We start from the raw sequence: 72,089 nt of genomic DNA on the forward strand, positions 1-72,089 counted from the left end.
TGGTGCCATGATGTGGTGGATCCTAGGGTCTAATGTCATCAGTAAGGGCAAGAACCAGGAAGTCCTCTGCCAGGCTCTGCAGGCCTAAACCGCTGCCTTTCAGTTCTCCCAGGTCCCCATCAAGCCATGGATTAGCAGCACCTTCTGCCGTAAGCATTCAGACTGGTGTTACATTCAGGGATGTAAATGTATTTTACATTGCTCTGCAGTGTTGTATGAAATGCCTTTCTTGCAAGCTCCAAACCCAACAATGCAGTAATTAATGTAGCACAGAAAAGAACTTTAGGTCAGTGGTGGAAAAAGTACCCTATTGTCATACTTCAGTAATAGTAAAGATAATTTTCTATTCATTTACAGTATCAGAGTAAAAGTGAGTCATCCAGTAAAGGTCTAAAAGTATTTGGTTTCAAATATACCTAAGTATCAAAATTATAAATCATGTCACATTCCTTATTAAGCAAACCAGACTGCACAATTTACTATTTTATTTTATGTTTATGGCTAGCCAGGGGCACACTCCAACACTTACGCAATCCTTTACAAACAAAACATTTGTGTTTAGTGAGTCTGCCAGATCAGAGGCAATAGGGATGACCATGGCTGTTCTCTTGATAGGTGCATGAATCTGTCCATTTTCCTGTCTTGCTAAGCATTCAAAATGTATAGAGTACTTTTGGGTGTCAGGGAAAATGTATGGAGTATTATGTACATCATTTTATTAAGGAATGTAGTGAAGTAAAAGTTGTCATATAAATAGTAAAGTACAGATACCCCAAAATAGTACTTAAGTAAAAAATATTTTACAGTACTACTTAAGTACCTTACACCACTGCGTAATGTAGAACAAAAACACACAATAAATAAGATCCAATACCATATTTACAATGTGCAGGGATACTGGAGTGATAGAGGTTGATAATGTATGTATAGGGGTAAGGTGACTAGGCCTCAGGATGTATGATAAAGAGAGTAGCAGCAGCATAAATTAGTGTGTGTAGGTAGAGTCAGTATAAATGTGTGCCTGTTATGTTTTTGAGTGTGCATAGAGACAGTGCAGAAATAAAATACCAAGGTCAACTTATAGCCATTCTACAACGTAGCCATTGTAGCCATTCTGTTAACTATTTAGCAGTCTACTGGCTTGGGGATAGAAGCTGTTCAGGAGCCTGATGGTGTCAGACTTACCGCTTGCATTAGTACCGCTTGCCGTGACGAAGCAGAGAGAACAGTCTATGGCTTGGGTGGCTGGAGTCTTTTAAGATTTTTGTACCTTCCTTTCACACCGCCTGATATAGAGGTCCTGAATGGAAGGGAAGTCGGCCTCAGTGATGTACTGGGCTGTCCGCACCACCCTCTGTAGCGCCAAGCGATCGAAGGCAGTGCTGTTGCCATATCAAGCAGTGACGCAGCCAGTCATGATGCTCTAAATGGTGCAGCTGTAGAACTTTGAGGATTTGAGGGACCATGCCAAAACTGGTGCCTCTGGCAGTTTAAAAAAAGATATTTGTAAATATGTATACAGTGCATTAGGAAAGTATTCCTACCCCTTCCTTTTCCCACATGTTCTTACCTTACATGCTTGTTCTAAAATTAAAATAAATAAAAATGTCATCAGTATACACACAATACCCCATAATGACAAAGTGAAGAACGTTTTTTTAGAAATGTTTGCACATTTGTAAAAAACAGAAATACTGTCACGCCCTGACCTTAGAGATCCTTTTTATGTCTCTATTTGGTTTGGTCAGGGTGTGATTTGGGGTGGGTATTCTATGTTCTTTCGTTCTATTATTTTGTATTTCTATGTTTTGGCCGGGTAGGGTTCTCAATCAGGGACAGCTGTCTATCGTTGTCTCTGATTGAGTACCATACTTAGGTAGCCCTTTTTCCCACCTGTCTTTGTGGGAAGTTGTCTTTGTTTGTTGGCACTATAGCCTTTAGCTTCACGTTTTTTTGGATTGTTTATTGTTTTTGTCGGCGTCATATAAATAAAGTAATATGTACGCTCACCACGCTGCACCTTGGTCCTCTTCATTCAACGGCCGTGACAGAATTTCCCACCACCAAGGGACCAAGCAGCGTGGTAAGGGGGAGCAGCGCTATCTGGAGAAATGGATATGGGAGGAGATACTGGACGGTAAGGGACCCTGGAGGCAGGCTGGGGAGTATCGCCTTCCACGGGAGGAACTGGAGGCAGCGAAAGCAGAGCGGCAGCGTTACGAGGGAATACGGCTAGCAAGGGAGCCCGAGAGGCAGCCCCAAAAAAATGTTTGGGGGGGGCACACGGGGAGTTTGGCTAAGTCAGGTTGGAGACCTGAGCCAACTCCCCGTGCTTACCGTGGCGAGTGTCGTACTGGTCAGGCACCGTGTTATGCGGTGGAGCGCACGGTGTCTCCAGTACGCGTTCTTAGCCCGGTCCGCTACATTCCAGCTCCCCGCATCTGCCGGGCTAGGTTGAGCATCCAACCAGGACGGGTTGTGCCAGCCCTGTTCTCCAGACCTCTAGTGCGCCTCCTCGGCCCAGTATATCCTGCGCCGGCTCTGCGCACTGTGTCTCCGGTACATCTGCACAGCCCAGTGTGTCCTGTGCCAGCGCCCCGCATTTGCAGGGTGAAGATAACCACCCAGCCAGGATGGGTTGTGCAGGCTCTAAGCTCGAGACCTCCAGTGCGCCTCCACGGCCCAGTGTATCCGGTGCCTCTGCCAAGGACAAGGCCTCCTGTATGTCTCTCCAGCCTGGTGAGTCCTGTGCCTGCGCCCAGAACTAATCCTCCTGTATGTCTCCCCAGCCTGGTGAGCCCTGTGGCAGCTCCACGTACCAGACTGCCCATACGTCTCCTCACTCCAGTGATGATCCATGGCACGAAGCCTCCAGTGATGATCCATGGCAAGAAGCCTCCAGTGATGATCCATGGCACGAAGCCTCCAGTGATGATCCATGGCAAGAAGCCTCCAGTGATGATCCATGGCACGAAGCACGAAGCACGAAGATCCTTGGTGTCCAGATCAACAACAAACTAGAATGGTCCAAACACACCAAGACAGTCGTGAAGAGGGCACGACAAAGCCTACTCCCCCCCAAGAAACTAAAAAGATTTGGCATGGGTCCTGAGATCCTCAAAAATGTTCTACAGCTCCAACATCGAGAGCATCCTGACCGGTTGCATCACTGCCTGGTACGGCAATTGCTCGGCCTCCGATCGCAAGGCACTACAGAGGGTAGTGCGTACGGCCCAGTACATCACTGGGGCAAAGCTGCATGCCATCCAGGACCTCTACACCAGGCGGTGTCAGAGGAAGGCCCTAAAAAATTGTCAAAGACCCCAGCCACCCCAGTCATAGACTGTTCTCTCTACTACCGCATGGCAAGCGGTACCGGAGTGCCAAGTCTAGGACAAAATGCTTCTCAACAGTTTTTACCCCCAAGCCATAAGACTCCTGAACAGGTAACCAAATGTTTACCTGGACTATTTGCATTGTGTGCCCCCCCCCCCAACCCCTCTTTTACTCTGCTGCTACTCTCTGTTTATCTTATATGCATAGTCACTTTAACTATTCATTCATGTACATACTACCTCAATTGACCCGACCAACCAGTGCTCCCGCACATTGGCTAAACGGGCTATCTGCATTGTGTCCCTCCACCTGCGAACCCCGCTTTTTACGCTACTGCTACTCTCTGTTCATCATATATGCATAGTCACTTTAACCATACCTACATGTACATACTACCTCAATAAGCCTGACTGACCGGTGTCTGTATATAGCCTTGCTACTCTTATTTTCAAATGTCTTTTTACTGTTGTTTTATTTCTTTACTTACCTACACACACACACACACTTTTTTTCCCGCACTATTGGTTAGAGCCTGTAAGTAAGCATTTCACTGTAAGGTGTAATACCTGTTGTATTCCGCGCACGTGACAAATAAACTTTGATTTGAGGTGCATCCTGTTTCCATTGATCATCCTTGAGATGATTGGAGACCAATTATGGAAAATTCAATTGATTGGACATGATTTAGAAAGGCACAGACCTGTCTGTTAAAGGTCCCACAGCTGACAGTGCATGCCAGAGCAAATACCAAGCCATGAGGTTGAAGGAATTGACAGGATTGTGTCGAGGCATAGATCTGGGGAAGGGTACCAAAAAATATCTCCAGCATTGAAGGTCCCCAAGAACACAGTGGCCTCCATTCTTAAATGGAAGAAGTTTGGAACTACCAATACTCTTCCTAGAGCTGGCTGCCCAGCCAAACTGAGGAATTGGGGGAGAAGGGCCTTGGTCAGGGAGGTGACCAAGACCCCGATGGTTACTCTGACAGAGTTCCACTGTGGAGATGGGAGAACCTTCCAGAAGGACAACCATCTCTGCAGCTCTCCACCAATCAGGCATGACAGCACCCTTGGAGTTTGCCTAAAGGCACAAAAGGGACTCTCAGACCATGAGAAACAAGATTCTCTGGTCTGATGAAACCAATATTGAACTATTTGGCCTGAATGCCTAGCGTCACATCTGGAGGAAACCTGGCACCATCCCTACGGTGAAGCATGGTGGTGGCAGTATCATGCTGTGGGGATGTTTTTCAGTGGCAGGGACAGGGAGAATAGTCAGGATCGAGGGTAAGATGAACGGAGCAAAGTACAGAGATCCTTGATGAAAACCTGCTCTAGAGCGCTCAGGACCTCAGACTGGGGAAAAAATTAACCTTCCAACAAGACAAAGACCATAAGCATATAGCCACTCCTGCGTTGTCTTGGCTTCGGGACAAGTGTCTGAATGTCCTTGAGTTGCCCAGCCAGAGCCCGGACTTGAACCTGAACGAACATCTCTGGAGAGACCTGAAAATAGCTGTGCAGCGACGCTCCCCATCCAACCTGACAGAGCATGAGAGGATCTGCAGAGAAGAATGGGAGAAACTCCCCAAATACAGGTGTGCCAAGCTTGTAGTGTCAAACCCAAGAAGACTTGAGGCTGTAATAGTTGCCAAAGGTGCTTCAACAAAGTACTGAGTAAAGGTTCGGAACACTTATGTAAACCTGATGTTTCCTTCTAAACAGTTTTTGCTCCGTCATTATTGGGTATTGTGTGTAGATTAATGAAAAAATAACAATTGAATCAATTCTAGAATAAGGCTGTAGCGTAACAAAACTTGGAAAAAGTGAAGGGGTCTGAATACTTTGCGAATGCATTGTATATATACACAGTACCAGTCAAAAGTTGACACCTACTCATTCCAAGGTTTTTCTTTGTTTTTACTATTTTCTACTGTCACGCCGAGAGCCCTCGGGGTTCTCTATGGTGTTGTAGGTCAGGGCGTGATTAGGGGGGGTGTTCTAGTTTTCCTATTTCTATGTTTGTTTTGTTGTGTGGTTCCCAATTAGAGGCAGCTGATTGTCGTTGTCTCTAATTGGGGATCATACTTAAGTTCTCCATTGTTCCCACCTGGGTTGTGGGATATTGTTTGTGTGTGCTTGTTGCACCACGTAAGTCACGTTTCGTTGTTTGTTTTATTGTTTTGTTGGAAGTTTCACCGTGAAATAAAATGTGGAACTCAAATCACGCTGCGCCTTGGTCCGTCCATTCTAACAACCGTGACATCTACATTGTAGAATAGTAGTGTAGACATCAAAACTATGAAATAGCACATATGTAATCATTTAGCAACCAAAAAAAGTGTTAATCAAAAATATATTTTATATTTGAGATTCTTCAAAAATAGCCACCCTTTGCCTTGATGACAGCTTTGCACACTCTTGGCATGGAGAGCTGCATCAGATGATCTGGCCTCCGCAATTATCCGACCTCAACCCAATTGAGATGGTTTGGGATGAGTTGGACCGCAGAGTGAAGGAAAAGCAGCCAACAAGTGCTCAGCATATGTGGGAACTCTGTTTGAGAGAATGCCAAGAGTGTGCAGTGCCGTCATTAAGGCAAAGAGTGGCTACTTTGAATAATCTAAAATATATTTTGATTTGTTTAGCACTTCTTCTTTGTTATTTCATAGTTTTGTTGTCTTCACAATTATTCTACAATGTAGAAAATAGTCAAAATAAAGAAAAACCCTTGGATGAATAGGTGTGGTTGAAGCATATATATATATATATACACTGCTCAAAAAAATAAAGGGAACACTTAAACAACACAATGTAACTCCAAGTCAATCACACTTCTGTGAAATCAAACTGTCCACTTAGGAAGCAACACTGATTGACAATAAATTTCACATGCTGTTGTGCAAATGGAATAGACAACAGGTGGAAATTATAGGCAATTAGCAAGACACCCCCAATAAAGGTGTGGTTCTGCAGGTGGTGACCACAGACCACTTCTCAGTTCCTATGCTTCCTGGCTGATGTTTTGGTCACTTTTGAATGCTGGCGGTGCTTTCACTCTAGTGGTAGCATGAGACGGAGTCTACAACCCACACAAGTGGCTCAGGTAGTGCAGCTCATCCAGGATGGCACATCAATGCGAGCTGTGGCAAGAAGGTTTGCTGTGTCTGTCAGCGTAGTGTCCAGAGCATGGAGGCGCTACCAGGAGACAGGCCAGTACATCAGGAGACGTGGAGGAGGCCGTAGGAGGGCAACAACCCAGCAGCAGGACCACTACCTCCGCCTTTGTGCAAGGAGGAGCAGGAGGAGCACTGCCAGAGCCCTGCAAAATGACCTCCAGCAGGCCACAAATGTGCATGTGTCTGCTCAAACGGTCAGAAACAGACTCCATGAGGGTGGTATGAGGGCCCGACATCCACAGGTGGGGGTTGTGCTTACAGCCCAACACCGTGCAGGACGTTTGGCATTTGCCAGAGAACACCAAGATTGGCAAATTCACCACTGGCGCCCTGTGCTCTTCACAGATGAAAGCACGTTCACACTGAGCACATGTGACAGATGTGACAGAGTCTGGAGACGCCGTGGAGAACGTTCTGCTGCCTGCAACATCCTCCAGCATGACCGGTTTGGCGGTGGGTCAGTCATGGTGTGGGGTAGCATTTCTTTGGGGGGCCGCACAGCCCTCCATGTGCTCGCCAGAGGTAGCCTGACTGCCATTAAGTACCGAGATGAGATCCTCAGACCCCTTGTGAGACCATATGCTGGTGTGGTTGGCCCTGGGTTCCTCCTAATGCAAGACAATGCTAGACCTCATGTGGCTGGAGTGTGTCAGCAGTTCCTGCAAGAGGAAGGCATTGATGCTATGGACTGGCCCGCCCGTTCCCCAGACCTGAATCCAATTGAGCACATCTGGGACATCATGTCTCGCTCCATCCACCAACGCCACGTTGCACCACAGACTGTCCAGGAGTTGGCAGATGCTTTAGTCCAGGTCTGGGAGGAGATCCCTCAGGAGACCATCCGCCACCTCATCAGGAGCATGCCCATGCGTTGTAGGGAGGTCATACAGGCACGTGGAGGCCACACACACTACTGAGCCTCATTTTGACTTGTTTTAAGGACATTACATCAAAGTTGGATCAGCCTGTAGTGTGGTTTTCCACTTTAATTTTGAGTGTGACTCCAAATCCAGACCTCCATGGGTTGATAAATTTGATTTCCATTGATCATTTTTGTGTGATTTTGTTGTCAGCACATTCAACTATGTAAAGAAAAAAGTATTTAATAAGAATATTTCATTCATTCAGATCTAGGATGTGTTATGTTAGTGTTCCCTTTATTTTTTTGAGCAGTGTATATATATACTGTATATATATATATACACACACAGTGCAATTTCAAAATTGGGTAGTGCATCAGTTCCTCTTGTCATGTTAGTCACTGCGTACCTTCATTTATATTAATTTATAACTTGTCAGAAATGTCCAGATCAACTAGCCATGTCTGCTAACATTTTTTTTAGATATGGTTGTAAATTGTCACTCAAATATTACATGAATACACATTAGACATGGCAAGATGTAAAGAATTGCAAGAAATGTTTCTTTAAAACACAACATTTTAAATTTTACCCCATTACAAAATGTTATAGAACTGCAGGAAACGAGCTTTAAATCTACTAAATTACAAAAGGCGAGTTCCCCAATGTTGGAAGGGGGGCCCCGAGTGAAAAACTTTGAGAACCTCTGGTCTAGATGGTGTCATGGCGGCAGTTTGTGCTCATGTAGTTCTCTCTCTCCCCTCCATCAGAATTGTCCAGTACACAGCCACTATGAGCTGTGTGGCTCAGCCTGCACTGCCACCTGTGAGGACCCCCTAAGCTCCAGCCCATGTTCCCTGGCTTGTGTGTGTAGACCTGCCAGTGTGACCAGGTCTTTGTTCTAGAGGGGGACGCCTATGTTCCTGTGTCCCAGTGGGCTGCACACACAATGGCTTCCTTTACCATGCCAATGACCCCATCTGGTCCCATGACAACTGTGCTGAGCACTGTGTCTGTATGCCATACACCCACCGGGTCCTGTGCTATCCGGCCTCCTGTGGCAATGAGAACTGTGGTATAAGTGAGGATGGGGTCAGGGGCTGCATGATTTACCTCTGGCAGATGTGCTGGCAGAGCAGCAACCACCTGTCCAACTTTGACCAGGTTGTGTATGACTTCCAGGGGATCTGTAGGTACCAGCTGATGGGAATGTGTGGGGACGGGGATAGCCTGACTCCAATTGAAGTGCATGTCCAGACTGACGGGCATCAAGACTCTCCTATGAATTTACTGGTCAAGGTGAACAGCACCATCGTGGAGATTACCATAAGAAAATTATGAAACTGTACAGGCAGATTTTCACATTGCTAATAGTTAAATTAAACATTGCCTGTATAGCCTACATCTATTCAAAGCACGCTGACAACAGGCTGATCTATTTGTGGCGTCTTTGACCAAACAGTTTTTCAGTCATCGTGTGTTTATATATAAAAGGGGTATATTCGATTTGACACTTCAGGCAGAAATTCTGTGAATGGGCCTGTTACAGTCATCCTTCTGAAACATTTGAGTGCAGGGTTTCCTCCCCCTACAGGTGAATGGAGTTCAGAAGAACATGCCCTTCCTCTTCAGTCCCTCCACAGTGGTTCATGCTGTTGGTCTGATCATCTACATCCACACAGACTGGGCATCCACACAGATCATCTACATCCACACAGACTTTACTCTCCATCAGCTTGAGAGTAAAGGCAAATATCGCCATCATTCTCTCTGGAAAATACTCCAACCCCACCTGTGGCAACTAGAACACTGACCCTGCTGATGAGCTAACAGGGCGGGTTTCAACAGAGTTCTTGAAGTTGTGGAAGAGTGGAGACTTCCCATGGTGTGGACCCCGGCTTTGGAAACTGTCCGAAATGTTCCCCAGAGCAGCCGGCCCTCTACTCCAGCTCAGGGGTGTGTGGGAAGATTTTGTAGGTCAGCGTAACTTTCCGAGACTGTCACGTCAAAGTGGACCCAACTGGATTCTTCAACTGCTGCATTGGACACTGCTCTGTGTCATCACAAAGACCACCAGCTTGCTCTATGTAGGTGGCTGGCTGAATATGCTGAAGCCTGTAAGATGGACGGTGCTGAGGTTCAAGCCCGGAGGAGCCCCAATTTCTGCTGTTATTATGCACCTCTATCAGCTTGTTCCACGAGCAAAAACAAATAAAAATTATCTGGAATTGCAATACTGCGCTGTTTGGCGTTGAGCATTGCTGTGTACCAAATGAAATATGGATGGCTTGTAGATTCTTCTGAAAGTGCGGTATTAACATTGCATTGTGTTTGGTTAGTTGATATTGATCACACATCATTGGGACACACATCGTAGGGAAATAACTGAGCAGTGGTATTATTTGCATTCACATTGATACTTACCTTGTAGTTTTGCACCATGGATTTTTTATATGCAGTTTATTCTCCAGCTAAGATGTTGATGGGTTTTATAAGGCTGAAAATGAATAGCAGGTGCTCGTTTAGTAAATGGTTACTATTATTCAGGCCGGTGCCTCTGCTGCCTCTTTACCACTAGATGGGAGTAACACAATTTGATTTTCCCAGTGGAGCCAAAATCACTCATGCCTATTCACTGTATAACAACTAAACAACGTCATTCTCCCTTCACAGACAGGTGTAGCTTGTGCCTTTTGGATAGGCTCTAACACTCCTCTGGTCCTACTCTCATCTGCGACGGTTTGCTCAACAAAACTGTGGTGCTGCCTGCAGACCACTTGGAGAACTGCTTCTGTGAACCAGGCCTGATGCTCAGTGGCTCCCTCGGTGTCCAACCCAAGGACTGCGGCCACTTCCACCATGGAGAGTACCTGATGTTGTCCTGTGAGAAGAGATGTGTGACGTGCAGGTGGACACATGTCCTGCCATATAAGGCTGCTACCCAAGGCCCAGAGAGGCACACTGCCCATGTTTGATGGGCAGGCATTTGAGTTCCATGGGACATGTGACAACAAGCTGCTCAGTACCTGCCAGCTGCACTCTAAAACTGTGGAGGAGTTTGTGGTGGATGTAAGTCATGGCAGTGAGAATACATCCTGGGAAATACACATGGTCATCAATAAGAGGAAGATGGTTCTCTGACCATCTTAGAGATATTCAGGTAAAGGATGGGTTTCACCATCAGTATTAATGTTTTATGTAGTTTGGTGCAGATACTGCCTTTTTTTATTGTATTATTTTACAATGAGCTTTACATAGTTAGGACTTACTGTACAATATGTAATCAATAGTGATCAACTTTCTCTTTTCCCCCAGGTCAATGGAGTCCTTGAGAACCTGCCCTTCTCCCACAGTGATGTGAGTCTGCATCAGAATGGTAATCTGGTAACCATCCAGGCCCTGGGGTCAGTCCAGATCATCTCCAATCTACACAACCTGCTCCTGGTAAAGATCTCTGACTCATCCTACAAGAGCATGACCTGTGGCCCGTGTGGGAACTACAACAATGTCCCCATGACCTACAGCTGCCCAACGGAACCCTGATCTTTGACCCCGATGGGTTTTGTGTCGTCGTTGAGATTGGTCATGCGCAGGCCTGCATCCCACTGCAGTGATGGGTTTGGGGCTAACTGCCCCCTCTGTCAGTGCCCCTGCATGACTGTGAGCTCTACTGTGGCCTACTCACACTGCCTGGCGGCCCCTTCTCCTCCTGTCACTCTGTAGTCCAGCCACAGGCCCACTACTCCCACTGCATGGCTGACCTGTGTGTGGCAGGGAACCAGACCCAGCAGCCGCTGTGTGAGCAGCTGCAGGCTTATCATGTGGAGTGTCAGGAGGCAGAGGTCAAGGTGGGCCCATGGAGGAACCATGCTGGCTGTGGTAAGTTTCCCCTCTGACAGAAAATGGTATCATATTGCCCAAATGTGGCCCTCACAATGCATTCAATCTATAAAACTCTGTTGATTGCCCTTTAATAATTAGAATACGGAAACTTAAGCTAAATGCTAAATGTATATTCTCACTAATGAAGGCGAACAAGATGCCATAAATGTCTAATTAGTCATCTAGGTCCTCACTGGAGATCTGTTTAACATTAATCTCGTCCTATTTACAAATGCATGTATTAATCATGAATATTCTATTCCTCAGCTCATTGCCCCCAGTTCAGCCACTACAGCCTGTGTGCCAACGCCTGTTCCTCGCTGTGCCCTGGAGCGGCGGCGTCTGTGCCGTGCCCAGATGGCTGTGAGGAGGGGTGCCAATGTGACCAATGGTCAGGCCTGCATGCCAGCAGGGCAGTGTGGCTGCTGTCAGTACAGGAGGAAGTTTAGGTATGTTTATAGAAAAGCCAATTGATAGAATAAGCAGAGCTGATTTTTCAAATATTGAAATGTCAATCTCAATATACTTCCCTGTTTAAGTATAAAATAAAAACTCACTCAAACAGCACATCATACATATCAAAGTCATAAGTATATGCTGTGGTTGAACTGGTAATGTTTAATTACTGGGTATAGTTTGTTTATTTAAACCTGTGTCTTTATTCTTGACCTCAGTGCAATTCTGGAGAAGATCTCTATGATCTGCACCTGTGGGGCTTCCCTGGTCTGTGAACCATTTGCTTGCCCTGACCAGCATGTCTGCACAGTCTCAAATGAAGTCCTCAGCTGCCACAGCCACAGGTACAGTAGGTAACATTACTGCTCTGGTCCCTGCACCAGCTTAGTCATCTACTGTAGTCAGCAATATGGACTGTTAGGCTAAGTTAATATGGAGACGATTGGAAATAGGGACAACCCTGTACTACATTCACTTCCTTTGCTGGAGTACATATACTAGGATGTCTTTCTTATTTACAGAATAAAACATCTCAAATTGATTTCTCTCCCCAGATGTGATCTGTCCAGTGATCAGCTACTATGATGACTGTGGCTCAGCCTATCCACACACCTTTGAGTCCAACTCCAAAATGTACATCCAGATCTGTGTGCAGGGCTGCTTTTGTAATGCCGGCTTCGTCCAGAGGGGTGTGTGCGTCCAAAGCATTGTGGCTGTACTGATCCAAGATGCAGTGCAGACGTGGATTGTCATCCTCTTGTCTTTTTTGTATATATTCCAATTTATTTTTCTATCTCTTTTTCCATTTTTAAATTAAATATACCTTCCGGTAACCCGCCTCACTTAATGTGACACGGATCTGCTATTTTTTTTAGACCTTATAGCCAAAACTTGCATCAGAGGCTAGCCAGCTACTTAGCTACTAGCTATTTAGTCATTGTTAGCCACTGCAAGCGACCTTTACCCTTTGCTCAGGCACCAGCCGTTTTTTAGCCTGGATAATACCTGCCAGCCTCGGACTGTTTTTCTCCACTACAACGCCGGACTCCTGCCGTAAACCCTGGACCATTGATCATCACAGCTAGCTAGCTGCCACTGAGTGACCCAGACCCGAAGCTAGCCCTGAGCCAGGTGCATCTCCTGGCTAGCAAACGTAATTACCACAACTACAATACCTCTTTCGCCATCTGGCCCGGTCCCTTCGTCAACACGGCGCACCGCCGTACCACCACGACTGGTCCGCAGACGTAATTCCATAGGCTGTGCCTTCAACCGGCCTTTGCCGGACGTCGGAGCAGACGCTTCTACTTACCCCGGACAGCTAACTTTAAACGCCATGTCTCCCGCGTGCTAGCATAGCACCAACTACCCCGCGGCATCCCTGTTCCATCTATTGCTGTACACTGGACCCTATGATCACTTGGCTACATAGCTGATGCCTGCTGGACTGTTCATTTATCACGGTACTCCACTTTGTTTACCTTTGTTTATCTGTCGGCCCTAGCCCCAGACTCAGGCCCTGTGTGTAGTTAATAAACCCTCTCTGCCCATTCATCGCCATTTTACCTGATGTTGTCTTAGCTGATTAGCTGTTGTTGTCTTACCCGTTGTTGTCTTAGCTAGCTCTCCCAATCAACACCTGTGATTGCTTTATGCCTCGCTTTATGTCTCTCTCAAATGTCAATGTGCCTTGTACACTGTTGTTTAGGATAATTATCTTTGTTTTAGTTTACTGCGGAGTCCCTAGTCCCACAGTACATGCCTTAGATACCTCCTTTGTCCCACCTCCCACACATGCGGTGACCTCACCCAGTATAACCAGCGTGTCCAGAGATGCAACCTCTTTTATCATCAGTGCCTGGGCTTACCTCCACTGTACCCCCACCCCACCATACCCGTCTGCACATTATGCCCTGAATCTATTCTACCGCGCACAGAAATCTGCTCCTTTTATTCTCTGTCCCCAGCGCACTAGACGACCAGTTTTGCTAGCCTTTAGCCGTACCCTCATCCTACTCTTCCTCTGTTCCTCGGGTGATGCAGAGGTTAACCCAGGCCCTGCGTGTCCCCAGGCACTCTCATTTATTGACTTCTGTAGTCGGAAAAGCCTTGGTTTCATGCATGTTAACAGCAGAAGCCTCCTCCCTAAGTTTGTTTTACTCACTGCTTTAGCACACTCCACCAACCCTGATGTCCTTGCCGTGTCTGAATCCTGGCTTAGGAAGGCCACCAAAAATTCTGAGATTTCCATACCCAACTACAACATTTTCCGTCAAGATAGAACTGCCAAAGGAGGAGAAGTTGCAATCTACTGCAGAGATAGCTTGCAAAGTTCTGTCATACTTTCCAGGTCTATGCCCAAACATTTCGAGCTTCTAATTTAAAAAAGAATCTCTCCAGAAATAAGTCTCTCACTGTTGCCGCTTGTTATACACCCCCCTCAGCTCCCAGCTGTGCCCTGGACACCATATGTGAATTGATTGCCCCCCATCTATCTTCAGAGTTCGTTCTGTTAGGTGACGTAAACTGGGATATGCTTACACCCCAGCAGTACTACAATCTAAGATAGATGCCCTCAATCTCACACAAATTATCAAGGCAACCACCAGGTACAACCCTAAATCCGTAAACATGGGCACCCTCATAGATATTATCCTGACCAACTTGCCCTCCAAATACACCTCTGCTGTTTTCAATCAGGATCTCAGCGATCTCTGCCTCATTGCCTGCATCCGTCATGGGTCCGCGGTCAAACGACCATCCCTCATCACTGTCAAACGCTCCCTAAAACACTTCTGCGAGCAGGCCTTTCTAATCGACCTGGCCCGGTTATCCTGGAAAGATATTGACCTCATCCCGTCAGTCGAGGATGCCTAATCGTTCTTTAAAAGTAATTTCCTCACCATCATAAATAAGCATGCCCCTTTCAAAAAATGTAGAACTAAGAACAGATAAAGCCCTTGGTTCACTCCAGACTTGACTGCCCTTGACCAGCACAAAAACATCCTGTGGCGGACTGCAATAGCATCGAATAGTCCCCGCGATATGCAACTGTTCAGGGAAGTAGAGAACCAATACACAGAGTCAGTCAGGAAAGCAAAGGCTAGCTTTTTCAAACAGAAATTTGCATCCTGTAGCTCTAACTCCAAAATGTTTTGGGACACTGTAAAGTCTATGGAGAACAAGAGCACCTCTTCCCAGCTGCCCACTGCACTGAGGCTAGGCAACGCGGTCACCACCGATAAATCCATGATAATCGAAAATTTCAATAAGCATTTCTCTGACGCTGGCCATGCTTTCCTCCTGGCTACCCCAACCCTGGCCAACAGCTCCGCACCCCCCGCAGCTACTTGCCCAAGACTCCCCAGCTTCTCCTTCACCCAAATCCAGATCGCAGATGTTCTGAAAGAGCTGCAAAACCTGGACCCATACAAATCAGCTGGGCCAGACAATCTGGACCCTCTCTTTCGAAAATGATCCGCCGCCATTGTTGCAATCCCATTATCAGTCTGTTCAACCTCTCTTTCGTATCGTCCGAGTTCCCTAAAGATTGGAAAGCTGCCGCGTCATCCCCCTCTTCAAAGGGGGTGACAATCTAGACCCAAAATGTTATAGACCGATATCCATCCTGCCCTGCTTTTTCTAAAGTCTTTGAAAGCCAAGTTAATAAACAGATCACTGACCATTTCGAATCCCACCGTACCTTCTCCGCTGTGCAATCCGGTTTCTGAGCTGGTCACGGGTGCACCTCAGCCACGCTCAAGGTACTAAACGATATCATAACCGCCATCGATAAAAGACAGTGCTGTGCAGCTGTCTTCATCGACCTGGCCAAGGCTTTCGACTCTGTCAATCACCGTTTTCTTATCGGCAGACTCAATAGCCTTGGTTTCTCAAGTGACTGCCTCGTCTAGTTCACCAACTGCTTCGCAGACAGAGTTCAGTGTGTCAAATCGGAGGGCCTGTTGTCTGGACCTCTGACAGTCTCTATGGCGGTACCACAGGGTTCAATTCTCGGGCCGACTCTTTTCTCTGTATATATCAACGATGTCGCTCTTGCTGCGGGTGATTCCCTGATCCACCTCTACGCAGACGACACCATTCTGTACACATCTGGCCCTTCTTTGGACACTGTGTTAACTCACCTCCAAATGAGCTTCAATGCCATACAACAATCCTTCCGTGGCCTCCAAAGCTGTGAAGCTGTCGCCGGTCTGCCAGGGTGCTGTGCTGTCTCTGTGGAAACCACAACACACTGCTCTCTGAGTAAGACCAGGCCACTGTCCACAGACTTCCCTGGCTGGTAGGGTTGCTAGCTGCAATCCGAGTGGCTACTCCTGGCTAACGTCTCTGTCCCGACGCATGCACCAGTTAGCCTTGAGCTAGCCTCGAGAGAGGCCCATCTCCCGGCTAGCCAAAGAGGTCCACCAGCTAATTCTTGGGCTACAATACATCTTTTGCCAATTGGCCTGGACCCTTTATTGCTGACACGGAGCCATGACGATCCATCACGACTGGTCTGACGACGTAATCGTCCAAGGTGGTTTCAACAGGCTTTTCCATTGCGACATTGCCGAAGATCCATCTGCTGGCCATGGCCCGCTAGCTTTCTGAGTTGCCGTGTCTCCAGCTCGCCTAGCATAGTAGTGACTACCGAACGGCCCCGTGACTCACCTATTGCTGCTCATTGGACCCTATGATCACTCGGCTACTCATGCCTCTCCCTAATGTCAATATGCCTTGTTTACTGCTGTTTAGGTTAGTTATTATTGTTTCATTTCACTATAGAGCCCCCAGCCCCACCCTAAATGCCTTGGATAGCTCTTTTGTCGCACCCTCCACACATGCGGAGACCTCACCTGGCTTAACTGGTGCCTCCAGAGACGCAACAGCTCTCATCGTCACTCAATGCCTAGGTTTACCTCCACTGTACTCACATCCTACCATACCCTTGTCAAATCGGAGGGCCTGTTGTCCGGACCTTTGGCAATCTCTATGGGGGTGCCACAGGGTTCAATTCTCGGGCTGACTCTTCTCTATATATATCAATTATGTCGCTCTCTCTGCTGGTGACTCTCTGATCCACCTCTATGCAGACGACGCCATTCTGTATACATCTGGCCCTTCTTTGGACACTGTGTTAACAAACCTCCAAACGAGCTTCAATGCCGTACAACACTCCTTCCGTGGCCTCCAACTGCTTATAAAATGCTAGTAAAACTAAAAGCATGCTCATCAACCGATTGTTGCCTGCACCCGCCCGCCCGACAAGCATCACTACTCTGGACGGTTCTGACTTAGAATATTTGGAGAACTTCAAATACCTAGGTGTCTGGTTAGACTGTAAACTCTCCTTCCAGATTCACACTAAGCATCTCCAATCCAAAATGTAATCTAGAATCGGCTTCCTATTTCGCAACAAAGCCTCCTTCACTCATGTTGCCAAACATACCCTCATAAAACTGACTATCCTACTGATCCTTGACTTCGGCGATGTCATTTACAAAAATAACCTCAAACTCTACTCAGCAAATTGGATCGCAGTGCCATCCTTTGTGCCATCCTTTGTCACCAAAGCCCTATATACTACCCAACACTGCAACCTGTATGCTCTCGTTGGCTGGCCCTCGCTACATATTCGTTGCCAAACCCACTGGCTCCAGGTCATCCAAGTCTTTGCTAGGTAAAGCCTTGCATTATATCAGCTCACTGGTCACCATAGCAACACCCACCCATAGCATGCGCTCCAGCAGGTATATTTCACTGGTCATCCCCAAAGCCAACTCCTGCTTTGGCCGCCTTTCCTTCCAGTTCTCTGCTGCCAATGACTGGAACGATTTTCAAAAATCACTGAAGCTAGAGTCTTAGATCTCCCTCCCTAACATTAAGCATCAGCTGTCAGAGCAGCGTACCGATCACTTTACCTGTACACAGTCCGTCTGCTCTTTTGCACCCCAGTATCTCTACTTGTACATTCAGGTACAAACTGAATTGGTCCACCCACACAGACAGCGTTGTGAAGAAGGCGCAGCAGCGCCTCTTCAACCTCAGGAGGCTGAAGAAATTCGGCTTGTCACCAAAAGCACTCACAAACTTCTACAGATGCACAATCGAGAGCATCCTGTCGGGCTGTATCACCGCCTGGTACGGCAACTGCTCCGCCCACAACCGTAAGGCTCTCCAGAGGGTAGTGAGGTCTGCACAACGCATCACCGGAGGCAAACTACCTGCCCTCCAGGACACCTACACCACCCGATGTCACAGGAAGGCCATAAAGATCATCAAGGACAATAACCACCCGAGCCACTGCCTGTTCACCCCGCTATCATCCAGAAGGCGAGGTCAGTACAGGTGTATCCAAGCAGGGACCGAGAGACTGAAAAACAGCTTCTATCTCAAGGCCATCAGACTGTTAATTAAACAGCCACCACTAACATTTAGTGGCCGCTGCCAACATACTGACTCAACTCCAGCCACTTTAATAATGGGAATTGATGGAAATTATGTAAAAATGTATCACTAGGCACTTTAAACAATGCCACTTAATATAATGTTTACATACCCTACATTACTCATATGTATATGTATATACTGTACTCTATATCATCTACTGCATCTTGCTATCTTTATGTAATACATGTATCACTAGCCACTTTAAACTATGCCACTTTATATTTACATACCCTACATTACTCATCTCATATGTATAGACTGTACACTATACCATCTACTGCATCTTGCCTATGCCGTTCTTTACCATCACTCATTCATATCTTTATGTACATATTCTTTATCCCTTTACACTTGTGTGTATAAGGTAGTAGTTGTGAAATTGTTAGGTTAGATTACTTGTTGGTTATTACTGCATTGTCGGAACTAGAAGCACAAGCATTTCGCTACACTCGCATTAACATCTGCTAACCATGTGTATGTGACAAATAAAATTTGATTTGATTTGATTTGCACATTATCATCATCATCTGCACATCTATCACTCCAGTGTTAATGCTAAATTGTAATTATTTCACCTCTATGGCCTATTTATTGCCTTACCTCCCTAATCATACTACATTTGCACACACTGTACATAGACTATCTATTGTGTTATTGACTGTAAGTTTGTTTATCCCATGTGTAACTCTGTTGTTTTGTCGCACTGCTTTGTTTTATCTTGGCCAGGTCGCAGTTGTAAATGAGAACTTGTTCTCAACTGGCCTACCTGGTTAAATAAAGGTAAAATAAAAAATAACTAAATACAGTTCTTTATCTATTGAAGCCACTGTGAGGAGAGAGCGGATGACGACTGACTAACGTCTGCAAATCTGTTGTAAAAACTCTGAAAACGTATTTGTGTGTGGTTGTTCACTCATGAATACATACATAGAGTTGTAGACAGAAGTTTACATACACTTGGGTTGGAGTCATTAAAACTAGTTTTTCAGCCACTCAACAAATGTCTTGTTAATAACAAACTGTTGATAATTGGATATGGAGAAGGGCGAGCCGGTCAAGGATCGATTCGGACAAGGTGGTAAATTGTATGACAAGCGACAGCTTTATTTAAGAGTAAAGATATCTGGTACAAGCGTATACGGTCTCGTTCCTTCGGCTCATAGAGAACCTCCAGAAAAAGCCCAGATAACAGAATGCATAGACATTTTATACAACACAGAAAGTAGGTTGAGTCTGGAAGTTCTGGTCCTCTGGTTGGTTCTGGACAGGTTGTTGTCTTCTCAGATTGGTCCTGATGAGCTGGGCGTCATCCTTCTGAGTCTTATAGCAAAAGTTCTTTGTTATCAAATGTTCAGCTAAACAGGAGAGTTTGTGTGTGCGTAGTCAGCCCTCCGTCCTTGGGTATGTGTGTGTGTCTGCACCCTTTTCTTATCAGTGTTTATGAATGTTCTGTGTCAGCCATCTGTCTCTGGGTGTGTGAGAAACCCTGCTTAGAAAGAAGTTAGTTATAACAATGTAATAGCAATATGCTTGTGTTATTTTAAATGGTATTTATTACAAATCCCTCTCTTCACGTCTCCAAAGAGACGTGACATAAACTAGGTAAAAGTAAGAAAAGCAAAAGTAAACAACCAGGGAAACTTTCTCAGAGAGAAAGTTTTGATTCCCTCTCTTCACGTCTCCAAAGAGACGTGACATAAACTAGGTAAAAGTAAGAAAAGCAAAAGTAAACAACCAGGGAAACTTTCTCAGAGAGAAAGTTTTGATTCCCTCTCTTCACGTCTCCTAAGAGACGTGACATAAACATAGTAAAAGTAAGAAAAGCAAAAGTAAACAACCAGGGAAACTTTCTCAGAGAGAAAGTTTTGATTCCCTCTCTTCACGTCTCCAAAGAGACGTGACATAAACTTGGGATCAAGCAGGAGTATTATATGCAGAAACTTTCTTGAAGAGAAAGTTTCATATGCCCTCTCTTCACGTCTCCTAAGAGACGTGACATAAACTAGAAGAAGGTAAAAGCAGCAGGCATGTTGTTGTCCTCAAAAGATGGAGGGCCTTCATCCCCTAAAAGAGGAAACATCTGGGAAGGGCTTGTTGGGTCAATGGCTTTAGATATGACCCTAGTGGTGAGTGAACGAATGCATGGTATGCAACAGCAACCACACAAAACCAAAATGGCTGCAAACACTGAGATAGAAACCAAAATTGAGGACACCAGGGTTTTATATTTCCCAAAAGCATCCATCCAGGAATCCCACATGGAGGTGTCTACACCAGAATGGGATTTCATCTTACCATTAAGAGTCCTCAAGCCTTCTAAGGCAATGGTCAGACTACCATCAGTGGCAGTGTTGTTAGGTATAAAGGTGCAACACTGTTCACCAAACATAGAGCATACACCTCCCTTCTCAGAGAGTAGCATGTCTACTGCAATGCGGTTTTGGAAGGCCATCAAGCTGGTAGCCTCCAATTGGCCATGTACCGCCTCAAAGCCTTGTTGAGTCCAATTGCCTAGTTTCTGAACATTAAAATGAATGTAATTGATTCGGTCCACATTTTTATTAACTGTGCACCACCAACAAACAGAAGATTCAAGCCCAGCTGCCACTTGGTCCACCAGTTTATATTCATCTGGCACCCCCTAGGGACACCAATAGCATCAATGTAAGTTGAGTCGTAAATGAGCAAGGACCAAAAAGGAGACCACTCCAATAACTACACCTGGAGTGGCCAACCACACATTAGTAACCAAAAAACGAGAAAATGTTAAACCCTCAGGTCCATCCCTCTATACAACCTGTACCAGGTGGGCTCGTCGCCACCCGGGAACTTCAAACCTTCACAACAGGGAGGACAAACATCACTTTTTATTCATTCGACAACATCAACTACAGCAAACCAAGGGTCCTCCTCTGTCAGGCACACTCTCCTGCGAAAGCTTGATTCCGTATCAGCCTCTCCAACTGGAGCATCAAGCAACGGCATCATACCCGAGGTCCTTGCCAGATCTGTAACAGACTTCTTCAACCAAGGTATGATACAGGCAGCACCGCACATGAGCATAAGAAAAACAACAACTAGAGTCAGAAATCCAGCAACCATCATTGTAGTGCCAGTAACCATCATTGTAGTGTACTTACCAAACCAACCACCCAGCCAGGGGAACAGTCCACTCTCCTCCACACCTGCAAGACCCTCCATCTCCACCGATAACCTTGCCAACCCACTCAGAGCTTTTTGAAATGCTCCCATCCGGACTAGTATTGTTAGGGACAAACGTGCAACACTGTTCTCCAATCATTTTACATACACCTCCCTGGTTGGCCAGTATCATGTCTAGTGCTAGTCTATTCTGTCTAGCAGTTCGAGAGGTGGCATCTAATTGTTCAGCCATCCCCCTAAGTGCAGTGTGGGTGTAGTTGACAAATCATTGTTGATTATATTAAAGATAATTGATCCAGGCATTTTGTTTAGTATCACCAATAGCTGGGCCAATGGTGGGCATCAGATGCCACAGACCATCATTTCTGTTTAATGCCTGGAATTCGTGGGGGGACCCCTATTGGGACCCCAACAGGTTGGTGTGCATGTTATCTGTACCCTCGGACCAAGGAGCGTCACGGTTCTGCCGTCTCCTGGGTTGGTACCGAGTCTCTGTGTCATGTGCAACTCCCAGAAGTTGGTTAGCTATAACCTCAATAATAGGCAATGGTGGTATCAGACTGGCCAAAGCACCTGTGCAACGACAATTTCCTTTCAAAATGGGGTCAATCGCCTGGCAGGTCCACACATCCACCATACATCAGCAACACCTCCAGTTAATAGTGGCATTAGTGATGCAGGTAGCAGTAGGGAGCCTCCCATAGTCTATACCCCTACCTGTACCAGTGTTACAGCTGTAATATCCCCCATATGCCTTAACCCCCCATGGTGTCTTCTGGGGAGGGACTTCTGGGAACACAAGACTCAGAGTTTTACACAGGGTTGAATTTGGCTTAAACTTTCCAATATGCACATCCAACCTTCCCCATTACTTAGGGCAAATGGGTGAGCAGCCAGAATAGGTCTGGCATGTCCACATACGACACAGTCCTTTCTATTTATTGTTTTGTAGGCCAACCACATATTCTCCCTTTCCTCATAACCAGTTTCAGTCCCCAATTGTTCACTATCTGAGATGTCTTTTATATTTATTACCTGTACCAGATTGGAGAGCTTAGGTGGTGGTGTGGGACTTGGTCTTGAAGTGGTGGAGGAGGCCGGCTGAACCCTGGTCCGTCGAAACTGGTGGTGGTTCTGGCAGTACTGTGATGGTAACATCCCCATCGTATCCTAAACAGACAGCTCAGGACCACAAACAGTCCTGTAAAGCCCCATCCTCTCCCAGAGAACACATCATCAGCTAGAGATCAAGCAACACTTTCACTTCTATGAACGTACACAGTGAGGAAAGGTCGGGGTCAGGGAATTCTTCATTAAGGAGTTGACCCCTGAGCTTTATTAGCAACAGTTCTTCTCCTTAACTCTGTGATCATTCGGCAGTGTCAGTGTGTCTCACCCTCCAAGTGCGATATGCCCCCAGGTCGAGTGAATCACCTTCTCCTTTAATTCATCTGTAATGCATAAAATCTTGGACATACAGGTTTGGTTAACAAACAGTTTCTCATTTGTTCTATCTGATTATATATTTGACTTCTATGCCTATTTGTTAGCTAGTAATTTTAAATTTTAAATTAGTTTATTATCCAATAGGCCCCATCCTATCCTAGACCACAATGTACCCCTCCCCCGTTTGATACCTGGCTCTGGCCAGGTATCAACCTTACCTATTCTAAATAATGACTTAGTAAAATATTCTTATGTTCTACATTATTATGTAGGAGCGCCCCTTTCATTTTCCACATGTCCAATTCTCCCTTTTGTCTCCATTCAGTAACTGTTATCTACCCATTCTGTTATCTCTGTCCTGGCGCCCCCTTCCAAAACTCCCTTCTCTGCTCTCAAACCTTCAAGGTCTCAGCAGTGCGGGGAGGGCCACTCTGTCTGCCCTTTCCCTTATCTGTCTGTAGCTTGGTCCCAAACATTAACTAAGTGTCTCACTGTTTTGACTTTATCTAAAATCATGGATTTAAAATTAACAACATGTCTTATAGTGTCAATCTCTAAAGTCCTTACATAACCTTAATAAACCTATCTCTATCTTCTTATGGCCAAAACAAATGCTAACCATATAAATTCCTTTCTTTACTAATAAGCTCTCTATCACTTTTATTTCCATGCCCTATAGGCTTAAAATATCTCCTGTTCAAACCAATTCAATAACAGCCCATTCAAAACCGTCATAGCCAATGTTTAAAACCAGAAACCTGACTCCTCTGTGGTTAATTGCAATTATGGTCAAGAGTTATAAACTCTATTATCTCAAAATTAGTATTCCAAATGACCACGATTTCATTATCCTCACTACATTTCCCTGTGGGTGATCAAACCACATGAAAATGCAATGAAAATAGGTCAAAAGGTTACACCTACATTCGTGTTCCATGCCATATCTAGACATACCAAAAGAACTGGGGTGCCACTCTTCCAGTCTTGTTCTTTTCCCCCTTACTTGTCTTGTATCTTCTGATCTAGAAAATCGTTAAATTTAAGCTTTGGAGTATTTGGGGTCGTCATATTGTCATGTATTTTATATTTTAACTTTTATCTCTATATTTTAAATCATCTGATTAAATTTCATCACTATATTTAGACTATCTGAATGTACTTAGCCCGTCACTGGTAAATACCCGTGATGAATTCTTGGAGACACGTACTCTGTCTTATCTCAGAGTTCCTCCCTCGTACACTCGGAATTTAATTTTTCTATGTATCGTTTGTTTATCAGGCGTTGTATTCTTTCTCAGTTTAAACCAACACCAATAATGTTTTACATGAATACATTAAACATTTACATTTTTCCCACTATGAACATTACCCTTTAGACGTAACACTTAGACTTTAGACATTGGAAACATTACACTTAAACATTGAACATTTTTCAACCTGGCGCCTACAAACACAAATAGACTATTCTTCACCGGACAATCGCCCGGACTATTGAATAAGTCTAGCCTACTCCTCACCGGACACAAGCCGGACCATACTAATAGGTCTTGACAAACTTTACCCCACTCGTCACCGGTCACAGCCGGACTATATGAATGGGGATGGAACAAGCCTATCCTTCACCGGCTGAATAGCCGGACTATTGAATAGTGCCTATCCCAATTTTAAGCCTACCCTTCACCGACTGAATAGCCGGACTATTGAATAGTGCTTACTATATTCCTCACCGGTCACAAGCCGGACTATACGAATAGATCTTTTTATCACATTAAGCCTATTCCTCACCGGTCACAAGCCGGACTATATAATAGGTCTTGACAAACTTTACCCCACTCGTCACCGGTCACAGCCGGACTATATGAATGGGGATGGAACAAGCCTATCCTTCACCGGCTGAATAGCCGGACTATTGAATAGTGCCTATCCCAATTTTAAGCCTACCCTTCACCGACTGAATAGCCGGACTATTGAATAGTGCTTACTATATTCCTCACCGGTCACAAGCCGGACTATACGAATAGATCTTTTTATCACATTAAGCCTATTCCTCACCGGTCACAAGCCGGACTATATAATAGCGCTTAAGACTTACAAATTATTCCCACATATGTTCACTTCACTGTCGTTCACATGTCATCTATGCACATAAATTTAAACAAGAATTCTTACCCAGACTCGGTACTTACTGATCGAAATTTGGAAGGACTATACGACAATATGCAAAGTTTGATTTAACAGGTCTTGCTTACCTTGTTTATGGTCGACCAGAAGATCAGTTTCCCGAGTTGAGCAGAACTGTCGTCCTCCCCCCCAAAAGATTTCACCTGTCCTCCGTGAACCGTCCTTTCACCAACTCGCCCTCTCCCACCCAAATCAACCACTCTGGACCGGGTCTCTAGACAACCATCCTCTGCTACCAAGTTTCTGTTGATAATTGGATATGGAGAAGGGCGAGCCGGTCAAGGATCGATTCGGACAAGGTGGTAAATTGTATGACAAGCGACAGCTTTATTTAAGAGTAAAGATATCTGGTACAAGCGTATACGGTCTCGTTCCTTCGGCTCATAGAGAACCTCCAGAAAAAGCCCAGATAACAGAATGCATAGACATTTTATACAACACAGAAAGTAGGTTGAGTCTGGAAGTTCTGGTCCTCTGGTTGGTTCTGGACAGGTTGTTGTCTTCTCAGATTGGTCCTGATGAGCTGGGCGTCATCCTTCTGAGTCTTATAGCAAAAGTTCTTTGTTATCAAATGTTCAGCTAAACAGGAGATTTTGTGTGTGCGTAGTCAGCCCTCCGTCCTTGGGTATGTGTGTGTGTCTGCACCCTTTTCTTATCAGTGTTTATGAATGTTCTGTGTCAGCCATCTGTCTCTGGGTGTGTGAGAAACCCTGCTTAGAAAGAAGTTAGTTATAACAATGTAATAGCAATATGCTTGTGTTATTTTAAATGGTATTTATTACACAAACTATAGTTTTGGCAAGTCGGTTAGGACATCTACTTTGTTCATGACACAAGTAATTTTTCCAACAATTGTTTACAGACAGATTTTTTCACTTAAAATTCACTGTATCACAATTCCAGTGGTTCAGAAGCTTACATACACTAAGTTGATTGTGCTTTTAAACAGCTTGGAAAATTCCAGAAAATTATGTCATGGTTTTAGAAGCTTCTGTTAGGCTAATTGACATAATTTGAGTCAATTGGAGGTGTACCTGTGGATGTATTTCAAGGCCTACCTTCAAACTCAGTGCTTCTTGCTTGACATCATGGGGAAATCAAAAGAAATCAGCCAAGACTTCAGAAAAAAATGTGTAGAACTCCACAAGTCTGGATCATCCTTGGGAGCAATTTCCAAACGCCTGAAGATACCACGTTCATCTGAACAAACAATAGTACTCAGGTATTAACACCATGGACCACGCAGCTGTCATAATGCTCAGGAAGGAGACGCGTTCTGTCTCCTAGAGATGACGTACTTTGGTGCGAAAAATGCAAATCAATCCCAGAACAATAGCAAAGGACCTTGTGAAAAGGCTGGAGGAAACGGGTACAAAAGTATCTATATCCACAGTCAAACCAGTCATATCGACATAATCTGAAAGGCCACTCAGCAAGGAGGAAGCCACAACTCCAAAACCACCATAAAAAAGCCAGACTACGGTTTGCAACTGTACATGGGAAACAAGATCGTACTTTTTGGAGAAATGTCCTCTGGTCTGATGAAACACAAATAGAACTGTTTGGCCATAATGACCGTCGTTATGTTTGGAGGGAAAAGGGGAGGCTTGCAAGCCAAAGAACACCATCCCAACCGTGAAGCTCGGGGGTGGCAGCATCATGTTGTGGAGGTGTTTTGCCGCAGGAGGGACTGCTGCAATTCACAAAATAGATGGCATCATGAGGCAGGAAAATGATGTGGATATATTGAAGCAACATCTCAAGACATCAGTCAGGAAGTTAAAGCTTGGTCGCAAATGGGTCTTCCAAATGGACAATGACCCCAAGCATACTTCCATAGTTGTGGCAAAATGGCTTAAGGACAACAACGTCAAGGTATTGGGTATTGGAGTGGTCATCACAAAGCCCAGACCTAAATCCTATAGAACATTTGTGGGCAGAACTGAAAAAGCGTGTGTGAGCAAGGAGGCCTACAAACCTGACTCCGTTACACCAGCTCTGTCAGGAGGAATGGGCCAAATTCACCCAATTTATTGTGGGAAGCTTGTGGAAGGCTACATGAAACGTTTCACCCAAGTTAAACAATTTAAAGGCAATGCTACCAAATACTAATTGATTGTATGTAAACAGCCAACCCACTGGGAATGTGATGAAAGAAATAAAAGCTGAATAAATAATTCTCTCTACTTTTATTCTGACATTTCATAAAGTGGTGATCCTAACTGACCTAAAACAGGGAATTTTTACTCTGATTAAATGTCAGGAATTGTGAAAAACTGAGTTTAAATCTATTTGGCTAAGGTGTATGTAAACTTCCGACTTCAACTGTACCTTCAACTGGCACCGGTTTGGCTACCAGGGGACTTGTGTGTACCAGCTGGTGGCGCTGTGCACCCAGAAGCCGGGCCTGTTGCTGTTCAAGGTGACGGTGCAGAATGACCACCGCGGGAGCAAGATCGTGGCCTACGCTAAGATTGTCATCTTCACCATCAGCAGGGTCTACCCCCTTCAAGGTACTGGTGAGTGTTGCTGTATAGCAGCCTTAAAGTATGGGTCGCGGACCTGTTAATGGTGGGAATCGTGTCAGAGTAAATGTATAATTATTTAATGACTTAATTTGGCCAAGTGCAACTGCGGTCTCTGTTCGGTGCGCTCTCTGCTTAGCAGCGGTGTCTGCTCAGTTTGGCAGCTGCGCGAGAGGGAGATGCCCATGTGCTTCGCGGTTTACCAGATATTTTTCTGGAGTTTTCTTTTAGACACTCCGCGACATAGTCCAATAATTCCTATAATAACTACAACCTAAAACTTCTTACCTGGGCATATTGAAGACTCATGTTAAAAGGAACCACCAGCTTTCATATGTTCTCATGTTCTGAGCAAGGAACTTAAACGTTGGCTTTCTTACATGGCACATATTGCACTTTTATTTTCTTCTCCAACACTTTGTTTTTGCATTATTTAAACCAAATTGAACATGTTTCATTATTTATTTGAGGCTAAATTGATTTTATTGATGTATTATATGAAGTTAAAATAAGGGTTCATTCAGTATTGTTGTAATTGTCATTATTACAAATACATTTTAAAAATCGTCCGATTAATCGGTATCGGCTTTTTTTGGTCCTCCAATAATCGGTATCGGCGTTGAAGAATCATAATCGGTTGACCTCTAGTCAAGGGTGCCAATTGAAGTCAAGGGGTGTGTCTGCCTTTTGGATTACTCTCTCTCTCTACAGAGAACCCCTGTGGTTCAAGTCAAGAGCTACCCTTCCCCTTTCAGTCTGCTCTGCGCATGTCTGAAAGTGACAGAGCCAGCGGCCAAGAGAGTTTTTCACAGTATGTCATAAAACATTATTACACTTATAAATGTATGTAAAATGCTAATATATATTAGATCCAGTACAATGGAATAACTAAGACCTGAATTTGAATGCAGCGTGTTTCGATTCCTCCTTCTCTTTCTGTCAAACAGGGTCAACCAAAAACACTGGGCCTGATGGTTCATGGAGATACTGGGGAAGCAATATAGAAATGTTTTGATCCCTTAAATGATTTTACTACTAAATGATCCATATCACAACCATCATACCTCTTCACAAAAATGTACCTAAATCAATTTTGGAAAAAGGATTTTACTCACAAAAGTCGTAGGAATTTTCTTTTCAGTTAGAAATAGTAGGCCCTGCTAACTATTTTCATCAGAAAAACGAACCCTCAAATGCACTATAGCATTTTGTAAGTTGTCTGCAGGTGTCTTGTTGTATCAAGTATCAAGTCATTATCAGGTTATGTAAACTGCGTTCTAATACTCAACGTAGAAGGATTTGTCTTAATGTACAGTATATGAAAGTGATGCTATGAAAAGGATTCTTTCACGTTTTCAAGCTGACTGACAAATCACTGCATATTACTGTGATTAAAAAGAGCATATGAAACATTGTTTTTCATTAGGCCTACCTGTGCACCTTCCTTTAAGCACCTCTGTTTGAACACCCTGTCCTTGATCCATACCACATACAGCCATTTGCGGATCTTTTCAGTGTCCATGTGAAAGATGGTTATTGCGAGGATGGAACATTTGTTAACTTAAAAAAAAAAGTAAAATGAAGGTCTGCAAGCTTACACTTATATTTAGAAAAATGTATGTAAAATCATGTGAGATGAAAATGGACAAACTCAAGGGTGTGCAGTATGTAGGCCCACTGAGTGGACATTCTGAACCTTGTTTGAAGTCACTAGGTCACATGACCAAGGAGCTATTGACATTCTAAATTTGGAAAAATTAATGTAAAATCATGTGAGATGAAAATGGACAAACTGAAGGGTGTGCAATGTGTAGGTCCACTGAGTGGACATTCTGAACCTTGTTTGTCATTAAGTCATTAGGTCACATGACCAAGGAGCTATTGTCATTTTACATTTTGACAAATTCATGTAAAATCTTGTGAGATGAAAATGGACAAACTAAAGGGTGTGCAATGTGTAAGCCCACTGAGTGGACATTCTGAACCTTGTTTGAAGTCATTAGGTCACATGACCAAGGCGCGATTGACATTCTACATTTTGATAAATTAATGTAAAATCATGTGAGATGAAAATGGACATCCTGAAGGGTGTGCAATATAGAAGGGTAGTCAGTGGACATTCGGAGCCTTGTTTGAGTCAAGTAGGTCACATGACCAAGGAGCTATTGAAATTAGAATGTAAAAAAAGTTTGTACTTTGTTCACGTTCCCTAACTAATTCAACTAGGAATACAAAATGCTGCTCACATTTCCACATGTTTATTAGCTTTGGAAAGCGAATGAATGTCCAAATCGTGAAAATAATACCTGTGCAATGTTGTGTGCAATTTTTCCAACATCATGACACTTATTTGGAGTCTGTGGCTCGAGTGGTTTGAAAGCTATTGAGGTTTGAAAGCGCGAATATCTGTCGAATATCCAACTTGAAACTGTCTTTACCTCGGTTCATTAGGACTGTGTTTTTGTTTTCTGGTTTACATCCGTGTGTTTAAAAAAAATATTTTTATATTTTTTTAACTTTTAGTTGGTACTCATCCCGGATCCAGGAGCACCCCCCACAGTAAAAAAGCTGACTAGCATAGCCTAGCATAGCGTCACAAGTAAATACAAGCATCTAAATATCATTAAATCACAAGTCCAAGACACCAGATGAAAGATACAGATCTTGTGAATCCAGACAATATTTCAGATTTTCTAAGTGTTTTACAGGGAAGACACAATATGTAAATCTATTAGCTAACCACGATAGCAAAAGACACAACTTTTTTTCTCCACCATTTTTTTCCTGCATCAGTAGCTATCACTAATTCGACTAAATAAAGATATATATAGCCACTAACCAAGAAACAACTTCATAAGATGACAGTCTGATAACATATTTATGGTATAGGATATTTTCTTTTAGAAAAATGTGCATTTTTCAGGTATAAATCACAGTTGTACATTGCAGCTGCAATCTGAAATAGCGTTGGAAGCAGCCGGAATAATTACAGAGACCGACGTCAATTACCAAACTACTCATCCTAAAACATTTCAGAAAAATACACAGCCTACAGCAATCGAAAGACACAGATCTTGTGAATCCAGACAATATTTCAGATTTTCTAAGTGTTTTACAGCGAAAACACAATATATCGGTTATATTAGCATACCACATGAGCTAACATCACCCCAGCATGAAATCAAGGCAAAGGGGGCGATAACGTTATCGCCACCAAAATATATTAATTTTTTCACTAACCTTCTCAGAATTCTTCAGATGACAGTCCTGTAACATCATATTACACAATGCATATAGAGTTTGTTCGAAAATGTGCATATTTAGCATCACAAATCTTGGTTATGCTATGTAATCTGTCAAAACATGGCATGCATTCGGGCCGGCGCCATCTTGGAAAGGCACCTATGATTACGATTATTTATCGATTAGATTGACTAAAAAAATACAGGTTGGACAGCTAATGAAAGATGCATTGGTTATTAATGCAACCGCTGATTTAGATTTTTTAAATTAACGTTACAAGACATACATTGTGAGTTACAGCCAGACTAGTGCCCCAAAAAATGGCCGACAACTGCGTTTAAATTTTTCCACATAAATACGGAATAAAATCATAAATAACTCTTACTTTTGGACGAGCTTCCATCAGTATCTTGGGCAATGTGTCCTTTGTCCAAAAGTATCGTTGCTTTGTTGTAAAACGACCTCCTCAACTTCAGAACTAGCAGCTAACGATAGCTTCACGGCACACACATGCCCAAATCGTCAAACGCAATACTAAGGAAATTCAGAAAAATAGCAATATACTCGCATGAACTGATATAAATCGGTTTCAAATAACTTCGTTATGATGTTTCTAACACCTATATCGAACTAAATCACAGACGGATAGATCTTTGATCAATAACGAGAGCTTTTGAGCATGCGATTCTGATGTCCTCCCTTGCGTCCTGGAGAGCGTCAAAAGGAAGGGTCATCTCACTCCACTCCCTTTTATAAACTCTGACAAACACGTAGAGACACCATTCCACTTCTCATTGGTTACTGACATCCAGGGGAAGGCGGGTGCAGTTCATGTCAAGCCATAGGGCACACACAGAGTTTTCAACTGATCCGAGATCAGAGACTATTTTTCAGAGCTTCGCATGTCCTGTCATGAGTTTCGCTGTAGAAAGAGTTCTGGTTCACCCACAGACATAATTCAAACGGTTTTAGAAACTAGAGATTGTTTTCTATCCAATATTAATAATAATATGCATATTGTACGAGCAAGAATTGAGTATGAGGCAGTTTAATTTGGAGACGATAAATGCTAACGTTGAAACAGCACCCCCTATATTGAGAAACCTTGAACCTTTTTTTAACTAGGCAAGTCAGTTAAGAACAAATCATTATTTACAATGACGGCCTACCCCGGCCAAACCTGGACGACGCTGGGATAGTTGTGCGCCGCCCTATGGGACTCCCAATCACGGCCGGATGTGATACAGCCTGGATCAGTCAGTTTTTTCCAGTTCAGAAAAAAAAGATGACTTCTATTTTAACATCAAGAAGCTCCAACTCAGACTTTCTTTTGACAATAATTTCTACAGTAGGCCTGATCATTTTTCATCATCTATACTGTTACTTAGGGTTGCACTATCAAAAAGCCTGCGTGTCTGTTCTGTTATGCGTCTGTGTGATGTGATCAATCCGTTTGTTCCAGTTCAGAATGAAAAATGATTTATTGAATTAACAGCAACAGTTCCAACCTAGACAGATGTAAGAGTTAATGGGGGAAATAAACATGACTAGCTATTTCATTATATATTGTTATCTATGTTGCATATGTTTTAGGCGTAAGGGCAATAAAATGTACCAATATGTACGTATAGTTGCATATGTTCCTAAGCTTGGGTCACAGGAAAACACAGAATTTCTAATTTGGGTCCCAAGCTGAAAAAGTTTAAGAACCCCAGCTGTATAGGGACAGAATGTATGGGGGGGGTTGTATATTTACAGGAATTTATAATTATGTTAGTTAGTATTTTAAGACTCTTGGTATTTAATACTAAGTGGTGGTTTATTTTCCCCCACGTGTTAAATTCTACCACACATGGTGCTGTTACAGCTATTTAAGCGTTCAAGTCTTTAATCCTTGCGGATTTAATGAAATTAACATTTAATTGGGAATTGCTCTGGATTAGTGAACAATGGAAAAATATTAAATCTATAGGCTCCCATATAATTCTCCTTTCTCTTTTGTCTCAGTTGGATGGACAGCTTGTGTCCCTGCCCCTGGGCCTGAACAGTCAGCTGATGGTGTTCTGCAGTGGCCAAAGGGCGGTGGTGGAGACTGCTGCGGGCATCACGCTGACCTTTGACTGGCACAGCACGGTGTACGTCAAACTCCCCAGCCACTACCAGGGGCAGTCTGCGGCCTGTGTGGCAACTACAACGCCATGCCCCAGGACGACCTCACTATGCGGGACAGTCATCCCGCGCCCGACGCCACCTGGCTGGGTGAGATCTGGCAGGTGGCCCTTGTGCCTGGCTGCTCCTCTGGATTCCAGGGGACACAATGCCAGTCCTGCTCTGACACAGAGAATAATGCGTACAGCTCCCCCTGTGGCATCATAGCAGACAAGGCCGGCCCCTTCAAAGAGTGCCATGGCAACGTGGACCCTGCTCCGTACCTGGAGGACTGTTTTCGATGCCTGTTATAATCATGGTTACCAAGCGTTGGTGTGCGACGCGGAAGCAGCCTACGTCGCTGCCTGTCAGAGCAAAGGGGTGACCGTCCATTCCTGAAGGAGCGAGTGCTTCTGTCGTGAGTCTGAGTTACTTTGTTACCTTACATCATATATGACGTTTAGCGTACATTTTTATCCAAAGCCATGTCCCCCTCGCTAAAGAAGTTTCTAACATTGGGTCTTTTTCTGGTTAAATAAAAATGACTTAGTCATGCATGCATACATTTTTTGTATGGCTGGTCCCAGGAATCAAACCCACAATCCTGTTACAAGCGCCATACTCCCAACTGAGCCATGATGTAATAAAATTAACTGTTAACATATAATATTTTTTTTTGGGGGGGGGGGGGGGGGATCAGCTTTAATATTCCAGATTGTGGCTTCTACAAATGTTTGCTTAATTTCTAATCCTCAACGAAACAAATTGTGTATATACTTTATTTCACTCCTAATCGGAGTAAACTACAATTCAACCCTCCATTAATTACATCCTGTTCTGAGGGCTGCCAGTGTGACAAAGGCTACCTGCTGAGTGGTGACGCCTGCGTACCCTTGGCACAGTGCGGTTGCTCTTACGGGGGGCACTACTACAGGAAGGGGGAGACCTTCTACCCCCAGGGTCTGGAACAGTGTACCTGTGGGGAGAACGGAGCAGTCTCCTGCCAGAAGGCCAGTGTGGTGCCGAGGAGGCCTGTAAGGTGGTAAACGCGGTGTTGGGGTGCCACCCAATTGGGCAGGCCACGTGTTTGGCGTCAGGCGACCTCCACTACATGTCATTCAGACGCAGGTTCGACTTCCAGGGCACCTGCGTCTACACGCTGGCCAAGGTGTGTGAAGACGACAAAGGCAGACTGACCGGCTTCACCGTGACTCAAGGGATTGAAAAGTACGGCAATGGGAAGGTGGCTGTCACTAACATGATCGCTGTGTCTGTCACAGCTATGCCATCAGCATTTTGCAGGGGATGAGCTGGAGAGTGATTGTAAGTGAGCATCTTTTTGAACAACTTTTAGATTATTATTTTATTTTTCCTATACTTAAAATAACCTGTAGTCCACGCCAGGGGTGGTGGCCCTGGGAATTGTCCTTTCTGTGATCCTGTTTGGCCTTGTCCTATCCAACACAGGTGGATGTGGAGCTGGTGAACCTTCCTCTCTCTCTGTGCTGGCTGGGTTATGGTGACCCAGTAGGGTTGTAACATTATCCTCCAGACAGACTTCGGCCTGCGGGTGCTCTATGACACCGTGTACTACATCAAAGTCATCGTTCCCTCCACCTACCAGAGCAAGATCTGTGGCAACTACAACACCAAGCCAGACGACGACTTCCGCCTACCAAATGGGCAGCATGGATGAGTTTGGGCAGGTGTGGGTGCTGGACCTCCCTCGGGCAGTGTGTGGAGGCTGCGGCGGGCAGTGCCCAGTATGTGATCATGCCAACGCATCCCAGTATGGCAGGCTAGACTCCTGCGGCATCATGGCAGCAGACAACGGGCCCTTCCAGGCCTGCCACAATAAGGTGAATCCGGCAGTATACGTGGCCCACTGTGTGTTTGACGTGTGTGCCATGGACGGGGACAGAGGGACTCTGTGAGCGCATCCAGGCTTACGCTATCGCTTGTCAGTATGCTGGGGCCCAGATACAGGCCTGGAGGAGCAGCTCCTTCTGTGAGTCTGAACCATCAGATGAGATTACTGTAACCTGTTTACATGTTTAATTACTACTGTTAGTTTCTTATTTTTCAGAGTAAATAACTCACGGACACTAGAGAAGCTTAACCAAGTTTAATTCTTCCCAAAGGGTCGTTACAGCTGTATTCAGACAACAAAACATTTCTCACCATCACAGGTAGCCCCACTTTGGACAGTCCTCCTTCTCTCCAATCCTTACATCTTATGGTTCCACTTGAAGAGAGTAACAGGATACTAAACCCTTTTTACTCCCTTCAGGGGATCTGACCTCCTGACCTCAACCCCTCCTTTGCCTAATCCACAGATGTCCATCTGTCTCCCCTATAGCAATCCTGGGATCTCCTCCCGTCCACCCAGCACATTCCACAGCCACTCTGTCTTTCTACAGATCTCACTCCTTAATTAATATACTATGTGTCTGATCTATCATGTCTTTAAATATCTCAAATTTTAGAATCCAACACTACTTTAACCAACCTGCAGAAAAGAGTGATGTAGAAGTGATATACTGTATTAGTCTTGCATATTTAAATCCACTGTCAACTCTCTCTCTCATGGTATTCCCCTGCAGCTGTCTCCTGCCCAGCTAACAGCCACTACGAGCTATGTGCCGACACCTGTGGTACTAGCTGTGCCAGCCTGGTGGACTCCTTCACCTGCTCTTCTAGCTGCTTTGAGGGCTGCCAGTGTGACGTGGGCTTCGTCTCTGACGGCGACAAGTTTGTCTCCATGGATATGTGCGGATGCATCTACGACGGCATGTATCTGATGGTGAGGCGAAAGATCGCCCAACTATGTCTATTGTACATGAATAGCACTGTTCTATATTTCCAGATTGGCCAACTGGTGGTAACCAAAGGCTTTGACACTGTGTGTGCCAGGCCTCGGCTGGTGAGGTGTGAGAAGCTGATCTGTGCCAGCGGAGAGGTCTGTGGGGTGAAGGACGGGGTCAGAGGATGCCAACTCAAACAGGGACACTGCATGGTCCATCCTGGTGCCCACTTCACCACCTTCGATTGCATGAAGGGGGTTATGAGGTAGCCTCTGACCAGACCTCTGCCCAGTGGTTCAGGGTGGTGGTGGATGTCTGCAGTAACGGAGCCTATACCAATGTGACTACAGTCTACGTCTTCTTCAAGTATGTCACTGTCAACAGCCAGCACAACACCTGGGTGAGTAAGGCTGAGGAATGAGGGATGAGACCTCCTCCACAGAGCACATTTACTATAGCAGTTTGCGCAAAGAAATTTAGATATTTTTGGTAATCTCATTTTGTAATGGACATGACTGACTGTCTTCGTCCTCTTCCTGTATCTCCCAGGTGAATGGTCAGAATGTGTCCCTTCCCAGCACTCCAGCCAAACAGCTGTCTGTCAGCATCGCCAACAGGACAGTGGTCATCGAGAGGGATTCTGGTGTGCGTGTCACTTACTCCATCTCCCAGGAGCTATTCGTTACTGTCGACAACCACCTGGCTGGCAAGGTGTGCAGCGCCTGCGGCAACTACCATGGTATTGTCAAGGATGACATGACAACAGCCAACGGGAAATCCTACACAGATGCGACTGTGATTGTTGGCTACTGGTGGGTTGGGGACTTCTCTAGCTGGTGAGTGGTTGGCCTGTAGAGTATAATGATCTGTAACTCTTCTTATAGAGCAGTAGTATAACGAGGTACTGTACATAGAACATCCCTACAGTATTCCCTCAGTGTCCAGTTATAATATTTGCTTTAATCCTATGCCTAGTAGAAGTGATTTCTCTTTCTCTACAATACTGTAAATTACTTGCCGAGCCTCTACTTATCCTCGTTAAATTTTCATCTTGAACATCTTGCCCTTTATTATGCTAAGCGCAATTTGTAATTTGACCGTTGCAATAAGCATGAAGATATGGGTATGCAGCAACGCTAAGACCATTCAACCGCTTAGTCTCTTAAACAAGTACCAAACAAGGAGCCTGCCGAATCCTTTTAAGGGAATAAAAGTGTGGTTTTTAATTGCATTTCTTCCTATCTAATTAAACAACATAATTACTAAACAGGTTACACTGACAGGCTGGGCCGTCAAAACGCTCCCAAGATTGTCATGCCATCACTGCTCGTCATCCCAAGGCCACTTAAAAAACATACTAATTTGAGCCTTCCATCTTCAATGTTGTGTCACTTGGGTTGGTGGTGGGTGGGGGGCTTCTTGTAGCTTGCTACGGCTTAATGTTAGCCATTCCTCGCTGCTTCAATGTGCTGTTGTCTTTGTTCCTCTGTTTTGCTACTTTGTGTGCTGGCCCTGATGATAAAATGGCGCCGGAAGAAATGGCAGCAGTTTTAAGGGCGCCCAACCAATTGTGCTATTATGTGTTTTTTTTCGCGTTATTTGTAACTTATTTTGTACATAATGTTTCTGCAACCGTATCTTACGGCAGAAAAAAGCTTCTGGATATCAGGACAGTGATCACTACCTCGGATTAGACAAAGATTTTTTGCTACAACAAGCAGGACGCACAGAACATTCTCCAAACACCCGACAGGGCCGACATTCCCGTTATTTGCAAGAGGAAGCGACGCAGGTACAGAGCACAAAGAGCCGGATGCCTCGTGAGGACCCAGAGAAGGCGAGTGGGAAAGCTGCCATTACCGTCAATACTACTCGCCAACGTGCAATCATTGGACAATCAATTAGACGAGGTACGATCACGAATATCCTACCAACGGGACATCAAAAACTGTAATATCCTATGTTTCATGGAATCGTAGCTGAATGACGACATGGATATTCAGCTAGCGGGATATACGCTGCACCTGCAAGATAGAACAGCACACTCCGGTAAGATGAGGGGGGCGGTCTGTGCATACTTGTGAACAACAGCTGTTGCACGAAATCTATGGAAGTCTCTAGATTTTGCTCGCCTGAGGTAGAGTATATTGTGATAAATTGCAGGCCACACTACTTGCCTAGAGAGTTTTCAGCTATACTTTTTGTGGCTGTTTATTTACCCCCACAGACAGATGCTGTCACTAAGACCGCACTCAGTCAGCTGTTTAAGGAAATAAGCAAACAGGAAACCACTCAACCAGAGGCGGCGCTCCTAGTGGCCGGAGACTTTAATGAAGGGAAACTTAAATCAGTTCTACCAAATTTCCATCAACATGTTAAATGTGCAACCAGAGGGGTAAAAATTCAAGATCACCTGTACTCCACACACAGAGACGCGTACAAAGCTCTCCCTCGCCCTCCATTTGGTAAATCCAACCACAACTCTATCCTCCTGATTCCTGCTTACAAGCAAAAATTAAAGCAGGAAGCACCAGTGACTCGGTCTATTAAAAAGTGATCAGATGAAGCAGATGCTAAACTACAGGACTGTTTTGCTATCACAGACTGGAACATGTTCTGGGATTCCGATGGCATTGAGGAGTACACCACATCAGTCACTGGCTTTATCAATAAGTGCATACATACATACCCCAACCAAAAGACATGGATTACAGTTAACATTCACACTGAGCTAAAGGGTAGAGCTGCCGCTTTCAAGGTGCAGGACTCTAACCCGGAAGCTTACAAGAAATCCTGCTATGCCCTGCGATGAACCATCAAACAGGCAAAGCGTCAATACAGGGATAAAATTGAATCCTACTACACCGGCTCCGACTCTCGTCTTATGTGGCAGGGTTTGCAAACTATTACAGACTACAAAGAGAAGCACAGCCGTGAGCTGCCCAGTGACATGAGCCTACCAGACTAGCTAAATAACTTCTATGCTCGCTTCGAGGCAAGCAACACTGAAGCATGCATGAGAGCATCAGCTGTTCCGGACGATTGTGTGATCACGCTCTCAGTAGCCGACGTGAGTAAGACCTTTAAACAGGTCAACATACACAAGGCTGCGGGGCCAGACGGATTACCAGGACGTGTGCTCCGGGCATTTGCTGACCAACTGGCAGGTGTCTTCACTGTCATTTTCAACATGTCCCTGATTGAGTCTGTAATACCAACATGTTTCAAGCAGACCACCATAGTCCCTGTGCCCAAGAACACAAAGGCAACCTGCCTAAGTGACTACAGACCCGTAGCACTCACATCCGTTGCCATGAACTGCTTTGAAAGGCTAGTAATGGCTCACATCAACACCATTATCCCAGAAACCCTAGACCCACACCAATTTGCATAGCGCCCAAACAGATCCACTGATGATGCAATCTCTATTGCACTCCAACACCATCATTAAGTTTGTAGTAGACACAACAGTGGTAGGTCTGATCAACGACGAGACAGCCTATAGGGAGGAGGTCAGAGACCTGGCCGGGTGGTGCCAGAATAACAACCTATCCCTCAACGTAAGAAAGACTGAGATGATTGTGGACTACAGGAAAAGGAGGACCGAGCACGCCCCCATTCTTGTCGACGGGGCTGTAGTGGAGCAGGTTGAGAGCTTCAAGTTCCTTGGTGTCCATATCAACAACAAACTAGAATGGTCCAAACACACCAAGACAGTCGTGAAGAGGGCACAACAAAGCCTATTCCCCCTCAGGAAACTAAAAGATTTGGCATGGGTCCTGAGATCCTCAAAAAGTTCTACAGCTGCAACATCGAGAGCATCCTGACCGGTTGCATCACTGCCTGGTACGGCAATTGTTCGGCCTCTGACCGCAAGGCACTACAGAGGGTAGTGCGCACGGCCCAGTACATCACTGGGGCCAAGCTGCCTGCCATCCAGGACCTCTACACCAGGCGGTATCAGAGGAAAGCCCTAAAAATGTTCAACGACTCCAGCCACCCCAGTCATAGACTGTTATTTCTACTACCTCATGGCAAGCGGTACCGGAATGCCAAGTCTAGCACAAAAAGGCTTCTCAACAGTTTTTACCCCCAAGCCATAAGACTCCTGAACATGTAATCAAATGGCTACCCTGACTTTTTTCTTTGTGTGCCCCCCCAACCCCTCTTTTATACTGCTGCTACTCTCTGTTTATCATATATGCATAGTCACTTTAACCATATCTACATGTACATTATATTATATTATATTATTATATTACATTACATATAGTCATTCAACTGAGACTGCTCTTCTCTGTGTCACGGAGGCGCTCCGCACTGCTAAAGCTAACTCTCTCTCCTCTGCTCTCATCCTTCTAGACCTATCGGCTGCCTTTGATACTGTGAACCATCAGATCCTCCTCTCCACCCTCTCCGAGCTGGGCATCTCCGGCGCGGCCCACGCTTGGATTGCGTCCTACCTGACAGGTCGCTCCTACCAGGTGGCGTGGCGAGAATCTGTCTCCGCACCACGTGCTCTCACCACTGGTGTCCCCCAGGGCTCTGTTCTAGGCCCTCTCCTATTCTCGCTATACACCAAGTCACTTGGCTCTGTCATATCCTCACATGGTCTCTCCTATCATTGCTATGCAGACGACACACAATTAATCTTCTCCTTTCCCCCCTCTGATAACCAGGTAGTGAATCGCATCTCTGCATGTCTGGCAGACATATCAGTGTGGATGACGGATCACCACCTCAAGCTGAACCTCGGCAAGACGGAGCTGCTCTTCCTCCCGGGGAAGGACTGCCCGTTCCATGATCTCGCCATCACGGTTGACAACTCCATTGTGTCCTCCTCCCAGAGTGCTAAGAACCTTGGCGTGATCCTGGACAACACCCTGTCGTTCTCAACTAACATCAAGGCGGTGACCCGTTCCTGTAGGTTCATGCTCTACAACATTCGCAGAGTACGACCCTGCCTCACGCAGGAAGCGGCGCAGGTCCTAATCCAGGCACTTGTCATCTCCCGTCTGGATTACTGCAACTCGCTGTTGGCTGGGCTCCCTGCCTGTGCCATTAAACCCCTACAACTCATCCAGAACGCCGCAGCCCGTCTGGTGTTCAACTTTCCCAAGTTCTCTCACGTCACCCCGCTCCTCCGCTCTCTCCACTGGCTTCCAGTTGAAGCTCGCATCCGCTACAAGACCATGGTGCTTGCCTACGGAGCTGTGAGGGGAACGGCACCTCCGTACCTTCAGGCTCTGATCAGGCCCTACACCCAAACAAGGGCACTGCGTTCATCCACCTCTGGCCTGCTCGCCTCCCTACCTCTGAGGAAGTACAGTTCCCGCTCAGCCCAGTCAAAACTGTTCGCTGCTCTGGCACCCCAATGGTGGAACAAACTCCCTCACGACGCCAGGTCAGCGGAGTCAATCACCACCTTCCGGAGACACCTGAAACCCCACCTCTTTAAGGAATACCTAGGATAGGATAAAGTAATCCTTCTAACCCCCCCCCCCTTAAAAGAGTTAGATGCACTATTGTAAAGTGGTTGTTCCACTGGATATCATAAGGTGAATGCACCAATTTGTAAGTCGCTCTGGATAAGAGCGTCTGCTAAATGACTTAAATGTAAATGTAAATGTACATACTACCTCAATCAGCCTGACTAACCGGTGTCTGTATGTAGCCTCGCTACTATTATAGCCTCGCTACTGTATATAGCCGGTCTTTTTACTGTTGTTTTATTTCTTTACCTACCTATTGTTCACCTAATACCTTTTTTGCACTATTGGTTAGAGCCTGTAAGTAAGCATTTCACTGTAAGGTCTACACCTGTTGTATTCGGCGCACCTGACAAATAAACTTTGATTTGATTGCCCACTGCGGATTGCATCTCCATTATAAAAGACATTCTGCTGCGTAGTCTTAGGCATATTGTCCTGCGTTGTTTCTCTTGAGTGCCTGCATTAGGCTGACTCTTCTCTAAACTTCAGTCCCCTGTGTGTTCTCCTTATTACGTGTTTGTATTCAACATGATCGGTGGATGTTTGTCTTCTGGCTCGCTTCCAGTGTCCTGGAACTTGGAGTTATGTCTAATTGCCTTCTCTTTAATTGCAGTGGCCTGTAAGAATGCTGTTTCTCCATCTGTACTCAACTCTACAATGAAGGACTGATATTTCCTCCTGAATATTTGAATATTGCACTTTGAAGAAATCCTGCATTTCCACTTGCTTCGAGCAATAGTAACAATTGAGGTCACTCAATTACAGTGATTTGCAAAAATGAATTTGACTATAACAATTTAAAATTTGTAAAATCTTACCATGAAGTTAAACACTTTCACCTACATATGATCATGCTTACACAGCCTAGAGGCTTGTTGGATCATTGTCCTGTTGAAAAACAAATGATAGTCCCACTAAGCACAAATCAGATGGGATGGCTTATCGCTGCAGAATGCTGTGGTAGCCATGCTGGTTAAGTGTGCCTTGAATTCTAAATAAATCAGTGTCACCAGTAAAGCACCATCACACCTAATTCATGGTGGGAACCACACATGCGGAGATCATCTGTTCACCTAATCTGCGTCTCACAAAGACACAACGGTTGGAACAAAAAATCTCAGATTTGCACTCATCAGACCAAAGGACAGATTTCCATGTCCATTGCTTGTCTTTCTTGGCCAAAGCAAGTTTCTTCTTATTGGTGTCCATTAGTATTGGTTTCTTTGCAGCAATTCAACCAAGAAGGCCTGATTCACGCAGTCTCTGAACAGTTCCAAATCAAATGTTATGTCACATGCGCATGTGAAATGCTTACTTACAAGCCCTTAACCAAAAGTTAAGATAAAATAAATAATTTAAGTAACAAATAATTAAACAGCAGCAGTAAAATAACAAGCGAGGCTATATACAGGGGGTACTGGTACAGAGTCAATGTGCGTGCGCACTGGGTAATTGAGGTAAAATGTGCATGTTGGTAAAGTTAAAGTTACTATGCATAGGTTATAAACAGAGTAGCAGCAGCGTAAAAGAGGGCCTTTGATTAGCTGTTCAGGAGTCTTATGGCTTGGGGATAGAAGCTGTTAAGAAGCCTTTTGGACCTTCATTTGACACTCCAGTACCACTTGCCATGCGGTAGCAGAGAGAACAGTGATGTACTGGGCCGTACGCACTACCCTCTGTAGTGCCTTGCGGTCAGAGGCCGAGCAGTTGCCATACCAGGCAGTGATGCAACCAGTCAGAAAGCTCTATGGTGCAGCTGTAGAACTTTTGAGGATCTGAGGACCCATGCCAAATCTTTTCATTCTCCTGAGGGGGAATAGGCTTTGTCGTGCCCTCTTCACGACTGTCTTGGTGTGTTTGGACCATGATAGTTTGTTGGTGGACACAAAGGACACCAAGGAACTTGAAGCTCTCAACCTGTTCCACTACAGCCCTGTCGATGAGAATGGGGGTGTGCCCGGCCCTCCTTTTCCTGTAGTCCACGATCATCTCCTTTGTCTTTATCACATTGAGGGAGAGGTTGTTTTCCTGGCACCACAAGACCAGGTCTCTGATCTCCTCCCTTAAGGCTGTCTCATCATTGTAGGTAATCAGGCCTACCACTGTTGTGTCATCAGCAAATTTGATGATGGTGTTGGAGTCGTGCCTGGCCATGCAGTCATGAGTGAACAGGGAGTGCAGGAGGGGACTGAGCATGCACCCCTGTAGGGCCCCCATGTTGAGGATCAGCGTGGCGGATGTGCTGTTCCCTACCCTTACCACCTGGGGGCGGCCCGTCAGGAAGTCCAGGATCCAGTTGCAGAGGGAGGTGTTTAGTCCCAGGGTCCTTAGTTTAGTGATGAGCTTTGAGGGCACTATGCTGTTGAACGCTGAGCTGTAGTCAATGAATAGTATTCTGACATACAGTTGAAGTCAGAAGTTTACCTACACTTAGATTGGAGAAATTAAAACTCGTTTTTCAACCACTGGCAAGTCGCTTAGGACATCTACTTTGTGCATGTCACAAGTCATTTTTCCAACAATTGTTTACAGACAGAATATTTTACTTATAATTCACTGTATCACAATTTCAGTGTGTCAGAAGTTTACATACACTAAGTTGACTGTGCCTTTAAACAGCTTGGAAATTTCCAGAAAAGGATGTCATGGCTTTAGAAGCTTCTGATAGGCTAATTCACATAATTTGAGTCAGTTGGAGGCCTACCTTCAAACTTGAAGATGCTGGAAGAAACAGGTACAAAAGTATCTATATCCACAGTAAAACGAGTCCTATATTGACATAACCTGAAAGGCCGCTCAGCAAGGAGATACCACTGCTCCAAAACCGCCATAAAAAAGCCAAACTTCGGTTTGCAACTGCACATGGGGACAAAGATCGTACTTTTTGGAGAAATGTCCTCTGGTCTGATGAAACAAAAATAGAACTGTTTGGCCATAATGACCATTGTTATGTTTGGAGGAAAAAGGGGGAGGCTTGCATGCCGAAGAACACCATCCCAACCGTGAAGCACGGGGGTGGCAACATCATGTTGTGGGGGTGCTTTGCTGCAGGAAGGACTGGTGCACTTCACAAAATAGATGACATCATGAGGAATGAAAATTATGTGGATATATTGAAGCAACATCTCAAGACATCAGTCAGGAAGTTAAAACTTGGTCGCAAATGGGTCTTCCAAATGGACAATGACCCCAAGCATACTTCCAAAGTTGTGGGAAAATGGCTTAAGGCCATCACAAAGTCAAGGTATTGGAGTGGCCATCACAAAGCCCTGACCTCAATCCTATAGAACATTTGTGGGCAGAACTGAAAAGGCTTGTGCGAGCAAGGAGGCCTACAAACCTGACTCAGTTACACCAGCTCTGTCAGGAGGAATGGGCCAAAATTCTCCCAACTTATTGTGGGAAGCTTGTGGAAGGCTACCCAAAATGTTTGACCCAAGCTAAACAATTTAAAGGCAATGCTACCAAATACTAATTGAGTATATGTAAACTTCTGACACACTGGGAATGTGATGAAAGAAATAAAAGCTGAAATAAATCATTCTCTCTACTTTTATTCTGGCATTTCACAATCTTAAAATAAATTGGTGATCCTAACTGACCTAAGACAGGGAATTTTTACTTGGATTAAATTTCAAGAATTGTGAAAAACAGAGTTTAAATGTATTTGGCTAAGGTGTATGTAAACTTCCGACTTTAACTGTAGGTGTTATTTTTGTACAGGTGGGAAAGGGCAGTATTGAGTGCAATAGAGATTGCATCATCTGTGGATCTATCGGGGCGGTATGCAAATTGGAGTGGGTCTAGGGTTTCTGTGATAATGGTGTTGATGTGAGCCATGACCAGCCTTTCAAAGCACTTCATGGCTACAGACGTGAGTGCTACAGGTCAGTAGTCATTTAGGCAGGTTGCCTTAGTTCCTGTGCCAAAGAACACTATTTTATTTTTATTTTACATTTATTTATACAGGTTTTTTCTCATTGAGATAACATCTCTTTTCCAAGAGAGACCTAATGACACAAACAGATCCCACCATGTCAAACCAACAAATGATGTGTCGGCATTTGTAAAATTGTACCGAAACTTCCTGTTTCCATGACAGCTGTCATGATTTCTTTTAAAAAGGTATGACTTTACTCCCATAAAAACTGGATGGAAATGTGGTTAGTGTCACCAAACTGCATTACACTCAAAATAATTCGAATTCAGATGCTAATCTGGTTGACGACACTAGTTAGCTAGGTAACCAAACCCATTATGATTGATAGCTAGCATGCTAGCTAGCTTTACTGCTACATACAAAATAATTGTTTGCAACAATAACAGTCAAGTTAATTCTTATTGAAAGTCTTTAAAACAGTCCAAAACAACATATAAGCCTGTTAGAAAAAATATATATTATGAAATGTACAGGCAAAATGCAAACCACCACAGAATCTGTCGAGATCTGGTTACACTTCCGCATCCAGTTGAGCAGTGGCTCTCCCTGACGGAGACATCCTTGAATCTCGCTCAACATCCACTCGAGGGCTCCAAGATAGACTGTATAGTGCACCTGGACAGAAGGCAAGGGGGAGCCCTCGAGTGGATGTTGAACTTTATGCAGATGTTGAATGTATAGCTCACCTGGACAGCCCCGCCATGGTGAGCCCTTGAGTGTATGTTGAACTGGATGCGGGACTACCGCCTCTAGTTCAACATCCACTTGAGGCTATTACTCAATGACTCGAGGGCTAGGCAGGCTTCTCACAGTAGTAGGCCTACATGGAAAATTCTTGATGTGTGGGATAGCATGTAGCTAACTTTGTAGGGCCCAAGCCAAGTTGGCATAACCTATAACCAAGCGTAGCCTTTTGTTTTCTTTCCAAGGTTTGTAATTTTCTTGTTTTGTTCTAGCCTAATTCCCACTAACCTGGAACTGACTCTGTTCTGTAGCCTCAATTCAAAACTGTTGGGCCAAACTTACAGCTGCTGGGCCAACCTTACAACTGCTGAGATAGAAAAGAGATAGAGATAGAAAAGACTATACCCCACTTTCTGCATGCTTAGGAAATAATTTTACTCCCACTGAATGTTACCTCACTCAGACCTAACATACAGTGCTAAACTTGTTTTGAACTGTGAAATAATTATATGGAAAATAGTCTCAAAATGCCAAATAACTGCACACATGTTTTATTTTATTAAACAGACTAAAACCGATTCAGGGTAGCCTACACAGCCGATAGTGGGCGCTATATCTGCACTATTGTCTAGAATTGACGTGCCTTCCCGGTAATACACTCGTGTCCACCATGGACCGGCTCGTAGTTGTATATAAAGCATCATCCATTCAGCTGCAAAGGCATAATCAAAGATTTGTATAACCAACCCAAGCTAGACGACAAACTGTCGTTTCCAATGGGACCAAATTAATCGTAGTGGGCAGAACAAGCAAGCGTTATAGCATGTATTTTCGTTTTAGGATGGTGCACACCCTAAACTTATCGCGGTGTACAACAAATTGTCCGAAAATGTGAAAATGGTAGTGAAAAACAAACATCAAAATAGAGTTGGTGGTAAGGTTGTTTACCCCTCAGTAGCAGGGTAATTTTGGAGGGCAGATTGCATTTCTTCTCAGACCAACCCCTTACCCCCTCCCCCCTCTTTCCCTCGCCAGACGCTCAAAAATATACCAGACTACGAAAACTTTGCTGGATGTTTCAAGAGAAACATTTCAGGACCAGATTTTCATTAATTTCTGTACATTAAGTACTCTCATTAAATCGTGTTTTATCAGTTTTGCAAAGCGGACTTTTTGCGTCGATAAATTAGAACACTATAAACATTGTTTCTGAAGGAGCGGAGGCAAGGCAGCGACCTAAGCCTTTTTATTATTCATCTAATCTCCACAGTCACCTATTTTCCATTAATTGGACTTCTGACAGGTAATTTGTTTTCATTTGCCATTTACCATTTGCATAAATCTTTTACCAAAAGGCAATTTCCCCCGTCAAAACATGTGAACAACTAGGCTACAACAACGTGACTGCTCTGACAGGCTGTTATACATGTGCTTTGGGGATGAAAACTGTTATTGACCTGTGCGCATAGCTTTAAAGTTTGTATAATTTGCTACATTTATGTAAATAGCCTTGCAAGTAAGCCATGTTTTTCGTTGGTTTAAGAACATTTAGTCTATAGAATGTTCCCCATATCATTACATTTAAACGATTTCTAAATATCTTTGAGAGCACTTAACCATACATTTTGTATTTATTTATTTCACCTTTATTTTATCAGGGAGTCCTACTGAAACCAAGGTATATTTTACAGATGAGTCCTGAATTACACAAATTACAGAAAATACACACATCAAAATATAAATACAAGATGTACATAGAAAGAAAAACATGGTCATAAAAACAAACACATTCATCAGCAATAAGGTCCTCAATCATCTTTCAGGATTGCCCGAGAGACACCAACATATCAAGTTTAAGAGCTTTTAAGCTTGTTCCACAAATAAGGTGCAAGAAAAGTACATCAACTTTTAGTTAACTCATCAAAATGCTTTTTAAAAGACAGCTTTTCATCTATCCAGAAGCCCAGATATTTGTAAACAGGGACATGATCAATATGGACACCATCCAAAGTAAATATCATCAGTTATATTTATGCTCTCTAGAGAACAACATATGCTTAGTTTTACCTGCATTCAATACTAATTTCAGGTCAATAAGGTTTTTCTGTAATACAATGAAGGTATACTGTATGTCAGATAGTGCCTGGTCAACCGTGGGGGCAATAGCATACACAACAGTATAATCAGCCTACAAATGCAGGATAACATTATTTTACAGACATGTTAATATAAAAAGTACAGGACCCAGAATCGACGCCTCTGGGACACCTTTCGTAATTTACAGGTAACCTGATTTAACACCATCAGTAGATACAGATTGAGTTATATCGGCCAAGTGATTTTTAAAACAGTTACATGCAGCTTGGACTCGGGCCAATTGAAGAAAGACTCTGAATTAGCAGTGAGTGATCAACAATATCAAAAGCCTTTGACAGGTCAATGAAGAGGGCAGCACAATGTTGCCTTTTATCCATACAGTAAACCATATAACTAGGGATGCAGCAGAGGTAATGCTATGACCTGGTCTAAAACCGAATTAATGTACATTTAGAATACATTTAAAAGGTAAGAAAGATCTTAGCTGAGAATTAATCAAGGGTTCAAATATTTTAGCGAGGGAAGACCGTTTAGAAATAGCATACATGACATGAACCACTGTATGGCAGCGATCATCAACTAGATTCAGCTGCGGGACGATTTTTACTTGAGCGTATGGTCAGTGGGCCGGAACATAATTACAAATAATTTGTAGACTGCAAGAAGCTCAAACAGATACACTAGATATACAAAAGTATGTGGACACCCCTTCAAATTAGTGGATTTGGCTAGATCAGCCACACCCATTGCTGACAGGTGTATAAAATTGACCACACAGCCATGCAATCTCCATAGACGAACATTGGCAGTAGAATGGCTTTACTGAAGAGCTCAGTGACTTTCAACGTAGCACCGTCATAGAATGCCACCTTTCCAACAAGTCAGATCGTCAGATTTCTGCCCTGCTAGAGCTGCCCCGGCCAACTCTAAGTGCTGTTATTGTGAAGTGGAAATGTCTAGGAGCAACAACGGCTCAGCTGCGAAGGGGTAGGCTACACAAGCTCACAGAATGGGATCGCCGAATGCTGAAGCGCGTAAAAATCATCGGTCATTGGTTGCAACACTCACTACTGAGTTATAAACGGCCTCTGGAAGCAACGTCAGCACAATAACTGTTCGTCGGGAGCTTTACAAGCCTAAGCTCACCATGTGCAAAGCCAAGCGTTTTCTAGAATGGTGTAAAGTTCACTGCCATTGGACTTTGGAGCAGTGGAACACGTTCAAATCAAATCAAACATTATTTGTCTCATGCGACGAATACAACAGGCACCTTATGGTGAAATGCTTACATACAAGCCCTTAACCAGCAGTGCAGTTCAAGAAAGAGTTAAAGTATTTACCAAATAATGTAAAAAATAATACAAAATGTGCAGGGGTACCGGTTAGTCGAGGTAATTTGTACTTGTATGTAGGGGTGAAGTGACTATGCATAGATAATTACAGCGAGTAGCAGCAGTGTAAAAACAAATGGAGGGGGGTGGGGGTGTCAATGTAAATAGTCCGGGTGGCCATTTGATTAATTGTTCAGCAGTCTTATGGCTAGGGGGTAGAAGCTGTTCAGGAGCCTTTTGGTCCTAGACTTGGCGCTCCGGTACCGCTTGCCATGCGGTAGCAGAGAGAAAAGTTTATGAGTTGGATCACTGGAGTCTTTGACAATTTTTGGGGCTTTCCTCTCACACCGCCTGGTATATAGGTCCTGGATGGCAGGAAGCTTTGCCTCTGTAGCGCCTTACGTTCAGATGCCGGGCAGTTGCCATACCAGGCGGTGATGCAACCGATCAGGATGCTCTCGATGGTGCAGCTGTAGAACCTTTTGAGGATCTGGGGACCCATGCCAAATCTTTTCAGTCTCCTGAGGGGGAAAAGGTGTTGTCGTGCCCTCTTCACAACTGTCTTGGTATGTTTGTGGACAACAAGGAACTTGAAGCTCTCCACCCGCTCCACTACAGCCCCATCGATGTTAATGGGGGCCTGTTCGGCCAGCCTTTTTATGTAGTCCACAATCAGCTCCTTTGTCTTGTTCGCAGTGAGGGAGAGGTTGTTGTCCTGGCACCACACAGCCAGGTTTCTGACCTCCTCCCTATAGGCTGTCTCGTCGTTGTCGGCGATCAGACCTACTAATGTTGTGTCGTCAGCAAACTTAGTACTGCTACTACCAGCAGTACTACACCTGCACCTGTCGATGACACAAGTTGTTCTGCTTCCACGAGCACATCCAATGATAACACCAGTAATTCTACAGTTGTTGTGAACCCAGCTACCATGGACACTGACAGTTGTTAATCTGATGCAGCCCGGGAAAGCACCGAACAACAGACAGGGACGTTGGACCATCGAGAGGCGGAAATATTAAATATGATGAGAACTACATTGATTTGGGGTTCACTTATATTGGGAGTAGTGCCTTTCCTCAGCCACAGTGTGTTATATGTGCAAAAGTACTATCTCACAACTCGATGAAACAGGCATTTAGAAACAAAACATGCCAATTTGTAAAATAAGCCAAGGAGAGTTTTTTGAGCGAGAATAAAGATGACTTTCGATTACTAAGACATGTATAAAAGCAACAAATACCATTAATATGAAGGGGCTAGAAGCGTCGTATATGGTGAGCTACCGAGTGGCTAGGACAGGCAAGCCCCATACTATTGTGGAAGACTTTATTCTTCCTGCTGCCACGGAGATGGTTGGGACAATGCTGGGGGGAAAGGCCCAAAAAACTATACAGACAATTCCTTCATCAAACAACACTGTTTCACGACGCATCAGTGACATGGCAGGAGATTTTTAAAACAATTACTGCTTCGCATACAAGCCATATCCACGGCAGTGTCCACGTTACTGCTGCATGAGTCAACAGACGTGGTGGGCCTGGCACAGCTTTTGGTATTTGTCCATTACGTTTATGGGGGGTCAATTAAGGAAGACATCCTCTTCTGCAAATCACTGGAAACCAGGACAACAGGAGAGGATATTTTTAAAGTACTGGACAGATTTGTGATGTCAAATGGTCTTTGGTGGTCAAGATGTGTTGGTATCTGTACTGATGGCGCAAAAGCCATGACAGGGAGACATAGTGGAGTGGTAACGCGCATGCAAGCAGTTGCTCTCAATGCCACTTGGGTACACTGCAGCATCCACCGAGAGGCTCTTGCTGCCAAGGGAATGCCTGACAGCTTGAAATACGTTTTGCACACCACAGTGAAAATGGTTAACTTTGTTAAAGCAAGGCCCCTGAACTCTTGTGCATTATCTGCACTATGCAATGATATGGGCAGCGACCATGTAACACTTTTACAACATACAGAAGTGCGCTGGTTATCAAGGGGCAAAGTATTGACACAAGCTTAAAGTTCTCTTTACTGACCATAATTATCTCTTGTCTGACCGCTTGCATGATGACGGAGTTTCTCACACGACTGGCCTATCTGGGTGATGTTTTTTCTCGTCTGTATGATCTGAATCTAGGATTACAGGGACTCTCCACTATATTCAATATGCTGTACAAAATTGAGGCTATGATTAAGAAGTTGGAGCTCTTCTCTGTCTGTATTAACAAGAACAACACACAGGTCTTTCCATTCTGTGCTTCCTTTGTGGCAACAGTTTGGGGAAGGCCCTTTCCTGTTTCAGCATGACAATGCCCCCGTGCACAAAGCGAAGTCCATACAGAAATTGTTTGTCGAGATCAGTGTGAAAGAACTTGACTGGCCTGCACAGAGCCTGACCTCAACCCCATCGAACACCTAATTGCCCAACATCAATGCCCGACCTCACTAATGCTTTTGTGGCTGAATGGAAGCAAGTCCCCGCAGCAATGTTCCAACATTTAGTGGAAATCCTTCCCAGAAGAGTGGAGGCTGTTATAGCAGCAAAGGGGGAACCTACTCCATATTAATGCCCAAGATTTTGGACTGAGATGTTCAACGAGCAGGTGTCCACATACCTTTGGTCATGTAGTGTATAATATTTGAGTAAAACATAATCATTTCAAACCTTGCTTAAATTTGTATATGGTCACATATCTCTTCATTATGCGTGGGAATACTTTGGATGAGATTTACAAAATTAAAATCACTTGGAGCTGATTTGCTTTAGTTTTTACAGTCTTTTATGTCCAATAAACTCATTTTAAATACTTTTTTTTTTGCTCAGAAAACTTGGGTGGTCAAATAAAATCACCCGCGAGCCACATTCGGTCGCAGGCCAGCAGTTGGCGTAGGCCTGCTGTACCATAACTTTTCACAACTGACTGGCTTTACAGTTTCAGTGCTTGTAGTAGGTAAGTCTACTTTTCTTACTTTTTATTTGTCCTTTTCAGTTCAGGCAAAATGCAATAACCTCAGCTACTTCTCATGCCTAGAGAGTTGTATCTGTAGCCTAATGGGCTAGATAAAAACCATGACTGAGGTTAAAAATATTATCTAAGAATAACTTAGTTTAAACTTTGTTTACTTGAAGGTGAGCCTAGTCTTCTTTAAAGTAGAATGCTGTAACAAACACGATTATTGGCCTTTGCTATAACTCTTGCAGCATTTGGCAGATTAAGATATTGATTGGCAGTCCTTTGTTGTTAGTCCTGTTCTTAAGCCCTGGTTTGAGTGTTTAAAACCCTGTATCTCTCTAAACCATGCCACACTGCTCCAACTCAGAGACCATAAGTATGAATAGTTTTCGTTGCCTTATGGAACACCTTCTCTATGCCCTGGGCTAGGGATGGAACATATAGGGTCTGTGCCAAAGGATGAGCTCTGATCAGAGTCATTGGGGCTAATCGTTTTAATGGCTATGTCAAATTATTATGTTAACTACAGTGACGGCTATCTGATGCCCATCACAGTATGGTATTTCTCATACTAATGTATAGTATGAGTTCTGCCACCTCATTTGCTGCCAGAGTAGTTCTTAATGATCATATTTAAGTTGTACAGAAGTTGTACAGAAGTCCTGAGGACAGTGACTTAATATGACAAGTGATGCAATGAATACATAATTAGATATATAATATGGCTAATTTGTATGTTCACCGTTCAATTCTCACAAAATCCCACAATCATGTTCTGCACATGAATCAAATGTGCTCACAGTTCCCTAGAGATTAGTGTCAGGTGAGTACATTTTTCTGCAGCACTCCAACAAACAAGATTTTGTTCAAAGAAACATTTAGGCTTATCTGCTGTCTGTAACAAAACTCAGGACACTTTCTGCCTAGGGTGCCAATGCCTCCACAAAGAAAACTCCAGTGTGGGAGTTTGGTTTAAGAGCCACGGCCAGTTAACACTTGATGTGAAAATCTAGAAGGGCTTGGACGAACATCTGTAGAAAGAATGGCCTATGTGTGAAAAACAAACTGTAGCGGTATGCGGCATACCGTCGTGAGCAGTGACTGCACATTCCAGCTGAGAACAAAAAAACTGCTGAGTTACAGTGCCTTCAAAAAGTATTCACACCCCTTGACATTTTCCAAATGTTGTTGTTACAGCCTGCATTTTAATGGATGAAACTTAGATTTAATGATATCTAGATATAATGTCAAAGTGGAATTATGTTTTCTATTTCTTTTTTTACAAATTAATAAAAAATGAAAAGCGGAAATGTCTTGAGTCAATAATTATTCAACTGCTTTGTTATGGCAAGCCTAAATAAGTTCAGGAGTAAAACATGTGCTTAACAAGTTGCATGGACTCACTCTGTGTGTAATAATAGTGTTTAACATGATTTTTTGAATGACAACCTCATCTCTCTAACCCACACATACAATTATCTGTAAGGTCCCTCAGTCAAAGAGTGGATTTCAAACACAGATTCAAACACAAAGACCAGGGAAGTTTTCCAATGACTCGCAAAGAAGAGCACCTACTGGTAGATGGGTCAAAACATTTATACAATTTTTAAAAAGCAGACAATGAATATCCCTTTGAGCATGGTGAAGTTATTTATTACACTTTGGATGGTGTATCAATACACCCAGTCACTACAAAGATCTACGAAGTTCCTAACTCAGGAAGGAAACCGCTCAGGGATTTCACCAAGAGGCCAGTAGTGACTTTAAAACAGTTACAGAGTTTAATGGCTGTGATACAGTAAGAGAGAACTGGGGATGGATCAACATCCTTGTGGTTATTCCACAATATTAACCTAATTGACAGTGAAAAGAAGGAAGCCTATACAGAATAAATATATTCCAAACATAATCCTGTTTGCAACAAGGCACTAAAGTAATACTGCAAAAAAATTGTTATGTTTGGGGCAAATCCTATACAGCACATTACTGAGTACCACTCTCCATATTTTCAAGCATAGTGGTGGCTGTATCATGTTATGGGTATGCTTGTAATCGTTTAGGACTAGGGAGCTTTTCAGGATAAAAAATAAATGGAATGGAGCTAAGCTCAGAGGAAAACCTGGTTGTCTGCTTTACACCAGACACTGGGAGATGAATTCAGCTTTCAGCAAGACAGTAACCTAAAACACAAGGCCAAATCTACACTGGAGTTGCTTAATAACTAGAAGAAAGTGAATGTTCCTGAGTGGCCAAGTTACAGTTTTGACTTAAATCTACTTGAAAATGTATGGCAAGACCTGAAAATGGTTGTCTAGCCATAATCAACAACCAATTGGACAGAGCTTGACGAATTTTGAAAAGAATATTGGGCAAATGTTGTACAATCCAGGTGTGGAAAACTCTTAGATATTTACCCAGAAAGACACTCAGCTGTAATTCCTGCGAAAGGTGATTCTAACATTTCTTGACTTAGGGGGTTGAATACTTACCTAATCAAGATATATTAGTAATTTATTTCACTATATTTTTTAAATATATTTTTTTACAAATGTTCGAATTTGTCTTCCACTTTGACATTACATAGTATTTTGTGTAGATCGTTGACAACAAATTACAATTAAATAAATGTTATCCCCACTTTGTAACTAAACAAAATGTAGAAAAAGTAAAGGGGTGTGAATACTTTCTGAAGGCACTGTATGTCTTTAACCCCCTGACCAAATATCAAGTGCAACTCAACCCGGGTCTCTCCTCCCTGCACCCCAATACTGCCAGGACAGGACACCCGTGTTCTACGGTGCAGAGACTGAAATAGCCCCCTCTTCCCTTACCCCGAGTCAGGAGCTAAAAACATAAAGAGATCATGGGAGAACTGTTTAAGTCTAGCAGCAACAGACCATGGCCTCCATAACAGGTCAGCTATAAGATCACAAGATGTTGGGGTTATTTGAAAGCGTCACCTCAATGTTTAATTCCTCCCCACGGTCATGGGCACCAACAAGGAATGTGAAGTCAAGAATAATTCTATAGATGTACCTTTTCCCTGTAGTTTCATTTCTTGAGAGAGATTGGTGTGATTTCAAGAACAGTCCTTTCTTTGATAGTGAAGTGTTAAAGTTGCAGGGTGTTGTGACTAGCTCTGCTGGTCCCCTCAGATACAAAGCTGTATGTGTTCAGCAACAAGGCTGATGTTAAACCACTGGGATCTGCACCTATTCCCCCCACAACCAGACCTGTCAGACACTGGTGGTGGGAGAACTTCAACACTCCTCTGGTCAGGACAACTGACAAGCCTGTTATGTTTCCTCATTATGAGCCCAGAAGTCTTTCCATTACGTTATGCTTGAAATATGTAATTGTCATGTATCAACCTCTGAGTCCCCCCAGAGGATTGAACTTGGTTCTCCAATAAAGTATTTGCTTTCTGTTTTGCCATTTTTCTCCTACACTTTCAGTCGATGTCTTTGGGAGGTCCTTCATGTTTCTGGTGGTTGTTTCCCTTTGTCTCCAGGTGACATGGATCTCTCTCTGTTGGTGGCTTTCTGCGCCTGTGTTACTCCTGCTTTGGGTGAGCTTTTTCCTTTCACTCTTTTTTTTGTTTTAGCTTCTCTCTCAAATACTTGACCCCAGCACTTGAATGGTGACTGAGGGGCATTCAGTGTGGTTGAGGGAAGTGTAATGTTTTATTCAGAGTGCCAGTGATTAAAGAATGAGCTGGTCTGTCTGTACTAACAGGGTCAGGATTTGGCAGGGAGATGCCAGGTAAGTTTGCAGTGCATTGGATGCCTCAGTTGTGTCAAAGGAATGAGAAATGCAGTCTGTCTGCCTTGGAATGGACACAGAATGCATGGCCGTCTTTGTTGTTGGCTTATCAGTTGCCCTAGAGCAGTGTTTCCCAGCTCCAGTCCTCAAATAACCCCTTGTTTTTTACAGTACACATTTTTATTGTAGCCCTGGACTAACAAACCTGATTCAACTTGTCAACTAATTTCACACTTTTCACACTTTTGTTTTAACCCTAAATGGGCACACCTGATTCAATTAGTCAAAGGCTTGATGATTAGTTGACTAATTGAACCAGGTGTGTCCATTTAGGGTTAAAACAAAAGTGTGAAATGTCTGGGGGGTGGGGGGTTGGGAAACCCTGTCCTAGAGTATGGCTGTCTTTAGAGAAACTGGAAAGGTCATTCACAGGGTGGTGTTGTTCAGCAGTGGTGGCTGAGTTAGTGGGGGGTTGTTCCTGGGGCATATATAATTTATTATTTTACAGTGTTGGCCAATGCATGTAGGGGAGACACTGCAGTGTGATATTTTAGCAAACTTGTAGTGTCTTAAGAGTGCCAGTGATTTAAAGAATGAGCTGGTCTGTCTGTCTGTCTATAATAACAGGGTCATCTATAGGCAGGGACATGCCAGGTAAGTTTGTTTTATTGGATGCCTCAGTGTTGTCATAAAGGAATGAGAAACACGGTGTCTTTGGAATGGGCACTGAGAATGCACAGCCATATTTGTTATTGGCTGGTCAGTTGCCCTAGAGCAGGGTTTCATCAAACTCAGTCCTGGGGTCTCCCCTGGGTGCACATTTTGTTTTTTTCCCTAGCACTACACAGCTGATTGAAATAACTCCTCGTCGGGGTTGCAGGACCGAGTTTGGGAAACTCTGCCATAGAGCACATGTGTCGAACTCATTTCATGGAGTGTCTGTGGGTTTTCACTCTGCCCTAATTAGTAAAGAACTCCCCTCGCCTGGTTGTCTAGGTCTTAATTGAAAGGTTAAAGCAAAGACCAGCAGACACTAGGCCCTCCATAGAATGAGTTTGATATCCCTGCCCTAGAGTATGGCTCTCTGTAGAGTAACTAGCTTTGTTCTGTCTGTACTTACATATTGCGTAACTATATTTATTTAAATACTATTGTGTAAGGATTTCAAGTTATGATTAAATCCAGTTCATTTGAAATGGGCTCATCTAGACTGGTGTAAGAAAGAGCCTTTGCTTTCCTGGCCAGGATTAGCCTTTTTCTCATGTGAGGGATTTTAGTAATCGGTCATTTGGTGTGCAGCCAAGCCTCCCATATTGTAGTAGCATGTGGTGCTAGGCAGTCCTACACTGCACTTTGGGTTGTGTTGTGCTGACTTGTTCCTGAGCAGATTGCCCTACATTAGTAGTTTTTCTCCACAGTCAACAGGGTGATTTGAGCAGGATATGAGTTCCCCTGGTAATGGAGAGGAATGACACCAAACGGAAGTGTTTGTCGGACATTAGGCTTATCTACTGCACCATAAAAAGCCCTGCTGGCTCGGGTTGTCGTTCTGACATCCTTTAGAAGAAAACAAAATGAAAATGTCAGCAGATATAAGATGAGACAATCAGAGGAGCATTTCATTGTTAGAGCTGAGCAGTGATTAATTGTACTACACCTTGGAATCTTCCAAGAAGTGGTTCTATTACCTCTGTACTCAACGAAGCAGGAGCCATTTATTTGTTATTTGGTGATCCAGATAACGTGACATCCATGTGATTTAGATTCTTAATGGTATTGTGAGGAAAGATGTGACATTTGGTTGATTCTCAAATGGTTTCTCGCTCTGCACAAGCCAACGTGCGTGTGCGCACACACACACACACACACACAGTGAAGTCTGCTTTATTACAGCACCTACCTGAGCTGACATGGGTTACTGGCCTTGGGAAATGACTGCAGAGTGGGTATGGTTATTAATGCATCAGGACTCTGTGGTGTCTTGCATCATTGTAGCATTTCCACTGCTTTCAACAGAGCTGCTTATTGTACACTGCGTTTTGCTGCTTCCCCTTTACTCTTCTGAGGAGAGAGCCACCTGAGTGTTGCCATATTGTATTTAAAAGCATGCACTGTGTATCGCATCACCCAGTGGTGTAATCTGTAAGTGCATGCCCCATTCCTAAACTTTCTGTACAAGTGGACCATTTTATTATTTTTTTCAAGCACAGAACACTGGTTGTAGTCTTTACGATCATGTGTACAGTAGTCACTATTTACATTCAATGTAAACCTCTGGAACACTTGACTACAGTTCTGAAAGTAAACAGAGCCTAAAACCAGTTATGAAAGCTTTGTAGTTCACACCAAGCACAGTCAGAGCTAATGTCTGTCAATCACTAATGCTTTCTGTCTTTTGTTTTCCAGCATTGACGATGGATGAAAAAGGTAAAGGTTTCTTGTTTCAAATGAACATTATTGTAGCAATTGTATTTCACTTTTAAAGAGCATGTTGGCAAAGAGTTAAATCACATACTTTTTGGTCACTCGCCTTTTTCACACCAGTTGCACTCAACTCAGTTGACGTTTGAATTAGTTTAGCTCCGAACAGGGTGTGTAAGTTTCTATTGAAAGGGACCACTATGAATGTGTGTGATTTAAGGAGATGTAATTCCCACTAGGGACACAATGTTTTAGAAGTCTCCCAGTGGATCCTTTACAATGCATTCCATCTGGCCTCATGCGCAGCTCTGTCTTCAATCTGCTTTGGCTGGCGAGGGGACAAGTGGCCGAGGGGACAAGTGGTCTAATGTCCCTTTTTTTAATACTATAGCTGCAATTTCAGTGTAGATTGACTAACTGTGAATAATAACATTCTACAAAATGCGGTCACTCACTAAATGGATCTGGTTTTCATGTATTCCCCCTCCCAGACTATGATGCTGCGTTTCACTATGGTGAGTGGGGGATGGATCAACATGGACTAACTCCACTGGGGGCAAACGTGACACTTCTCATGAAATATCTGGGAGGTCAAGACGGGCTCGCGTTTTCCCTCCATTTTTCCAGGAGCGTCGGAAAACATTGACCCTTCGGGCTACGCTTCCGGAGTTCAACTGGCAAACAGTCCCTCCCACTCTGCTGTAGTAGTCTCATTTCTAAACACATCACAACCATAATAGAGATTCTGTCATCAAACCCGTTCATTGCTCTATCCTGTCTTCAGTAGGTCTATGCATTCACAGACACATTATAGGATATATTACAGTGAATATCCTTCCATGTTTGAGGCAGTAATATCAGTCAGAATATAGATATCTATAGATGTGAACCTGATGGATTCATCAATTGTGACATATACAGTAGGAGCGTATGTTTGAATTGTCTCAGGAATGTGATTGATTGTTGTCATAATTGCATAGCTTTGCTATGCTGTATACATCCTAAGAGGGTACGTATGTACTGAATAAGATGTTTTAAGTTACACTGTGCCTTGCATACGTTCTGTAGTATTGGGCCTTAGTGTGTAGGGATAAAAATGTATTTCTGTTTCAGACTATGAATCTCTGAGGATCGGTGGACTGATCTTCGCTGTGGTACTGTTTGTCATGGGCATTGTCCTCATCGTCAGTAAGTCTGTCGGCCCAACTACGATTATATTTAAAATACCATTTGAAGTATTACACTTCTATTGAAATGACCCATTGAAATAAGATTTGATTAGTCCCATAAGTTTATTTCTACTGTACCAATCTCATTCCATAATTATTGTAGTTCTGCGCTGTTCAACATGCTGATCCATTGGACAGCCCCTCTTTACCAGTCCAGTCCTTATAAACAAGCCTGGGATCAGTTACTTGCTGGGAGCTGGGATGCAGGCCAACATGCCTTGCACAACGCCCAGACCCCCAGGACACCCAACACCTCTCTACCCTGTAGACATCTTCACATCTAGGGCACTGACTAAAACTGGCCTGGACACTATGCAGTCTTGTCCCCTCCCTCCTCATCTCCTGCCCTTGCCCTCATCCACCCCATCCCAGGCATAGCTGGAGACCTCCACCCACCCTAACTCTTACTCCAGGCATCCATTACATTAATCAGCCCATACACTAGTCATAGATATCACAGGGGACAGAGGGAGTGCCCCCTCTCCTGCTACTGCACATGTGCAAAGAGAAGGCTTTGGGTCTTTTAGTGTTCTGTACAAATAATCATTTAGAATAATCAGCAGTTAGTTTGGATATGTTTTACTGGATAGCATAGGTTCTTGTAATATTCCAACTTCTATACACATCAGTTGCTGAAGTATCTTCATTCTAGTGTTAGTTTAGCAGGCAGTGTCTTCATTCTAGTGTTAGTTTAGCAGGCAGTATCTTCATGCTAGTGTTAGTTTAGCAGGCAGTATCTTCATTCTAGTGTTAGTTTAGCAGGCAGTATCTTCATTCTAGTGTTAGTTTAGCAGGCAGTATCTTCATTCTAGTGTTAGTTTAGCAGGCAGTATCTTCATTCTAGTGTTAGTTTAGCAGGCATGTGTCTTTGACATCTAGGATGGAGAGAGTTCTGTCAACTCAGGCTATCCTCAGAGTATATCAGCTTTCCATCATAGTATTTCTTTTTCACACTAATCTCTCTCTCTCTCTCTCTCTCTGCAGGCCGGAAATGCCCATGCAAATCAAGTCCGAAGTCACGGTAAGTTGGGCAAAGAAGATAGTGTTGATTAAACATGGCAGAGAAGACATTAACTGAGTTCATTGTAAGGCTATTAAAGTGTCATCTCTAGACTCTAAAGAGGAGCTTTTATAATATTCTTAACAGTTAGAAGCTTCAGTACTCAGTTTGATTTTTAATACATTTCCCCTCTATGTGTTAGGGTTTAGATGGCTTGGTTATGTACTGTATACTTTTTAATCACTGTCCAAGTAGTGATTTTGCTCTAGTGGTTTACCTGTTAGTTTGTTTTCAATTTTCCTCTCTTAGGCCTGCTGGAGTACCTGAGGCAGAGGCAGGGGCTGTGACAAGTAAAAATCATCTATATCTTTGTTTTCATTGCCATATTGGTCTTTATCAAATGTCTGATTTGTATGTATCATTTCTATTTATGAAACCAATACATCTCATCATGACACCTATCTGGTCTCAGGTCCCAAGTGATGTGAAGTCTCGCCACCAGGCGGCAGCATCGGACAGTAGAGTGCTACTATGGCCGTCTCCCAGAGCACAAGGCTCCTTTTTTAAATTCCATCCTGCTGATATGTTCTCTTGACATCTTTTTTTGCTTTTCTCTTTTTTTCTATATGGATGAATCTACAGCGACAGTATTTTGAGGATATAATTGGTTGATGCAGTAGGGTTGTTTAATTGTAGGCTATATATTACACCTGTCATACGTGATAGACACACATTAACAAGCGATTTTTGTAAGTTATAACTTGAGTATGACTATTTTAAATTGTAATTTTTCCACACTGAAATAAAGTGATGTACATGGGTAATTATGTATTGTGTTCCAACTTTTCCCACTGTCAGTCACTGGCATAGACAGTCTCCCTGTCAATCACTGGCACGGTCTTGTCCCAGTAGTGCAGTTCTAATGGGTATGCAGCACACCCGTTTTGCTGATGTTGCACCTTTCTGCAGGCAATAGTAGATGAATTCATTCAACCTTCTAACAAGTGCAGCAACATCAAACATGCTGTAGCCTATTCTTTAGAAACATTGTTGCATGCTAATCTGTGGCCTATCATTTTATAATGAAAGTAACTCTGCTCGTGATATATTCTTGGCCAAAGGAGGTCTAGCTGCAGGATGGATGAGGCAGGGGACCTTTCAAAGACAGTTTTTCAATAGTGTCAGATTTATTTCCTTTATCTCGGAAAGTGGCCACATTCAAAAGAAGAGGGGGGTTGACTGCATAAGAGACCGTTTTATCATGCCATTAGAAAAATACTTGAAATCATAATTCCCATTTGAAATGAAGAATTTCCCTAAATAATCTTGGTCACTCAAATATAGGTTAACTAAGGCATTCCTTGTGAAATAATGTAGCTTATTAAACTAGAGGCAAAATGATTGCATAAAATATCGCATACATTTTCTGCCTACACCATCAGGGACTTGCAGATGTTTTGTTCTGTACTATACATTTACTCTGTATTTTTATATAGATGAGATGGGAATTCCTTTGTGCACAGCCTCTCCCTTGTTGCTGTGTTGCTAGGGATATCTTCCCTCCTCGTGCCGCATTACAGGAGGAGAGACCTGTTAGCGCATTCCTCCCCTCGCAGTTTCCCACGCCTCCTCGGGGCATAATGATAGTAGGCTACTCGAGTGCGGTAGAATACCATCGGCATTGGCAGGCACATTTTTCTTCACAGTCTTTGGGGGATACCTCAATAGACTATGGCTGCAGCATTGAATAGCCTATAACCAAATGCAATGTCTGTGCATCACCACCAGAGGACCCTCGTGCGTTCTAAGTGTTTGTGCAATTTACTTTATTGAGCCGCAGTTTTCTTTCTTTTCTTCCTATCCTACTCCACACCTCAAAAGTGCGCGTCTTCCCATTTTCTGTCCGCTGACCTGAAAACCTGCATCGAGGCGCAAGAGAGACTCAGCAGACAAAGACACAGTATATCCACACTGCAGTCATGTCAACTGAAGGAGGTTTGTCTTTTTCTGAATGTAGCCTATGCTAAGGGATCTTTAAATTTAAAAAGAACAAAACAATTGAAACTACTAGTGAGTTTCATAATGTTTTGTTTGTTCTTCACTTCAGTGTTTTATGTACAGGTTCTTTGCTCAGGCTGTTCTTGCACATCTATTATTTCGGCTAAGCTTGCTCCTAGACTCATCCCATCAATTTCTATTTCATGGAATTGATGAACAATTGGTGCATTGCTGCTAGAGCGCCATTACAGTCTAGGCTACTTTTCCCATGTTTTGGATCCCTTTCCATTTAATCTATGAACCTATTGCTTATTATTTTTCAAATTACGTAATACTCACTGTATTTTTTGTAAATGTATGGTTTTCTTATAATTTGTGGATGGTTGTGTTGGCCTGCCCATCAGGGTGCAAGAGGGGAGGGGTAGAGCGCTGGGGAGAAGTTGAAAGCGCCAACTAAGCCATTACATAAAGTGGGGGTTCAGCAACATAAAGCCGCATTGTCGACGCTCCGATCTTATACTCGTTAAAGTCAAGATTTAGCATATTTACTTGGACTATGGCTGGGAGCTCTCATCTGAAGATGTTGGAGCACAGTTCAACACCAGGGGTGTGGACAGCACTTTAGTGTATAACATATTGTATTAACAATTATTAGGATTGTTCTATTTTTGAACACATCCGATATGGATAATCGGTACATGCAACTTGATTGATTGTCTTGTAAATCGCGTTGTATTGAACGCCTCTCGTGCGCTTCTAACCCACTTTCTGTGGGCGGTCTTTTCTGCTGAGCAAAGACTGCATTGATCAGCGCTCCTCAGTCAAGCAGCACGGAGACAGCTGTTGTCGTTTTTAAGATAACGCCTAGTAAACTGGAAGATTTACGTTTAAGATATTCCTGTTGGTGTAGCGCGTTGATTTGATTTACAGTTGGTCTATTCGTGTGATCACATGAAGCAAAATAACGCACTAACTCAAATTGCAATTGCTTTCATCGCTATCATGAGTATGCCAATTTAGAATCAGTGATAAATACGAGAGCAAAATCTGTCCACATTAGGCTACTCATATCCCGACGTTTTCCCAAAACCGTTCGCGTTCTGCTGTCCATGGTGCTGAACCGACTCCCATCCCAAAAAGGGCGTGCCCATGAGTTTGGACTCGGTCTATTGGCTGTTTACTTCTCCAGCACTGCAAGATTCTGTCATTTTTTATAACTTACATTACATAATGTTAGAACATTGTTATTAGGCCTAATGTTGATAATACATGGTTGTTTGTTCTGATTAATAATTTGTGTTTTCTGTACAGAATCGATTTTTCATGATCAAAGTGACTTCGAATATGGTGAGTGAATTCATCCGAATGGATTAATTTGTTATTTGAGTCACACCATACATGGCATATGAGTTGTACCATGTAACTACTACTAATGGTCATGATTATAGATTTTCTTTGTGGTTTCAGATTATGAGACACTTCGAACTACAGGGGTCATCATTGGTGTTATCTTGTTTGTGTCGGGTATCCTAATAGCTCTTAGTAAGTATGCTTGCACACACTCCGCCTACTCTGTCACATGCTCACCCGTAACTCTCTGAAGGTTACTGTAACTTTTTATCTCTTCAACAGGTAAAAAACTCACATGCTCAAAATCATCTTCCAAGTAAGAGTTTGTACATGGCTTGGCAGTTGCTCCGCCTGTGCATGTGGAATGCATCAGACTTTGGAAGAGGAGTCCCCACCAAATACAGGATGGCTTTACTAATACTATTTTACTGTTACCATGTCTGTCCTTTCCCCCTCTCTCCCCTCCGACAGTGGATCCTATGTCTGAATGCTGCCTATTGGTTAAGATATTACAGTCCCGCCCTCCCTCTCTAAATCCAACAATATTGCCCACCCATTCAACTAATTAAGCAGCCACCCTTATACGGAGCATCATATTACAGTCAAATATCTCAAGATAGTCTAGTAGTCTAACTCTGTGCCATCTTTGACATTTTTGAACATCAAGTGTTCTTGTCAAACAAACAATATTAAGGAAATGTCCTGCATTAGGGCTTTTTTGGGGCCCCTGGTTGAAAATGGAGGCCGTTGTTGCATGGGTTGGCAGTGTGGGTGGATGGCCTCAAAGAGTGTATGTTTACAGCCAATGGCATGCCGACCCAGTCTCTCCTTCTCGCCTACCCTTTGTGAGAGGACACTGATAGGGAAGATCCTGACAGATCACTGCATTTTGCCCCAAATTGAATCCTACGATTGTCAAAGCTTTGTGGCCACAACCCCTGTGCATGGATACAGTTGACCTAATTCATCGAAAATACCTTCTCTCACCTTCTGGTCAGAACACACATGGTCTTGGTTACATTGTGGTTGTTTCCACAAAGCTTTGAGGAGAACTGAACTGTCGGAACTATCCAGGATTGCTTCCTTTAATTCCCGTTCTCTCCTTGTGTCAGAGTGAATAACTGTCTTCTCTTGTCTTCTCGTTTTCAGCTCTAATACAGCAGGCACCCAAATACCAAAGACAGATGGTGAGAGTGAGTGAGAGAGAGAGAGAGAGAGAGAGAGAGTGAGAGTGAGAGAGAGAGAGAGAGAAATAATAATAACACACTGTCCTCTATCTTGTGTTGCAGTGCCACCTCCAACAGTATAGACAAAGTGTGCATGGAAGCGAGGGAGAGTCATCATGGGAGGTGCCGCAGAGAGGCCAACACACACAATAACACACACTCACTTGTTTATGGCTGACACACACCAGTGCCCATTGGAACATCAAGTAATGGTGCACACCCAGCCTAAGCTGACCAGAAGAATGACGGAATTGTCATTCTTGATTTAAATAAAATGTATATCAAGCCAAGATGAAGATGTGACTCTTAACCGCCTTTGTTACTTGTGTATTAGGTGCTATCAATCTACCTTGCCTAGGAGAGAAAGTAAAGTAGCCTTCAGTGCTGATTTGGGGTTTATCCCAAATCTGCAACTAAAAGCAAAAAAACATACCTGGCCCAAGATCAGCTTTCAGGTGCACTGTAAATGTATATCATGATGTGGGTAGTGTTGAAACAGAACTGAATTCTGTGCTCTCTCTGTTCCTTGCTTTTGACTTCATGCACACCCAAGAAAGTTGATTGCATGTCTCATTTTACTTCATAGTACTCTCAATGCACTTTAGAAATCTACAACTTTATTATCCAGTCGTGTGAGAGAGGTCTTTTACATTTAGGATTTCACATTGGACCTGTATTAATAACCTCAAGCATGAATTAAGATATCAACCCAACCCCATTATCCCACTGTGTTTTACTGATGGTTGGCTCAGGATCTATCTGCTGTCATTTCTGATGGCATTAAGTGGATTGTCGTGGGTGGTTGTGTTCTAGGTGGCAATGAGAAGAATGTCAACCCCATGTCAGATGTTAATTTTACAGCAATTTGAAACAGAAGCAGGAATGAAGTCTCCTATCATTCTCTGGGTTCTGTAAGAGGGTGCTACCAGTACAGTATGTCAATGGCCTTTTTCTTTCTCCTATTGCATTTTAAATTATATTGCACGAGTAGAATCATTCACAGCACTAAAAAGGTATTACTTGGGTTGAAGGAACGGGCATTTTAAAAGTGTATGAGTTTAAGCTTAATGAAAAGGTCAATACATTAAGATAAGAAGGTACAGTAACTACCTGCAAATAAAATGTATGTGTTATCATTATTTAGAGCTGTTTATTACTTGCTGAAAGTACAATGTCTGTTATCTTCAGCTATTTTTATTTACTGGTATGTAGCACTAGTAATCCCTGATACTGAGCCAATGGCGTAACAGTTAACCAAAAGCAAATGAGTGATTCTCACCAGTGCTAACCAATAAGGCAGCTGCTGCAATAAAAATCACCCTGTATACAATGGTCTTATTGATGTATTGTTTACAGTTATTTCCCATATTTTTTTATATGAACCTTTATCAATACATACATGTGATGTAAAATGGAGTATAAAATAGATGACAAATAGAGATATTTGAAGAACAGATTTAATGCCAGCGTTAAGTTCAGTAAATCAGGCAATTCAGTAAATCAGAAGGATACATTCAGTGAAAAGTAACAGCAGTATTACACTGTTACAAACTGTCCAAGTAGTATATAGTCCAGAAACAGTGAACAAAATGGAACCAAGCAGCCAAAATCAACAGATTCTCTAGTACCATCTTTAAATGATAACATTAGTTATTCTCCCTCATGTTAACTCACCTATGATTTAGACCTAGGAACACATGAAGACATCTCTGTATGTGCCTAGACTAAGACTGCTCAGGTGCCAAAACTAGGGGAAATCACATTTGAAAATCATTTCTTCTATACGTTTGGGGAAATGTTGTGTCATATCTCCAATGAGATGTTTTTTTAATGACATTTTTTATGCCACTGACAGTGATGAAGTGGTATATTCACTACAACAATATTTCAAAGGGCACATGCATGCTACCTCATTGGAGATTAAAAAGAAGAAAAAAACAGTCATAAAAGGTAGATGAGTAAGTGATGGATGTTTTCTTGTCACCACAAAACATGTGGTATTTTCAATCATGAGTCATGTTTGAAAATACCTGATTGGTTGAAGGTGAAACGAGTCATAACTGAAATACTCCACCTATAATGCCCTTTAAGAAATAAATACTACTGGTACTACATTGTATACACTGTTGATATGTTATATAATTTTATATAGCATGTGTTGTCAATATCAACATATTCCCTTTACACAGTAAATATAAAATGTTCTTTCCATAAGTCATAGTATGAATGAGACAATATACAGTGGTGTAAAGTAATTAAGTAAAAATACGTTAAAGTACTGCTTAAGTCGTTTTTGGGGTTATCTGTACTTTACTATTTATATTTTTTACTACTTTTACTTTTACTTCACTATATTCCTAAAGAAAATAATGTACTTTTTACTCCATATTTTTTTTCTGACAACCAAACGAACTCGTTACATTTTAACAGGGAAATGGTCCAATTCACGCACTTATCAAGAGAACATCCCTGGTCATCCCTACTGCCTCTGATCTGGCGGACTCACTAAACACAATAGCTTTGTTTGTAAATTACTGTCAGAGTGCTGTAGTGTGCCCCTGGCTATCGGTAAATTCAAAATAAGTAAATTTTAGCAATTCAATTTACTTTTGATACTTAAGTATATTTACTTTTACTCAAGTAATATTTTACTGGGTGACTTTCACTTTTATTTGAGTCATTTTCTATTAAGGTATCTTTACTTTTATTCAAGTATGACTTTTGAGTACTTTTTCCACCACTGACAAAATATTAGCTATTCAATGAGCGCTGTGAGTATATCAAATATAAAAAGAAAATACCTAGTTAAGTTATAAAAGACATTGAAAGCATGAGCACAATGGTACACTGTGTCACATGCTTAGTGAAACAACAACCACCTTTCAACAAACCAATATGATTTCTGACCATGGTGGGAAGTTTTGACAAGAGAATGAGTGGGGGTGGTAGCCCAGAAACCCTCCTCAGATATACCTCTAAAGAGGGCTTCCCGGCTGGGTGGTACTCACACAATGAGTCTGTGCAGCTTTGAATATAATGTAAACGATTTCATAGAAATCAAGGTTGTACTGAGTGACAGTAATATCAGGGCGGACTGGAATACCACCTGTTACCATTGCTCATTACTAGCTAGCCATTAAATTCAGAACTGAATTCAGATAGTGACCAAAATCATGTCAATCAAACATATAGTTTCAAAGTAAATGCCCTAGTATATATTAGAGATTTGCGGTGTTTGAAAATCCTCACATGAAGATACGCTAGAATCCCTCCCTCTTGGAAGTACAGATGTCTGGATTCAACCTACATTACAGACCTTCAGTACTTCCTCTGAAAAGAGGTGGAGGGATACACAGGGACATAAAAAGTAGTCCGGGTCACTCTTGGTCCTGTAAGGACATTACACGTCGACGAGAGGAAGCACTTCGCTTCTTCAGGATGAGCTTGAGCTGAAAACAGACGGGACAGGAATAGGTGAGCTGAGATTATATGAATGAAACAAAATGGCCATTTGCTGTCTGTCTGTCTGACTGCTCACCTGTTCCCCGTGGGGTCCACTCTGCAGCAGGTGTGCAGGCTGGTCGTTCTCCAGGTTGCGGATGCTGGGGTCGGCCCCTCTGCTCAGCAGCAGCCTCAGCATCTCCTCTTGGTGTGGGCTGCCATGGAGACCAGCAGCCATGTGCAGCGCAGTATGACCATGGGCCTGTCGGTGAGGAGGTAAAGGGAATCATGAAGCTGTGAGTGTAGACCAACACTATGGCAATAAGATATGCACAAACTGTCGATGAGTCTCCCTTTCTTTTCACTCTTTTCCTTTCACATTTTCACACACTGCTGAAGATGTTCTACCTCTCCTTTCTCTTTTCATGGAGTCTCTCAGGACACAGGTCAGTTTCTCTACACCTTTGAAGAGCGGACAATCTCACAGCAGCACTGACCTTCATGTTGACAAAGTCCCTCATGCTGTCTAGGGGGGTCTTCAGCAGATGGCGAACCAGCTGGATGTTCCCCTCCTTCACAGCCAGGTGAAGAACAGTCTTGTTACTTTTGATTTCCTGGAAACAGAGGAAAACACTGTATGAAGCCTCCAAATGAAACCGCAACGTGCCGAAAGTGAGGAAAATATTCAAAACCCATTCAAGATTTTTGCAGGTGTGAGGTTGGGTAGACAAAAAGCTGACTAATAGCTCCAGATTTGATTTATTTTCTACCAAAATGAACCATGCCATTCCCTTGGGAGGACGGAGGTATAGATGGTGTTTTCTACTTATTGAGTACTGGCACCACTTGTAGAACACTGGCTCTAAAATACTAACACTTGTACGTTACATTTAAGTAGTGCATTCAGTACCTGGCTGGTCAGGGAGGCTCCGGTGTTGAGTAGCATCTGCAGCCAGGAGAGCTTCTCCTCTGCTAGAGCATGGAGGCTGGCATCACCCAGCCCGGTGGATGAGAGAGTCTTCATGGTGCCACTGTGGGAGATGGCTGCACAGTGCAGAGGAGTCAGACCTGAGACAGGAGTGGAAAAATAGTTTATTCTATTGTTATTACTTATTCTGTTGTCTTATTATATCGTTTGTCATGTCTTTTGAGTAATGGTTGTGTTGTTCTCATTTGACATAAGCTGGATGTTACCTTCAAAATTGCGAGCCTCCAGGTTCACTCCAGGCCCAATGGAGAGAATAACCTACAAATACAGATCCAAAGATTGAAATTGGTTATTTCTCATAATTCCGTTTTTTATCTAGATTGAGCCCTAACAGATGATAACTTTGGTTGAAGGCAGTGCTGCTGGTTTACCTGCATAACCCTGGGGAAGCCATAGGTGGCAGCAAGATGAAGTGCTGTTTGACCTTTGACATCACAGGCATTTATATCCGCTCCTAAAGACAACAGATCCTGGACGATTTCCGGATGGTTAGCAGTCACCGCCACCAGCAAAGCAGTCTGGGATACAGGAGAGAGGGCGGGGGGGGGGGGTTAATGCTATTAAACTAAGTCTCAGTATGTGTGGCATCCACAAATTTATTTTGGAGGAAGCATCTCATTTGTGTTGAACTCAATCCTGTGTTCTCTAAAGAAGAAGTGTCTTCTTGGTGCATACCTTCCCCTTGTGTTCCTTGGAGTCTAGCCTTCCCAGCTCAGCAAGCCTCTCTGCTGCAGCAAATGCATACTCCCTCAGGCCCTTGGCTGTGTAGATATGCAGAATCCTGACAAGACAATACAACGTGACAAATTGGTTGCAGGTGACACCTACAGTCGAAAATGTAAAGTGTCATGAGACATAAGACATTTGCCAAGTTTCTCTTAACATTTTCTTAAACTTAGACATGTCTACTTTTTCAACATCAGGTCACAAGCTGATGTCACACACACACTTACGTGTCTCCGTCGTCATCCTGCCAGGTGGTTCTGCTGTAGTCCATCCCTCTGAGGAACATCCTGGCTTCCTCCAGCTTAATGACATCCATCTGGCCACTAAACACCTGCTGGACAGGCTCTGTGGGGCCCAGGGCCCCCGATGACCAGGAGAAGACACCGGTCTGCAGGGGCCCTGAAGGAACCAAACTAGACACAGCCTCGGTCACTGGACACTCCGTCTGTAAAAGTAAAATTGGTATCATCATAAATGCTATAGCACATACTGTTCATGTACTTAATAGCAAGTGAACAACAAGTAGTCAAAAGGATGATGTAATGTCAAATTGCTTCTGTTTGAGAAACCAGTCCTCCTTACATAATGCTGAGGCATCCTGGTGTCTGGGTAGTCCTGAATCTGCTGTGTGTTGTAGCTGGAGGCCATCTGAGTGCTGTAGGCCGGAGTTTGGCTGTAGTCCATTGAGGAGGATGGGCTGGAGAAGTAATTGTTCCCCATAGGGGAGAATGGACCTTCATGTATGGCCGAGAGGGCTTGGTGCTCATCCATAGGACCCCATCTCTCATACCCCACTGCCATGTCTGAGTAGCTACTGGCTACACCTGGGAGGGTCATAAGTTAATCCATCTGTCAATGTCAATGGAAAAGTATTTGAATGATTTGACAATGTACTTGACCCAGGTCTGGTTGGGTTGCAAAGGGCTTACATGGGTGCTTAAAGCAGTACTCACCTGTTGAGGTAGACTTCTCTGGTGTTGACACCTGTTGGGAGAGGACAGTGGCAGTGGGGACACCGGTACTGGCTGTTGCCGTCGAGGAGGTCTCTCTCTTCCTCTTCTGCTCCAGGAGTTTCTTCACTGTGGGAAGAGTGTAACACGGCTTCTCCTTCGGTGCTGTGGAGACAAAGGTGATGTTGCAATGAAAGATCTTTGGTGGATAGTCATGAAGTCGACCATGACATTTGTTCTCTATTGGGGTGCTTTTCTACAATGGTCTACTATTCTTATCAGACATGTATTACTACAGAGCGACACAGCTAAGGCTGTTGGTATAGTGTTATGACATAATATGAAGTAATGTGGTAATTTTGGATAACGGCTTCATTCTTTAGTTTTTGGATTGAAAGGATTGGCAAAAAGAGGCCATTCTCCTCCAGCTCTGTGATTTCCCATGATTCATCAATGATATCATGTTTACTCTTTTTCCCCATCACTTTCTGTTCCATTCAGCAGCCAGAGGAAAGAGAGATAGTGGTGAAAAATATAGGTATCTGAGGTTTCCAGCTTGATATTGCTTGAGCAGGGTAGTTTTTCCTCGAAGTCATCACCCCGCACGTGAAAGACAAAGCGACATTTCCACCGAGGAGCATAAACAGGTAGAGAGAGAGCTCTGAGGAACCTATTCCATTAGGAAAACAGGCTGTGAGGTCAGAACTAACAGATAGATTCAATAGAACCACTACCATGTGGAGGCTTGCCACTGCACATTTTCTGTGACTCTTTCCTGTCTAGCTCCGTTACGCTGGCTGTGGTAAACCACAACACCTTCCTGTCG

General features: G+C 43.6%; 2 protein-coding genes and 1 long non-coding RNA gene across 3 annotated transcripts in view; 1 reads left to right on the top strand and 2 right to left on the bottom strand.

The window, feature by feature from the left end:
- Positions 1-19,244: 19,244 nt before the first annotated feature.
- Positions 19,245-25,733, bottom strand: LOC139573483 (uncharacterized). Its single transcript, XR_011674611.1, has 2 exons — positions 22,363-25,733; positions 19,245-21,422 (listed from the first exon to the last, which is right to left on the bottom strand). It is a non-coding gene; the product is annotated as an uncharacterized lncRNA (long non-coding RNA).
- Positions 25,734-46,785: 21,052 nt separating this feature from the next.
- On the top strand, positions 46,786-61,408 carry LOC139573448 (FXYD domain-containing ion transport regulator 6-like). The gene is made up of 10 exons (XM_071396901.1): positions 46,786-47,093; positions 55,684-55,740; positions 55,908-55,934; positions 56,562-56,588; positions 58,341-58,361; positions 58,847-58,870; positions 59,469-59,543; positions 60,569-60,605; positions 60,894-60,934; positions 61,057-61,408. The coding sequence occupies exons 2-10, from the start codon at positions 55,689-55,691 to the stop codon at positions 61,065-61,067; spliced, it is 315 nt and encodes a 104-aa protein (XP_071253002.1). The 5' UTR covers positions 46,786-47,093; positions 55,684-55,688; the 3' UTR covers positions 61,068-61,408.
- Positions 61,409-66,601: 5,193 nt separating this feature from the next.
- LOC139573447 (NF-kappa-B inhibitor delta-like) overlaps positions 66,602-72,089 on the bottom strand; it is an 8,039-nt gene continuing 2,551 nt past the window's right edge. Inside the window, exons 2-11 of the mRNA XM_071396900.1 lie at positions 71,267-71,428; positions 70,896-71,137; positions 70,541-70,758; positions 70,263-70,368; positions 69,959-70,105; positions 69,794-69,845; positions 69,510-69,667; positions 69,097-69,213; positions 68,697-68,861; positions 66,602-68,607 (exon numbers count right to left, since the gene is read on the bottom strand). Of these exons, the coding sequence (XP_071253001.1) occupies positions 68,536-68,607; positions 68,697-68,861; positions 69,097-69,213; positions 69,510-69,667; positions 69,794-69,845; positions 69,959-70,105; positions 70,263-70,368; positions 70,541-70,758; positions 70,896-71,137; positions 71,267-71,428 (1,439 nt within the window). The 3' untranslated portion in view covers positions 66,602-68,535. The remainder of the gene's footprint in view (positions 68,608-68,696; positions 68,862-69,096; positions 69,214-69,509; positions 69,668-69,793; positions 69,846-69,958; positions 70,106-70,262; positions 70,369-70,540; positions 70,759-70,895; positions 71,138-71,266; positions 71,429-72,089) is intronic.

This window comes from Salvelinus alpinus, chromosome 4, assembly GCF_045679555.1.
Source record: "Salvelinus alpinus chromosome 4, SLU_Salpinus.1, whole genome shotgun sequence".
In the NCBI taxonomy this organism is placed as follows: domain Eukaryota; kingdom Metazoa; phylum Chordata; class Actinopteri; order Salmoniformes; family Salmonidae; genus Salvelinus; species Salvelinus alpinus.

Coding starts and splice junctions, on each gene's coding strand:
- LOC139573448 (XM_071396901.1), top strand. CDS start 55,689: ATGGATCTCTCTCTGTTGGTGGCTTTCTGCGCCTGTGTTACTCCTGCT. Junction 58,871..59,468: donor TGATGCTGCGTTTCACTATG/GTGAGTGGGGGA, acceptor TTTCTGTTTCAG/ACTATGAATCTCTGAGGATC. Junction 59,544..60,568: donor GGGCATTGTCCTCATCGTCA/GTAAGTCTGTCG, acceptor CTCTCTCTGCAG/GCCGGAAATGCCCATGCAAA.